Below are 67,045 nucleotides of genomic sequence, written 5' to 3' on the forward strand. Positions count from 1 at the left end.
CATAAAAAAGTACCATTAAGTTTTATTTAATGCCAATCAAATAACACCTAAGCATAAAAGCTTGGATATAACCAAGTCCACCCCTTATTTGTGTTACCATACTGTTGGGAATCCAATAAAGAAAAGTATTTCACACCAAAACATTTCTTTGCGTAATAAAGACGAATATCGTCGCCAGGTTTTCCATGGAATTACATTACTTATAACCCGACGTCTTGACAATTAATTAAGTCTCGGGATTAACGAACGCATGTCATAAATAATGATGAATCCAGGCATTCGTTAATATAAATGTAATGAAGCTGTTCCTCCAAGGGTTACTTAGCTCACTTCGGCCGGGGAAAAGCGAAGGTTTCGGAAGAAGAAAAATGCTGACAGTAAATATTTTGACTCCAAATGCGTTTCCCTGCCCGGGAAAGCAAACAAAATAAGACAAACAGACTCGCACTGGACTCCTTCATTGGATTCGAATCGAGTCGAGCAGAGTAGAGTTTCATCCCTCGAACGGTCCTAATGATACCACTTCGAATAACATCATGGCCAGATTAGGGGTTTCCGTTCCCAAAGCGAGTAGACAATGCTCGAAATTAAATGACAGCGAAAAGGTCATCCCATTCAATCGAATCTGGCCGGGCAGCTCGGCATTGGCATTGGTATTTATTTATTATGATAGTGCGAACGGAGCAACTGATGGCCAGGCTGATGGAGATGTGGCACTGAAGCGGGAAATGGGTTCAATACGATGCCAATCTTGGAGTCGGACAATATGCCAAAGTGATAAATGGCCCGGGCATTGTGTGGGTCCCCGTATCCAGTGTGCAAGGACACCACAGCACCAGGATCGTATAGTATCCTGCTGACTGCCTTCTGCCTTCTGCCCGGCCCATTGTCGCAGAGGATATTGTGGCGATTCGGACAGGAAAACCAGAATTTAGTGCTGGACCACAGTGCTGGCCGCCAATCAGGACAGGATGTGCTCCTTAGCCGGCCACGGGTGGTCCATCACGGCCAGTTCCTGCTCCCGGCGACAAATGACAAATGTATTTATTTTCCTCTCCTCGGGTTATAAGAACATTAATTAAAAACTCCATAGCTTGTTTGTCGCCCCGACTGCCTGAACACATTTCATTATGTTTGTTTTGGGCATTTATGAACTGGGGTTTATTTACTAAAACAAATGGCAGGCCACAGAATGGTCCGTGAAATTTTATTAGCCACTAATAAAGGACAGGACTTCGGTGGTCAAGATCAGGACCAACGCTATATAATCGTTATATAAAAAATTGAATGATTTCATTAAGACTGCAAATGTGCAAGTTTTGAATATAAAGGGAAAAAGCAATATTTTTAAATATTTCCATGGTAGTATTTGATATACAAAACATTAAAAAAGTTTTATTATACATATATTTAAATATTTTTTGTTTACCGTTATACTGTTATTATAATTAACAGAGGGTTTAAAAGGAATTTTAATATATGAAAAATAATGATGTTTGTGGAAACTATGGGGCTTATAAACTAAATTAATTGAAAACCCACGAAGCCATAGTATAGCTTAAGTTTTATTAAGTTTAAAATATCGAGTATTATTTGTGAATATTTAAATAATTTTTTCGATACAGTGTATTCTCATTTTAATTTGCAAAGAATTTAAAATTTTTAAAAACGTAATGTTTACGGTAAACAAAAAGGGTCTATATACCAAATCAAATGCAAACCCACATCATAGACCATGAAATTCAATTAGCCACTAATAAGGGTCTCCACATTAGTGGTCAAGCTGATGACCAACCATAAGAGCTGAATACATATTTCTCTACCACGCCTCACAAAATTTTAAAACGGGTAACGACTTTATTAACCCCCCATTAATGTCCATGAAAAGTGAAAGTTCGTAAGGTGATTGAAGGGCTCGGAAAAATATGGCCTAACCCTTTCCTGGGGGGTGGTTATTATTCAGACATATTAACATTGTACTTTTAAAATGTATTCGGCGCCTGTTGCCAGAGAATGGATGCTATAAATTTAGAACAGCCGGCGTCATTTTAAACGAATTTCAAAGTTTTATTGCACAAAACGCGACGAGTGCTTGTGACGTGGGTGGCCCATTTAACCCTTAAAATATATTTCTCTGACACATTATTAAAACATAAAGAGCGTCAATAATCATTACAGTTTTAAGCCATTTATTCCTGGGCCTCCAGTTGCGGGCCTTTTCGCTTGTCGACGTTGTTCGCTTGCTGTTTCAGTCGCCGTTTTCTGTTTTTGTCGACGACATTGTCGTGTTTGGATGTTTGGCTCTTTGAATGTTTGGGTGTTTGGATGTTTGGCTGTTTGGAGCGCTTTTGAGGGGCGTGTTCCGTAGATTTCCCTGACGCAAGCAGCGGATGGCGGTTGTCTGAACATTTTACACAATGTAGCAGATTGTTTCGCTTCGACATTTCCCCGAAAACGTGGCTACACCGATTTAAACAATCCTTTACACAGCTGCACAAGTGTATGCGTTTAATACAAATTACACTAAAAAAAAAAACAACAAGAATTAATAACTAAAAATCTTAGGAAAATGTTCTTAATATTAAAATAAGTTTTAAAATACATATCACTCAAAATAGATTTAATTTTGAACATGAACAATGTTCAATGTTCATTGAACATGCATTGAAACTAATTTTAGAATACAATTTTTTCAAAGTCTTACACTGTCCTCAAATTATTTTAATATTTCATAACGCCTAATATTTAAATTAATTATTAAAGTTTGAACATTATGTAAGTATGTAAATAAATTGAATTTCTTAAACTGCTTACAATTTTATTTTGTTAAAAAAATAAATTAAAGTTTTTAAGGCCTTTAAGGCATTGTCAAATTTCAAATATCACAGTGCACAATAAATGCACATGTACACAATTGTTTTAAAATAAGTTAAAATTATCTTTAAGATAATATCAAAATTAAAAAGAGGACCAGGAAATTGCCATTTTATTTTTGTTAAGTAATTTCACCCCCAAGAGCACTGATATTTTTTCTCCGTGTATGCGTATGTGTGTTGCCAGTTCGCTTTCAAATCATAGAACCTGAACAACTGTGGGGTTAAGAAGCTGCCGCCACCCAACCACTGTTTTGGTAATCAATGTAGAACAGTGTTAAAACTTTACAGCACGCCGGAGAAAGGGGAATAAAATTGATTGTGACAGCAGCACGTGCTACAAATGGGCCTGGCCCAGCATAATCAAAGTAATCATAAGTGCCTCGCACTTTCTCGAGAACTGAAAGGCCATACATACAATAATATAGTAAGGCGATGGGGTTGTGTGAACCCATTCACACAATGCGCATTATTGATCATCATCCCGTGTATAGCACTTTCGAATTCTGGCCATGTTCCACCGCGTTTACCGCACTTTAACACCTAACCTCATCACAAATTCAATTCTTGGGGCGTAATTCCTGCAGGAAGCAATAATATTACTGCTGTAAGACGTTCATATTTTATTCCACCTGATAGCATTATTATTCGCCCAAATTGAGGTATTCTGAAACAGTATAAAAAGTATAAATAATTTGAGAGGGGAGAGTCCGTGGCGCGTTTGCAAAAATGCTTGGGAAAAAAGTGTTCCGAGAAAATGTACCGGAATTCGGTGTAAAGCAGCAGAAACCAGCCAAATCCGCTGGTCAGCACTCTTGGAGCTTGGATTACTCCGATTTCGGCGACAGCGAACGGGACCGGGGCCAGACTGGAAACCAGAGACGTCCTAGCCCATCCAGGTGAGTGGTAAGCGGCCCAGGTGAGCGGTAAGGGGTGCGGTAAGGCGGTAAGCGACGACAACAGCGGTGTTGACATTACGCTATCAATTTGAGTGCTCAGCGAAAACGTTGCCGCATGTTTTTTTTTTTATTTTTTGAACAGCCGTGATTTGTGTTTCTTACGCCGGTCAAAGTTTTTTTTTGTTCATGCTGAGGTTGGTTTTTTAAACAATAGATATATTCTCGTGCTCATGTATTTGCTTTTTATTTATTTGGAAAAATATCCATGTTTACAATTTAACAGTATGTTATACTAGCAGAAAGAAATGTTTTATCATTTAGAAATAACCCTATGTAGAATTTAGCCATATACATTTTACAAAGAATAAACTCTACTTCGTAGTTTAACATAAACTAACACTAAACTCCAAATTATTTATATTTTTCCTTTGATGTTGCAAAAAATACAAAATAAAACCAGCGGATACTCTTAGAATTAAATAGAACCATTTTTCTTTATTAAGGAGACAAGCCAAGATTTTCAAGGCAAGATAAATACTTAATGGTCTGTATGTTTTCCCCAACAAGCATTAACAAGCCTTTCTGTCAGATGCTCATATTTATACCAATTCATTTAGAGGAACCCGTTTATAATTTAAAACAATGGAATTCATATACATTTGTACAAGTTGTACTTTGGTGGAAGACAATAAATATTCTCATACGTTCGACTTTGTATGTTTCTACTCGTGTTTTATTGTTCATATTTTGTGTTTTTTTGTTTGTTTGCTTGGTTTCTGTCCCGCCAGCGACATCGTTATTATGAGTACGAGGAGGCTTAAGAGGACCAGACCAGACCGGACCGAAAGTAACATAAATTAATAAATCTTAAGTGAATGGGAAGAACAGTATCGGGAAATGTGGAGCGCGGACCGTCAAAAATTACTCCCGGACAGGCAGTGATGGGCAATCGGTGGACGAAAGTCGGGATGTTTGCTCTTTGGACAGGCGGTCAGCAGGACAGCCGGACAGGACGCGGTAATCTAGTTCTTTGACAAGGGACATGGGCACAGGTCCAAACATCACAACCCGATCCGCAGACAGTCCCTGTCCCTATCTCTGGACCAAGGATTCCACGCTCGAAAGCGATCAATTAGTGCGCCTGACTTGACATCATTTCAAATGTAAAGCACGTACCGCCTGTGTGTTCCGACATCCCAACATCCCGACGTTCATATTTCTGGGACTCCTTCGTCGTCGGGGAATATGAATTCATCATAATTCGCAATCGTAAAAACAACTGGTTTTTCTGGCGATCAACATTTTTGGCCTTCATAAATATAAAGTCATCAAATATATGACAGTTTTATGTTCATTTCGATGCGGTAAATGTTTTGGCGACAAAAGACATGATTCTGAAATTATTAATGGTTATGCACTCGCTCAACTACCGATGGACCAAAACGGAACCCTCCGCTCCGCTCCGATTAACGAGATATTTATAAAGCCAAATAAACGATTGTGTGCCCATAATAATAATTAAAAAGCTTGAGTTTCAGGCAATTGTGACGGCAGTGTTGTGGTACTTTGGAGCTCTGGTACTCCCGCCCAGGAATGATGGGCGGATTGAGTTACAAAATATTTGATTATCTCTTTGTGGAAGCGTTTCGGGCTGCAATATAGTGCCGGGCTTGTTTAAACATTTTAATTATACGCCTAATTTATGTGGAATAAATTAGCGGTCTGCGGGCTCTCCTGTTCACAACTTCCAACTGTGCCTCGACTCGACACAGGTCTTTAACACAGGGACGCTCTGTTTTTACGGCCCAGTCATCGTCGTCTAATGGGCGCCCCTTGTGTTCCAGTGCGCTCAATAATTTTCCCCAATTCCAGCTGTCAGTCGAGGTGTCAAATCGCAGCTACTCATGCTGTGCGCTGCTCGCAGACTCGCTCGTCCCGCCCCTCGGGTAATTTAAATTAAGCATCTGACGCACACCTCTACGGATCCCCCGAACCCCGATTCCCGCGGATCCCTGAGATACCAGCGAGGCCCGAAGAGAAGCCCCCAGAAAACTGCGATCCGACAACGACAATGCGATGATATGGGTATGCATCCACTTAGCGAGGCCGTAGGATCTCTGATACTGATTAAGATCATCCACATCAACAGAACCATCGTGTTCATGTGGCGCGATCACGCTGACAACAGCTCAAATCCCCATGAGGAACTTGTAGCCGCATGTACCACTTATTTGAGCGTAAAACAATTTGCTATCCCAACTATCGCGTCCATGTGCCCGCGAGTGTTCCTCCGAACATGGCCTAATCAAACGTGCTGGCCACAAAAGGTGTCTTTCAATTTGGTTTAAGTATATGCGAGTCAGTCGTCGTTTGTAATTCAAAGTACAATAATAGCTAAGGGGATCGGAATTAACTTTAAAAGGTGTGTTAATACTATTGGTGGAAGCTTTTTACCGGAACCTCTTTATATTTATTGATAAATTAGAAAAACAATATTATTATATTTTGTTAACCAGGTTTTAGAAGAAGCTTTTGAGAATTTGTAAAATATTTTGAGGACAAAATGGAAAGATTAACATTATATTAACTAACTCTGTATGATTTTTAAATCCAAAAACAAAAAGTTTTTTAAATATAAATAAAACTTTTAAAAAAAGCTATGGATAAATATAGATACAACTTTTAAACAAAGGTACGGATAAATCTTCTAAGATATGGATTTGTTTATAAAACTTTTAGAAATTTTTATTTAGAAAAGCTGGCCCATAGAAAGCTGAATCCGAAGTGTGAAACTAACCAGAAAAAGGTGGGCTTCATAGGGTCACGATGGGCTGTCACCGCTTTGGATTCAAATTTAATTGGAATGAACCGATCTCGATGGTGGTGCTCGATAATTTACAACTTTTCAATTTGAACATTCGGCCGAGCATTATACACAACAATGATTGGTGGCCGCTTAATTTTTCGCATTGGCCGGAGGAGCAGCTCCAGGCAGTGGAGACAAGCTGACGCAATCACGACATGCAATAAGGAACATCCGAATTGTGGTATCTGCGACAGCGATCTCGGCTGCCATTGAAATGTGGCAGTCGTTGAATGAACCAGGACTCCTTGCTAGCACCACTGGCAGTTCGAGTTCGAGTACGAGCCCCAGTACCATCAGCACCACAATCGCAATCACCGTCCCGTCACATCCCGAGCCACCAGGCACTCCACCCACATGCGAGTAAACAAGAGCTCATGTTGTTCGGGCGATCAGGCGATCGACTCCTGGCCGCTCGCCTCCCCCCAAAATGGTCACTGAAACCCAGTTACACTTCTCCTGCGGAGGCGGTACTGTGGGAGCTGTTTGCCAAATTCCCAACAAAATGAGGAGCTGCAGAGAGAAAAATAATGCTACCAAAGATTAAAAAAAAAAAAATTTAATTTAGTTTGTAATAATATTTTTAGTTTTATTAATCACACAACAAAGGTAGCACACATTCAATCAGAAAAATAATTTTGAACCTTATAAGATACATATACGTATATATTTTTAAATACCTATTACAGGCTCTTTTCGTACACAGAAAATAAAACAAAATAATAAAATGTACACTAATTATTTTAATTTTTGTATAATGTAAAATTGGTAGTGAAAATTGTAAATATTTATTGGAAAAAATGTTATCAACGATATCTGAAAATTTTTGAAGAAATTTTACTTTTCATATGATTAGTTTTACTTTTTCTAGATGTAAATAACACTCCGAAAAAAACACCGTGCTAAAATCAAGTACAAACAGTCTTCATCTAAGAACAATTTCATGCTTAACATTTTAAGAACGGTCGTACTGGAAAGTTCTTAAATAGAGCACAATTAGGACTGAAATATCGATTAACTCTAAAAATGACCAATTGGTTATTTTGAATGTGCTCAGTATATAAGACGCCTTACATATTTTGTTCTCCAGATTTGGATTTTCCATGCTTGGCGAAGTTTTGGCACTAAAAATATTTAATTCAAGCACGAAATCTTTTTTTTCTGAGTGTACTCGCACTATTATAAAAAGTTCAGAGTATCAACTTCAATGATAGCAATTTTGGAAAAAAGATATTACACTGTTAAGGTTTTAAAAACTCTAAAAACTTTTATAAAAAATTCTTGATAATATTTTCGATAATAAAATAATAATTGTTATTATTTATTATATTATTCTTATACCAGTGTGCATTTCTTATTTTTTGGGTACACCCCTTACTCGAATGATTTTCCATTCCCCAATATTGCTGTATTTGTGGATATAGAACGCACTCTAGCTACAGATGTGCGAATGTATCTGAGGTAAATAAGAGCGGGCTTGCATATGTCAGGAAACGCTTTGATCTCTTAATTTTCTGCAAAAATACAGTTTAAATCAAAGGGAGGCCGCTGAAGTGTTGGGATACGGCCACGTGTCATAATATTTGTGACGGCATTAACGAAATAATTGTTGAAAGAGTGCAATATAATTACCATCCAGCGAAGGTGACATACTCGTTCCCCCCATGTAAAACAAATGGGATTTCCTGATAAAAACTACTTTGTAGTTATGCGCTTACGAGGAATAAATCATCTCACCACGGCAAGCTTATTGTTTTTCCGACCTAAAATTAGTTATTCGTACAGTTTGGCTGGCTAATTTATTTATCACTCTTTTTTCGGCACAGGAACAGGAACCGAAGTGCGGTCCAAAACATACACATCCACGTTTGATGGAGATGTTGGCAAATTTAATTTCGAAAAACAATGAACTGTCTTTGGTTGAGAGACCTGGACATGTTTTTGAGTCGCAGTTCCACATGGTTAAATACGGAAATGTGGGTTTTACTTCTTCGCGAAAGCTGCACATCACCTATCGACTGGAAAAAGCCCGAACAGCCGTCTGCTGCACTCTGTTTTAGTCCCATCATTGTTTTGGGCTCCAGTGTGATCTCTGTCTGCATAATAACATGTTATTATCATTTTATTTGTTTGCCAGCTCAGCTCTTTCTGGGATCAACCGAGAATCTCCAGAATAAATATCATGGTAGTACGCAGAGGTAAAAAGGCAATGTGCTAAATGCTTGAAACACATGTTCTTATGTTAAGTGTGTCTGCTAAGATTAGCATAATTGTGGATTTCGGTCGGGATTGGAAAATATCATGGTTTCAGGTGAGACCTACAAGACACCTATAATTTCATTCACAAGTTCTGCAAATAATATTTATAAAATGCAGTTTCTCGTTCGAAACATTATAATTAGTTTTAGGTACTATGATATTTCCTTGCTTTATTTAATAAATTCAGCATTCCTTACCCCGAAACATCGTAATTTCCTTGACCAGTGTAAGCTTAAACAATTTTAGACAAACAATGGAAAACACGCTTAAGCTGGCAAAGCATAAAGGCCGTGACTTTTCGAATGTCGACAGTTTCTCAATAAAACGTGGGTATATATGGTCTTCCTATTGGATCTGGGCTTTGAGAATACTGTAAACCGATTAGAGACGCAGGGTCCAAATGGAGACACTACCAATAACATTGGAATTTCCCTAAGCTGGCTGAGAATAAACAATTTGTTGGGAAGAAAGTTGTGTTTTGTGATGGAAATTATGCGCACCGCTCTACAATAATTAAATCATTCCGCCTCTAAAACTATAAGAAGATACACGATTGATTTAAGCTGACAACCGAAATCCGTTCCAATTTCCAATGACGATTGAGTCTTAACGGCGCTGACAATATGGATTTGATACTTTTGAGTAAGGCTTTTGTCCGGTGCCACAATGCAACAAAGAGCTGTACCCGTGAATTAATAATCTACTCCATAAAAACCGATGTCAGCTTAAAATTCGGGGACCGCCTTTGTGTGCTACTGGTTTTTTCCTATTCAATAGCCCAGATTACGCTACTCGAATTGAGTCGGATCTATAAAAACGGCCTTCACGGGAGCCAAAAGGCATTTCGACTGCAGGCCAAACATTCATATTTGTTTAACAACTAAATTAATATGTTTGAATGCTTTCGGAACAGGTCATTTGTTATGCGATTGAGTGTGGGGGTATGATCCAATATTCGAAGCATAAGACTTGGAAAAGTAAGAAACAGGGTTCTAACATTCGATTTGACAAGGTACTTACTTAGCTGACATATTTTCAAGAAGTAGTAAGAAGGGCACTATTTTAGTCCACCCAAAAGCTATAAAATGATGTTGCATAAAGTCAAAGTCATCTTAAACATACTTTATCCCTTACTGATATCGAAAGGATGCCACATCTCTTGTAGCTCCAATCTCTCTTACTTAACCACAGATGAGTCCCAGCAAATCGAGCTTCGATAGCCGATAATGGAAGGCCATAAATAACTTGTAGGGTTTATTAACCCCTGGCCCGCTCCAGTCACTCCAGTCCATATACCGCCTTTTGTTACCTCCATTCATAAGTTTTCTGCTCACTTTGCTCTTGTTCTGTTTATGTCGGCGAATGCGTTTCCGGTCAGCGACACAGGAAAACACGTTTATAGCAAAATATTGTTTTTGTCTTCGGCTTATCGTACACCATCGCAAGCCCTTAAATCACCACATGAGACTGTCTATGATTAACCAATGAAACAAGACTGTATTATGCATATGCGAAAGGAAATGAAACGAACCGTCGGTTCTCGTTTGTGTTCCAATTTATTAACACCTCTTTGTTCTTGTATTATATATTCTTCGATTAAATGTTATAGCTGTTGTTTGCACTTTTTCAATTATATATTTTTGTTGGGCTATCAGGTATTTTCTTTCACTTGTGGATTTTGTGGTGATTGGTTTGCAAGTACAAACCTCATCAAAAGTATTTTTTAGTTTAAACTTCAAATTTTTTGTTTAGCTTGGTTTATTTTCATTTCGGATTTATTTGAATTGAAAAAAGAAACCGAAAAGCACTGGTAAGCTGTCCCATTAAATTCAGTCTAGACGTCTTTATAAGAAAAGTAGGACTGTGATTTTTACGTTTAAAAAATCTGTAAGTTTTGCAAACATTGTATAACTACAAATATTTCATAGATATGATGTGATTTTTATTTACCACCTGTGATGATGACCCAATCAATTAGAAAGCCAGCTCCCGTTCAAATAATGAAAGGCAATTGTGTTTATTTATACCAATAATTGTGGCTTTTGTTTAATGTGTCTCATTATCGTTCTTTTATTATAAGTATATACAGTTTTACTAATTTACACTACGCTTAGGGCGCTACAATTACGCGAGCTTACATACTTACAACTTGTGCATAAAGTACAGCAATACATGGATCTCTAGTTTAGGAAATAATTACACGCGTAGAAAATTATGGTACATACGAAGTAAAATAAATTATATTTATAAACGACAGGAACAAATTGGTACCTTAAGACGAAAAAACAATAACAGCTAAATCAATGATTGCTCGTGTACATTTGGCTTGGGTTTGGGCTCGGTCGGTTGGGATGGGAGGGTTGGGGACTTCAGCAGACTTGGGTTGATATGTTTTGGGTCCTCCCACAGGGCCTTTCAAAGTTCCGCTGGCCTCGAACTCAAATCGGAGGGAAAGGAAAAACGATATAATGAAATCTACGGAGGTGATAGAAGTGGACCTAGCTGCCAGGAATTGTGCTTCTATAATTTAGTGGGTGTCTCGGATCTGCCGTCTCGGTTATATGTTAGTGGTCGGGTATGTATGTATTCATTGATGTCGCCCTGCTATATATCTTCCAATTTACATCCTATAAGCTCTGATTGCATAAGTTGTATGTAATTAAATTAACGTATCTTCAAATGGTTTTTGGATTATCTTCTCCACAAAATTGCACAACGTCTGGGGCAGCGGTTCGGTTTTTCATTACATTTTTTTTGTCGAATTTTATTGGTTTACTCATTTTTGGGGGCCCATGCCAAAGGAACCGCTGCATTTCAGCTGGTTTTTCCCTCTCATTTTGCTTGCTATTTGGTATAAGCGGCGTTAATCAAAATACCGAATAATCACATTGTAAATTATTGTCCGAAAGTGTAATTATACCTTTCAAGCCCGGGCCTCGAAGTCGAAATCGGATTTGGTATCTGCATCTGTATCTGTATCTGATTCGAAGCTGGAAGTGACTACGGCCGCAGGAGCGTGAGCTTCTGCTGCTCCCGGAAGGCGATCAGCGAGCGGAAGGCGGAAATGGGCGAGGCCACGGGGGCGGCCGGATCCGGAGAAGCCGCCGATGGATGTCATGGCTTTGCACTCAGCGAGGTCACATTCACGCCGGGCGATATCTTTCCGGAGTGCGAACTGGATGACGAGGCGGTGGAGTTGCTGGATATTGGTCCCATCATGTGCTGGGCCGCGGATTGGCCGCTGCTCGTGGGTATGTGGACCACATCGCAGCCCATCGAGGAGGACGAACTGGAGGCGGAGGGCGAGGCCACGGGCGGCGGCGCCACCTGCTGGGCTCCGCCGGAGCCACCCGAAGTGGTCAGGCTGAGCGGTGCAAAGTGGGGTCCATTGGCGGCTCCCGACACCGCCGCCTTCCACAGCAGCGGGTTCATGCCCAGAGGTCCGTTGTGGGCCGCCAGGCTGGCTCCAAAGCTGCGCTGATGCTCGAGGAACTCCTGCGTGGGAGCGCTCAGGTGCGCCGCAGCTGGTCCGTAGAATCCTCGGTACAAATCCGGGCGGACGTAGGGCGAGTAGTTGGGAATCCGGGCGGCCAGGGGCGATAGAATCTTCCCCGGCGAGGGCTGCTGACCTGGATGACCATAGAAGCCGGGATGCGCAGGCGGTAGCTCGGGCAGACTGTCCTTGGGCCCGGAGCTCGAGTCCTTGCTGTCCTTGGAGGCCATGTCGGCCAGGGACCAGATCCTCGGCTTCGCCGTGCCCCCCACCGCGGTCTGCAGCGAGTTCTGCTGCGCCTGCTGGTGCTGCTGCAGCAGCTGCTGCTGGTGGTGGTGGTAGGCGGCGATGTCCGGTGGCGATCCCGCCGGCGGCCGGAAGTGGTGGTGCAGGGCGGCGGGGTGGAAGAGGGGGTGGGCGCCCGGCGGCATGCTGCCGGGGCGGTCGTAGAGGTCCGGTGATCCATTGGGCGATCCAGGCCGCGACTCGGACCACTCGCTGTTGTTGCTCTCCCCGGGGCGGTCGGCCATCATGTCGGCCAAGCGGCCGGAACGGTCCTTGTCGTCCGTGGAGCCCACGCCGGAGTCCTTGGCGTCTGCAAGGGGAAGAGAGAAAGGGGGAACCATTAGAGGTAGCTCAAGATAATATTTTAAAGTTTATAGAAGGTTAAAATAAATAGAAAAAGATTTTAGTTGCCTACTAAAGGGCCTAATAGTGGTCTATTTTAAGATACCCTAATGTGTTTCAACAATACTACTAAACCTTTTCTTTTATGTTTTCATTCAATTACTATTAACTCAACTTTAACTTTATATAAAAATGTTAATTTTTAATATAAATGAGTGTTAAATGAGCAGAACTGTGGTAGAGCGTCGGCAGAGCGCATTCGTATCCCATGGGACTGTCTGAGCTGCTTCTGCTGGTGACCACTGTTTAAAATGCTTTCAATAGCACGGCTTTCATTTTTTTTAAGTATACCGTTTTGAAAACTAAATTCAAAGTTGGCAAAGGTCAACAACTTTTTCCAAGATGCTATGCAATATATTTTGATGACAAAGTTGAAAGTGTAATGGGTCTTTCGACCCCTGTGTTTTCAGAGCTATACCCTTAAGGAGCTTATAGAATGCTGTTCCTATCTTACCTAGCAGATCATTGTCCTCCGTGTTCTTATCGTCGTCATCGTCGATATTGGCATCGTCGTCGTCGACGCGATTCCTGGGCTCCCAGGTCATCTTGTTCTCCTTTTTCAGTCTTCTTCTCGCGTTGGCGAACCACGTGGACACCTGCGTCAGCGTCATCTTGGTGATAATGGCCAGCATTATTTTCTCGCCCTTGGTGGGGTAGGGGTTCTTCTTGTGCTCGTTCAGCCAGGCCTTCAGGGTGGAGGTGGTCTCGCGGGTGGCGTTCTTCCTCCTGGCCCCGTTCAGATCCATGCCGTAGCTGCAAGAAATCGAAAGAAAGAGCGAAATTAGACGGGGTTTCAAGTCTGGTGCGGACATCATTTGCGCGATAAGGGAACGGGAACCCAACGACCCAAGTCCAACCATTCCCCGAATTGCCAGCAGGTGATTAAGGCCCGAATGGAATGCAGACCCAGCTGTTGCCAGGTCGTTTGGAGTTCTTTAAATATGCGCCGGGCCGAACAATTGTTGCAATTTGTTAAACTGGCCAGGAACGGTGGGCGGGCGGCTTTGTTCTGCGTTAAATTTGTTCATCATAAACGCATTTGCATGGGCCCGAACATTTATGCCCGTGCAGTTTGCGGTCTGACACATTGCTCCCCATCCCACTGTGCCATCGGTGGTCGATGGTCGATGGTCGAATGTTGCCGCATGCCTCTCGGACGACAACTGTCCTTTATCGCTTTTTGTGGGCAGTTAACATGAACGTTTTTAGTATATTGGTATATATACATCGCGGAACAGAGTGTAAATACATATATGCCTCAATGCTTCACTACACTGGGGGATAAGGTGCCATCGTATTGATAATCCGAACTATCTTTAAAACAAATAAGGTTGCCTACAAAATGGAATTACTTTCCTGCATGTTTTTGTTCTATCCTTATAATTCTCAACTTTTTTTTTTGAAAATTTGGAGTGCAAGCTTTTAAGCTTGAAGACTGCTTATTTTATTAAAAAATTGGTTGTTAGATTCTGATAAACATAAAACATCCCTGATTTAAGAGTGTGTGGAGTGCAGTTTTTGTTCTAGGCTTATAATTCCCAACTTGTTTTTTAGAAAAAAGTGAAGAAGTGGTTATTCGGCTTGCAGAGTGATGTATATATTATTCGGATGTAAAATATTTCACTGGACAGTTTATGAAACCTAATAGGCCATTAGCTTACCGGACTTAAAAAATATTTGTAATATTTTTTTTTGCAGTGCGTGGAATGCAAAATACCGACGGGGGAGAGAAATACCCATCGCCATCGCATCGCATACATGTGTAGCTGTCTCATTTGTAGTTTTCAGACAGCTGCCCGATCCGATCCGATCCAAACAGAGAGAGAAGAGGATGACAACGATGTCAACTGGATGCTATATGGGAACGACTCTGCGTCCGCTGCATTAATTAATTTAAGTTTGAATGCAAAGTGTCGCCGAGTGCGAAACACCTGCGCAGACAGGCACTCTGCCTTTGATCACCTGACAGCTGAATACATTTTTTTAATTTTCCTATCAGCGCTGTAAATGATTGGTGACGACAACAACGCCCCCAACGCTCCGTAAGTTCGTAATGCTGCTGCGAGGCACAAAAACAACGAAATATTATAGGTGGGGCCGCGCGTATTCCTCCTGAATTTCGAATCGAATTCGCCAACTACCAGCACGTCACGGCGAAATAACTCAAAATTGATTTATGGCGAATATGTACGGGGTATAGTCGATAGACAACAACGCATCGATATCAACATCAACAGTAGCTGCATGAGTCAACTATCAAATTTTGTTATGAGTGTCAATTACAGGGGAAACAATGGGCCCAGCGTTGTACCTGTCCGATCGTGAGGTGACGTGACGGGATGTTGTCGATTGTTTAACCGGCAATTGTGTTTGGAAATTTATGTCACTTTGGTTTGGCCACTGCAGTGTGTTTGTGGTTTTTCTCCGATTTTGGAGGTGCGCTCCACTGCGATCGGCGGAAGCAGCCCGCCGACGTGCAAACGATCAATTACAAGCGAATAAATTGCCGGCTGGTAATGGAAATTCGAAATTCGAATGCCACTGGGCCTGCGTGCCAATATGCCAGACTTTTACTATTCGAACGCACTTTTCCGAGCCGGCATTTAAATGCACCTGCACGCACCTGCAGCACCTCAATCCCAATCCCAAGCCCAATCCCAATCCGAATCCCAATCCCGCTCACGTTCCGATCGACGCCTTTCAGCGGACCACCATCGGGGTTTATCGATTGGAAAAGGGAATGGGAATGGGAATGGGGGAAGTATCTGTCGTACTCGCACTTTCTGCCAAACTATGACTAATCCTCACCTGTTGAACGGATAACCGGCGAAGGCCGCGTCGTATGGGTGATACATCGAGGGATATGGCCAGGGCGATGCTCCGGCCACCAGGTTCTCCTTCAGATCGATGCCAGCCTGTAGGAAAAAAGAAACAGAGATAACCGATTAGTGGCTTTGTTATTTATAATTTCAGACTAATTTCTAGACGAATTTCTGATTTTAGCTTGAACCCGAGAGCAATGGGCCAGACCTTGAACCAAAATTATTAAGAATCATGTTTAACAAATCATTAAGACGTCTTTGAGTTTATTTTTGAGTCGATGGATGGCTTGTTATGTGTCTGTCTTATCAGAGAAAACAAGGCACAGTGGTTGGGTGTGTTGAGAAAAATGAAAGATAACAGGTTTTGTTATAATAATACATATGTATGCATTTGAAATACCTCAAATAGGAAAAAGGTACTTCATTTATTAGTAAATTTGATAGTAATATTTTAATAGAATAGATTTCTTTATAAGAACATCATTTTAGCCACACTGTGCCGCAGAATGAGGTGATAAGCCCGAAACAATCTGACCAGCATCAGGCGAGCATGTGGGCATGTCGTGACTCTGGCAGTGACTTTAGGAGCACTGCGTTTGGAGTTGTCAGCGATTGCCCCTTAATCGCGCCACTGCTACATGCACATTTCGCCATTAGACACTCGATTGGAATCACACAGGGGAACCAGAGAAAACATTTAGGAACACAGACTTTGGCACTGATAGGCGTGGGACAGGCGTGTAATATAGAGCGCTGATTAAGTAAAACACGACAATTATCTCTGCGCGTCTTGTCCCAACTCGCTGCGACATTCGCCAGCTGTTAAGGCGATAATGGTGGAGTGACAGAGGCAGCTGCTGGAGCACTAAAACGCTATACTATATACTGCATAGTACTCGAACTGAAAACGGACGCATATTCGTCAGTGGAGGCGATTCGGAAAGCCGCCGCCGCAGTTATGACAGGCATGTTGCAAATAGTCGCCAGCCGAAAACCAGCGGGGGTACGAAAACAAGATGCGAAATCAATGAGAACGAGCCCGATACGGATCTACATGGCACCGCAGGACGAGTGCAGGATGCTCGCATCGGATGCAGGTCCCAAAATCTATTGTCTCGGTGTCGCGACGAGCGTCTGCGCCAGATTGCTGCAAAGCGGAAATATTTTTATGTCGCCAACACGAAAATGTTGCTGTTGCTGTTGCAACATCGCTATCGCCGACCATCGACTGGTAGTGAGAGTAGGAGTAGGAGTCATTCCCGGGGTCCGGGTCTGGAGCTGGCCAAAAGGTTTCGGGACTGGTTGGTTGCTTGGCTGCCCAGCATGTGGTAAGTGCGAGTACAGCGGCGATAGACTGATAAACAGCAAAAGCAACAGCCACAGATCTCGAGGGCCAGGCCAACTGTAGGGCCAAGGCCCTTTGACAGGTCCGACACTCGGAAAAATAATAATACCCATCTCTCCAATATCAAGTAGTTACGTTTGAGTTACCCTTGGAAAACGTTTTAGAGATTAAGTTATTGCCTTATAACTCGCACTTGGGAAGCACATTATTTTTAATTGATTAAATAATACAGCAATTTGTCAGAAATAATTGTGTGATATAGCCCAGCTGATTCCGGTTATAAAAGTGATGGACTTTTGTAACTCCCATTTAAAGCTTACAAGCTAATCGATAGTAACACTGATCGTTACATTCCAGCCAGTGTCTACACTGCTTACGATATACGATGAATATCTTATAGAAATACTATTAATACAACTAACTCTTCTGGGGTGATGTAAAAACTAACTACTAACTTTTTATATTTGCCTTGTCGCTAAAGGTTATATTATTTTCTGAGTGCAGTCTTTCTTTCTCTGACTCCTTGCCAGTGCAGAAGTCAGTTAGCCAAACATGGACAGCGATTTCGGGACAGACTATATTAAATTACACGGGCTGCTCCTATTTCTCAATGGAAGCTCGATGCGAGACCGAGCCCGAAACCGGTTTACGTTTTACAACCTTTACAATAATCACGCCCGGCTATCACGGGAATTGTGGAGCCCCAAAAGTCGGGCCTGAGGATGGGATCCCCGTCCCTAATCCGAACCCGAATCCCAATCCGAATCTGTGTCGTGCGTGTTTGGCAGCGAGTGCGTGTAGGCCATGTCGATGCGGGCAAAGCGCATATAATAAATTGTTGCCGGTTGGCTACCAGCTAAAGTAAAGTATCTCCACGGAGCAACAGTAGCTACTTCCAAGCTAATGCAGCCCGAATCGGCTTGGTTTTCTGGTGGAAAACGCACCCGTGCCGGGATTTTTGCGCTGGCGGCGGTTAATATTAACAACATTCGACATGTTTGCGTCTGCGTTTATTATTACCAATACTGCGATGCAGCAGCAACAGTTGCAGCAGCAGCAGCAACATCTGCAGCAACAGCAGCAACATCCACAGCCACCGCACAGATGCAACTCGTTTTCGAGTTAAATATTGCATTACCACTGGCGACGACAACTGCAATTGTAAAAGCGCTCTGTAGCGCAGATCGCATATTGTCGATAGCTTGTTCTTCCGCAACAATGTTTATGCATTTGCAAAATGTTTGTAGTTTTGGCACTAGAGCTTGTTCCCTCGGTTTGTAAATTGTGTACTTGGGCATTAAATGCCCCACGGTGACCACCATCAAAGAGAGGGGATATATTTCGACCTTTGCCCATTGATTTCTTTAAATATCTCTGGCAAATAAAGGGGAGTTTTTTTTTGTATTTCTATAGAAGTGGTTAAGATGTTAGAAATGAATAATATTAATCAAATATATCTTTAATATATTTATACCTTAAAGAGAGGACTTCAAATAAGCTGGCTAGTAACAAATCGAAATCCGATATCCCACAAGAACCCATAATAACCTCTTACATTAGGCCTGTTAACATTTCCCATTAATCATCGCCGTAAAGGCAAAGCTAATATTTGGTTAGGAAACTGTAAGCAAAAGTCAGAATATGAGTGGAACAAGCTCGAGAAACTCTCCCCGCCCACTGGACATTACGAACATGAGTGACCACTGTTGGCCGCAAGACCTCAAGTGGTTGGATGTCTGATCCGCTGGATCTTAACAACCGGAGTGCGTCGTTTCACGCATCGGGAAGTGCGGTTTGCCGGCTCCCAGGTCCCTGGTCCCTGGTCTCAGGTCCCCGTGCCCCACTTCCTCCTCCTGTCTGCCAGCAAATTAAATAATTCAAATTAAAATGGGACTTTGTCTTCATTACCAAGGAAATTCTGCGACTGTGTTCCCTTCACGCCAAACGTCAATGGGCCAGGCCCGTTGGATTATATGGCTGGGATCCGTTTTGTGGAGCCGGGGGTCTTGAGGGGCCTCCGGCTCCTGTGGTCTGTCGCCCTGATGCGCCACGATTTGAGCGATGCGCGTAATGACGGGTCGAGTTAATTAATTGCTGCTTCGATTTAAAAATAAACGCACGTTTGCCCGCCGCTTTCCCGCCTGTACAGCGAAGAATGAATGGAATCGGAATTGGAATCGGATTCGTACTTTGAATGGGAGTCGGAATCGAAATTGAAATTGAAATTGACGACAGCGCGGAGTTTGAGTCGCGCCAAAGAATGCGTTCTGTGATAGGAGAGCTAATCTACACTGAAAGCAAGTGGTTCTTATTATATCTATAAGAAAGGGATATTTATTTTCGAGAAGAATGATCTTTAAAAAATTATACATTTTAAAGAGTTTAAGGTGGGATAAAATGAGCTTTTTTGTTTAAGAAAGAATGCATCCAATTTGAATTTTAATGATATATGGTTGTTATATTTTTGACATACGGAACTTAAGTTTCCAATCAAATTTTTCCTCTGTGCACCCTTGCTCTGTTCCCCTTTTACAACTGGAGCTCCCAACTCCCGATGACACTTTTTTTCACAACTCGCTTATAAAGTTGTACCACTGAGGTTGCTGTTGTTGGTGTTGATGTTGCTGTTGCCTTTGTTGCTGGTCGTGTTGCCTGTTTGTTTGTGCGTTGTTCGTATGCGTTGCCATGACTGCTAATTTGTTTGTTGTAGGCAGGGCGGCCATTCAGGCCGTCACACACACAGAGTACACACACAGCACCAACACCAAGGCGCCGAGCTTCCTTTTTCCTTTGCCACCCATATAAAAGTGCAAAATTTACTGTTAACGAACATTTTCAACTTTGCCAAAAAGCCAAACAACAACGGCAGCAACACAAAAACTTTCCACAACACTTACGGCAACAACAATGAGATTGGTGCGAGCAGTAAATGTATTTAGTACTTTGGCACACAACCTCCTAACTCAAGTCCCCATCCCCCAAAAAAGAACTCCCCACCACCCACTAGCCGTCACCTTGCCATTAGAAAAGCAACCCCCAAAACAACACGACAACACTTCGACATTTTCAAAAGTTGACAAATCAGTGCATGTAGCCAAGGTTCCAAGGAGCAGGATGTCCCAGGATCGGGAGATGGGAGCTCGAATTCGGGAGGCTGGCCGTAGTATCTCGGGGTTGTTTTCTCTATAATGCCAGAGTGTGATATCTGGAGTGGGTTCCGTTCGGTTCGCTTCAGTTCGGTGCCAGGCAAGAGGGGGTGGTGCGATTTGTAGTTGCTTTCTGCTACATTTCGTAGAACGCAGCAAACTTGCTGGGGGCAAAAGTTTTTGTAGCTCCCACAGGATATGAGCGTATACCGCACATTTGAGCCAGCCAGGCACAGGCAGCCCTTTGTTGGAGCGAAAACCCAGTGCGACTATGTTGTCGAGTGTGAAATTTCATGCTTGCATTGTTGTCGTTGATGATGTTGCGGCACTTAAACTGGGGAAAAGTCAATATACCATTTTGGCTACTTGCCCGGCGTCAAGTGTCTAAAAACACCCATCCGCCCTGTTTTCAGGAGGCCTGAGTGTTCGCATTCGGGTCGAAAAGGCTCCAGGCCCTCTGCGAAAATGCCCTGCGTGGGGAAAGTTTAAGTGTAGCTGGGGAGTCCACTCATTAGACTTTGAAAGTGACTGCACTTAAAATTTGCCAAAACGAAAATATGTGGTTTAGGCCCTAACATCCGTTTGTTTTTTTTTGGTGCACCTCAACATATGAGTGTGACTTCTAGATTATTATGTCCACTTTGAAATAAAATAAATAAGCATCCTTCAAATTACACAGTTTAGCTACATAAATCTCTTAAGATTTGAAATCACTTCTAAAGCTGTCTAAAAGTATGCAATAAAATATTTTAATCAAACAAATATGAATAATTTTAAATGTAAGGCCTTACTTTTACTTTTACATACTCAATATAATTGAACTGGAAGAGCAGCTGAAGCATTACCTTAAAGTCAAACACCCAATTGTCCCTATTAATTGCCAGTTTTCTCTCAACCAAAAATAATTTCCAAAAAATTCCAGCTATAGGAAACCAACAAAAGACCCATTTTAAATTAAGGCAGACATTCGGCAATTAACAAAATTAATTTCTCCGAGTGTCAGCGAGTGCAGGATGCAACATATGCGCCGGGGTCGAAGTCAATTTCGGACTTAAGGATAAACAGATAAACGGATGAACGGAGCGGAATGGAATGGGATGATCTAAGGGCGGACAGCCTGACAGGCTGTCACTTGCGTGTTGACAAATTTATTAATAAGGTACGAGGCGGCATCGGCCGTCGACGCCCCTAAAAACACTAGATGAAAAACCGAGACGGGGACCGGGAAACGGGAAAACGGAAAAGCGAAGGAGGGAAAACACCGGGCGCGGCCTGGGTTCAGCCTATTTGTTAGCGGGCGGCGCTCTTCAAATGTATCTTGCCATTCGAAATGACAGCGGTGCACCATTGCCATCTCATCCACCGGAGTTGTCGTCGTCATCCACCTTCAAACTCCAACCGGAGTCGGAGTTTTTGGGAGCGGGATATATATTCCCGCGCTGCGGCAAACTGACAGCCGCTTGACAGCTCGTGTCAAAGTAATGAATCCACCGCATTGAGCAGACACTTTTACAACTAGGCTGTATCTACATATCCGTATCTATACGGCGGAGAGAAATCGCTCCAGTTTAGCGCCGGCGGCTGAAGTGACTAATTACGACCCGGATGATTTATTTAGCAGATGCCACGACCCGACCTGTGCTGTCTTTAAACGCTGCCATCAATACGGCCGCGTAAATCCGCTGTGATCTCAAGTGCCCCGAACACACGACACTTCAATCACATCCTGCTAAATTGCTGTGTCAGCGGACGGATAAAAATATAATGCCCCGCTCTCGATTGCGATCGATCGCGATTACGGACTGATCGATGCTTTTCGCTGCGACTTTCATAATTTGTTTTGCGGACAATGGCTAAATTTATACAAAGTGCCAGCTACTGGCCGGCAGAGCAGACCGGTTCTCTAATTTTAACACATTATTCCCTCGAAGTAAACCAGTTCAAATGCAAATTTCGTTTTGAATTTTTTATCGAGCATGTGTTTGATTAGGCGAAACACCAATGGTGGACAGCGATTGCACTTAAATCACCTGACGGCGATAATATTTAATCCCACATTAGCGTTCACAGAGATCAGCAGAAAAGTATATTCGCTCCACCCGCGTTTAGTCACAGCAACTACTTATGCAGAGCCAGCTATTTCCCGATCCGTATGCCCATACAGTTTGCCACTTCATCTCCAGTAGTGGCATTCTAAATACTCAACGGGCCATTCATTAAACTCTCAGTTTCAATTTCACAGTCGTCAGCTCGTTTCGAGTTCTGCTTCTGTTTCTTTTTGCCCCGAGTGCCGTCAGCTTTTAGACTTTTTTCTTTTTGGCTTGTAAGCAAATAAATTTATGTGTTCACTTCTGAATGCGACATTTTATCGGATCATATTTAATGGGCGCTGTTAGGAGGCCTCGACAAAGGAGAGCCGAAAGCCCACCAATTCGGAGACAAATTTGAACACATCATTTGGAGTAGATACCTGAGTCGTTTTAAATGACATTTTAAATTTTAGACAAGAGAAGCTGTATAATATACATCCACTAATTTATAATATATATCAAACCTCTTTAAGTTAATTTTAAACTTATTCAAGACAAATTTACCACAATTCAACAAGTTTTGCACATTAATCAACTGCCTTTGCTGTAATTGTCTTGCCCCATTCAATTACATTCCTCTTAACAGTTTTGCAGACAATTAAAAATAAGATACACATTGAATTCCATCTCTCCCATTCCTCAAAACATTTTATGAGACAAGGAAACAAGGAACCGGGTCAATACATTGTGTCTAGTTCGATTGACTGGTAAATGCAGTTTCTCCGATTCCACCTAAATTTTCGACTGAATTGGAACACATGCTGGAGCCTAAACCCAAACCATAACCAAACCAAACCAATCCAAACCACTGGGTGTCCAGTCCTTGGGCTCCGCATGTGGTCCCGAGAACATTGTGTCCAAATAGAATTGTTGGCAAACAAAGGCAAATTACATGATGCTATTAGAAGCGAGGCGAACAAAGGGCCGACGGCGAAGCGCCGGACATGTGGTGACCAAGACGTGCCACAGTCCCCAGTCCATTGTCCATAAATTCGGACAGTGCAGCGGGATAGGGATCCCCGACTCAACTGCAGATCGAGTTAAGCCAGCCATATTTCGCAACTCCCGGCCAGGCGAGACCTGCACAATGAGGCTTGAAATATCACCGGGCGAACGAAAGGTCAGGCGTAGGCTTAGGCCCTAAGTACCGGGGACCCGGGGACCCGTGGCCCCCAGCCTGACAAATCGCTCTAAGCGAGGCTCTGCTGTAGGCCAGCACAAGTTCGGAAGCATAGACGGGGCTTTCGGTACTCGGTGTTCGGTACTCGGTTCACGATCAAATGACGACGCGACTTCAACGTCGATGGTGGTCTCCCGCTCCTCGAGTCGACAAATTCACAAATTTATTGCGCCATTGTTCGGGGTATATGACTTATGAACAGGCTTTATTGTGCACAGGGAACAATATTTTTAGAAGTTTAGAATAGTAGATATGATCACTAGAAATTAAATATATTTAAAAACACATATCAAAGTAATCTGAATTTAAATGAAATTTATAATTTAGGATAGCCTAAAAATAATAAAATCCTTCAAGCGGGGTTTTCTTTCCTTTAAAATACTATCAGATATACAAAAAAATAATTCGACTGTTTTTGATATGTCCTATTTCTAACTCAGAATATTGTAAAACCTTTATAACCATGAAAGTCAAAGTATATTTAACCAAGATTTTAATTTTGGCTTTCTGCTCTCGGTTTTGGCTCAGTGTAAGGCCCTCGTATATCCCCAATTCTTCAGATTTTTGTAGCCTGAGCTCACTTACCGGATTGGCGTAGAACGGCGGCTGGTCCGCCGCAATGCCGGAGAGGTAGGCGGACATGCCCTCCGGATAGACGCCAAGGGGCACTCCTCCGGCGGCGGCCAGGCGCTGGTAGTTGAGCATGTCGTACTGGCAGGAGCAGATCGTCTGGCCGCTGACCGGATCCGTGTAGATGGTGCGGCCGGTATCACAGCAGCGGCTGGGCGGGTTGCCCGCCCCGGGCGCCGGGGCTCCTCCGGGGGCGGAGGAGTGCGGTCCCGGGGGCGGACCGCCTACCAGCGAGAGGGCGGGCAGGCCGGCGGACGGGCCGCACGGCGAGGTGGAGCGGGCGCCCGGCGGCACCGTCGAGGTCACCATGCCACTGTGGCCTGGCCCGGAGATCCCGGGAGCGCTCAGCGGCTGGGCGGCGGGACAGGCGAGCGTGGGCAGCGTCGAGGGCGGACTCTGCGGAGCGTTGGTTGGAGGCGTGTTGGGCGACGAGGTGGCAAGGTGAGTTGAAACGGCATTCTGCAAGTGGAAGTGGATAAGGAAGTGGTTGGTTAATTTTCTAAAATAAAAGAGTATCCCTTAATTAAAAACTTATATTTGTATCACCTAATTTCCTGTCTTCCTTTCACTTTATTCCTATATTTTTGTTATTTTTTGTGGCTGGATGATGCTAGCCCTTGCAAATGGAAAAAGGTTTGCACGAAAAAGTGTGATCATTAGAAATTAAAGTGGTATTTTATGAAATCTTTTATACAAAATCTTTGATACATAAGATTTGCAATATATTTTGTAAATTCAAGCGAGATATGTTCGACTTTCTTTTTTTAAAATATGGTTAAAAGCTAAAATCTTTAGAAACAACTTTCTTAAAGATTTAAGATTTAACAAAATTATTTTGGTTTTAAAATCTTAAGAACCCACGCTTGTTAAATTGGTGTTTAAAAAAATTTTATAAATGTAGCTAAAGCTACTATATCATCATGTACTGGTTAAAGGAAAGATCCTAATTCTTTGTTTTGTTAAAATCGAATAATTAAAAGAACATAAATATTATTAGCCTAACCCAAAAGAAAAACAGAGAGCTATTCCCAAAACGAGACTAATTTACAGCGATGTTCTCCCAAAAAGTTTCCCTTCTCCGATATTTATTTCATAAATTTGATTATACGACTTTGGTCTCTTCCAATCCATTTCTCAAGTTTATGGCGGCCCATTAAAGCGCTGCTTCTTGCGATGGATAAAAAGCCCCATAGACGGCATGGGTCTACTGGGCCCTGCTACCAGCTGGCACTAAAACTTAATTAAAAACGTAGCCCCTTATCAGCGCGATAAGCGAGTCTCTCCAGTGGGTTGTGGGTTGCTGTCCACGGGCCCTTCAGATCCCCAGAACCAGAACCAGAACTCAGATCCCGAACCGCTGTCTTCTTCAGTCAATAAAACGAGACCCTGCCCCCAGCTCCGCTCTCCGGACCCAAAACACCAATACTCCAGGCCTCGAACCCCTTTCCCCTGGCCGATCTTCAAAGTGGGGCCGCCATTACCAACAAATCATGTTTTCGATTGACAACATTGATTTAAATTACACAGCCGATTGCTGCCAACGACGACAGCGGCAACGGCAACGGCAACAGCAACAACTGCAACGACAACCAGCAACATCGACAAGCAGCAACGGCAACGTCCTAAGAGCAATTTGATTGTAAGTTGTCCAATGACTGCCTGGATCGGGGCTCTATATAGTATGGCATGGGATGGTATGGTAAAGTATGTGAGTGTGTGCACATAAGCCTATCGCGCACTTTTGTCAACACTTTTAGTCAACTGCAACAGCAACAACAGTGGACAAGAGCAACGTACACATTCGCACATGCGACATGGGGGGACAAACAAGTTTCAGGTTTGTTTATCGCTGCCTCTTTGGTTAACTTCTCCACTTCTTGGGGCCGCTCTTCCCGTTTAACATTTTACAAATGATCCGAGGCGTAAGATACGATTTTTATCGCAGGCCGGCGGTCACAGAGCTGCATGTTGTATCGGTCGTGATTGATACCGCCGCAATGTGTTGCTGTTGGGACTCGGTGTTGCTGTTGCTGTTGCTGTTGCGTCTCGTGCTTTCATCAAGTGACAACTCAAGTGGCCCTATGCGATTAAAAATTAATTCCCGGTGTTTGCCGGACGGATGGATGGATCCACTATACGCAGCCTTATCAACTGGCTCTTTGAATCAGCCGCCGATGATTATCGACCATCTATCTGCAGGCTATGCGTCCGTGTATCTGGACTCCAAGGAAAGTTATTATATTTTCGGGTAGCCATTGCGGAGGGTATAGAATGACAGCCATTCATGTCACTGGGCATGTTTGCTTAAAGAGCATTTAATATTTTTGATATTCTGTTTCAGCCTTCGTGTTGCGCCACAAGTTGCTTCTTGCACTCGACGATCGAGTGTGTGTATATGCTCGAGTGTCGAGTGCAAGTGATTACATTTGGGCCCAGAGGCAATATTGGCTGGTCATATTTGCCAGCGGATCGGGTTACCGGGATTATTATGGCCAGGGAGGAGGAAATGTGGCCGAAATCCTATTGGGCCTGCGGCTGGGGAAGGAACGGTGGTGGTGACCTTGCCAGCTTGGTTAACAACCAAAGACACAGATAAAAGAGATTTTCCGAATTGGCAGACGGTTTTTCGTGTGTTCAGCTTATGTAGCACACTTGTGGTCCTGACATTTCCCCACGAATTTGGCAGAACATTCGATCCGAACATTTTGATCTGTTTTATTTTTAAATCCATGTCTTCCGTTTGCCAAATCAAAATGCTAAGGCATTCGAACCCCGAGAGTAATCCCACTGTTTGTGCACTAATACATGTGTTGCACGCGCTTACTTCTGATGATCTTTAGGCGCATTTCGCGACCAAGAAACGGGTTTGCCCGAGTGCAATCTAATTGCCACCACTCCAAATGCCAAGTGACAAGCTAAAACGGGCCATCTTACAAGTAATAATACTGAAAACAAATTGGAATACGCACCATTACTAAACAGATACCGGTTTCATTACTGTGCACTGTCATTTAATATTAATTTTTGCTTTTAACTAAAACTATAAAGCAAATCTTAAAGTTACGATGCACCGATGGAGTCGCGCACTAAACGGAGGTGTATAATCTGTGGGTATATGTATAATCCGATTGATCCGAACTAGTTTTTAGTGGTGATCCGTCCCGGGGGTTTATATTGTATAGTTTTTCGTATTGTTTCACTGATTTTTCACTTGCCGACGGCTAAGAGGAGCTGGCCAATGCCAATTCGGCCAACAGTTCGATTGCCAGGCGCTCGACTGGGCACTGGTAAATCCGGTAAATCCGACGGGGAGTTTGGCTGAGTTACGGGCCAGAATCAATGGGATCAAACGGAGGAGCAGCCGGAGGACGAGGATGCGAAAACGAGGGCGCCGCTGTATCTGAATCTCAATCCGACTCTGAACTCCGAGTTCCGAGTTCCGAATCCAGCTCGCAGATCGACGGCGAGCGGCGGGCAGAGAGCACTATTTTCACACTGGCACTGCCGACACGAACGATACGAACAATCTGCGTAACAGTCAAAAGTAGACTAACATGAGTTTCTTGAGCAACTACAAAGTGTACGACAAATGGGAATTACACGACAACCGACAATCGAAAAACAGCGCAGCAAGAGCAACAACAACAACGGGCCCGCGCACCACCACATAGCCCGCTCGCCTATCTGTGTGGGCTAGAGAGAGAGCGAGCGAGGGAGAGAGAGAGCCCAAACGGGTTTCTCCCCCTGTTTTCAGTTCGTTTTTCCCTTGGTATTGGTGCGAAGAGAGCTCTTTGCGCGAGTGTGCAGTATCTGTGTGTGCAGGCGGGCCAAGTGTGCGTGCCAAGAGTATCTGTGAGTGGGAAAAAAGTAGCAAACGAGGCGGCACGACGACAACACGAACGGCAACAACGGCAATAATGATTATCATTATAAGTGGGCTGGCGCTCTGGGGATAGGAATCGGATCGGTATGGCATAGTACAGCGTACAGCCCCCCTCCCCTGCCCCTGAGCCCCTCCGAGAGCGAGCGAGACAGAGCGAGACCGGTTGGTTAGCAGCAGTAGAGGGGGGGCAAAAAAGTATCTACCGCCTGTGTGACCATAAATAAAGTATCTACCAGCTGCGGCCGGCGAGAGCGGGACGGCTATAGCCGGCCACGAATCGCATCCAACGGCAGCGGCAGCAGCAATATCGCAAGTTGCTCGCGTTGGCTGTCGTGTTGCTCGCGTGCAAGCGAGGCAGCAACAGCAGCAGCGGCAGCAGCAGCAACACCGAGCGGCAGAACATGAAAAAATTAACTTAACAACTAGAAAAATGGCTGTTATTGCGTGTTGTTGTAAATGCCGATGTATGTATTTGTAGGCGATGTTGTTGCTGCTGTTGTTGCCGCTGCTGTTGCAACGCTGCTACTTGATGTTGTTGCTGCCGCTGCTGCTGTTGCTGCTGCTGTTGCTGCTGCCGCAGTTGCTGCTGCTGCTGCCGTGGGTGTTGCTACGTGTAGTTGTTGCCATAAACAACACAACAACACGAACGTCGCGACGTATGAAAGCAAAGTGTTTACGCTCGCTTCTCGCTTTTCGCCGCTGATGAAAAACGAAAAACGAAAAAAGTGGAAAGAAAAAAGAAAAGCCTGATGAACATGAACGAGAGACTCGTGAAGAGGTTGGGCCAACCCAGCGCGATGGGTAATGTTTTATCATCCGCCTCTGCCGCAGTCGCAGTTGACGTCCCCCCTTGGAGCCCCCCCTCTTGACCGCTTTGGCTCTTCGGCTGGATTGGTGGCATCTTTCGCGCTGCTCCAACAAAAACGACACCGCAGCTGCCGTCGCTGCTTTTGCCGCCTTTGCTGCCTTGGCTGCTACAACATACGCTCTTACATTTTATTATGTAGGTATTTGCTTTTTGTTTTGCCTCCTGCCGTGGCGTTTCTTTAACTTTTTCTAATTAATTGAAACGCCACTCGAGAGGAGTGACGGCAGCTGCTAGAGCGGGATGGCGTTTATGTGCTACATATGTATCTACTACCTACTGAGTACCGACTACTCGTACATTCGAAAGCTACTTTGTCGTCCCCGGCAATCGGTGGTTATAGCCACCCCCGCCCCTTTTCCGCCCACCTCAGCTCGGTGTCGCACACGCAGTAAACAAATTCTTACAACATTTAAATGAAGTCACCAGGAGCTTTATCCTTTTCCATTGGCCCGACATTAACGATTAGTTTTTCGATAGTCATTTATTAGGGGTTTCCTCGTCCACAGGGAGGACGGCTCGTAAGTTTTCATGAAAATTAATGGATCGACAGTGCCAAAATAAAAGTTTAACCAACCACCGTATTAAGGTCACTTACATGAGGTTAAGATGTTTTACTTGAAGAGGAAATGTGAATTTTATCTCGAGTGACTTTAATACTTCCACAGAAAAGAATATTCATTTCTAAATTTTTGATATTTTACAAAAAATGTTGATTATGAATTTCTAAAACAAATTTTGAATTATATTCTAAAAATATCTAGTTAAATTTTAAATGGTTCCATGATTAAAATCGTATAATAGTGTCGGATCTTTAGAAACAACATTTTGAACAAAAGGAATAACTTGTAAAACTTTACAAAATGAGTTAACTTTTTTAAATTAAAAATTTGAATAAGAGTTATAAATTATTTAGGTTGAAAGGATCATATAACATTTCAAAAACTTTTTTAAAAACCTAAAAATTTAATCTTCTTTTCTTATATCACCTATTACAAATTTTATTTTTAAAATGTCCTTACAACTTATATATTGGTGAGACTTAAGAATTTTGGAACTTTTAAATTAAAATAAAACACGTAAATCAAATGCTCTTGGTAAATACTTGTTAAGAAAAAGAAAATGGTGTTTCCTGGTTAACCCACTTAAGTGACTTTTACGATCCGTATCTGTATCTGCCATCAGTATCTTCTTTTTAATTCAGAGCGACATTAATTGGCTCGCGAGCAACAAATTCAGATCACGTTAACCCATTGGCGCGCCTACAAAATTGCCGTCGCCTTCTGTGCAGAAACACAGCGGCAACAAGAGGAACACGGCAGCAACAACTGCAACAACACTGGCAACCGCAGCAGCAACTTCTCCCATGGGCGGGGAAAATGGTGGAAAAGGGGGTGCCGCAAAAAAATAAGTAAGAGGAGACAGGGGGGGGGGGGGTTGGCCAGCTAGCAGCAGCAACCTTTTTCGAGGCGGGCTTACTGGCGCTAAGAGAGCCGAGAAAGAGTGAGACAGATTGCAGGGGAAAAGTTGCCCCAAATGGCCGCAAGCAAAAGCGGGAGGGCAAGATGATGCCAAAGCCAACTCCCCGAAACTCCCTGAAACCCCCCGAAACCCCCCCCCGCCCCACTCAACCCTCCACAGTCGTTAGTCGCAGTCGATCCAAATCCAGAAACAACGCCAGTCTTTGTTTAACGATTTTTATATTTCGAACACGAGATATATTTGTATCCTTTGTACTTCGCTTGTTGCCACAGAGTACGAGTATCTGTGTGTCGCTCATGTAGTGGTTGTATCTGTAGTCGTACGGCTTGTATTGATGGCTTCGCCTCGCTTCGTTGGGCTTCGTATCTTGGGGATACGTAGCCAAGCCCCCACCCCGCAGTGTATCTCTTCTTGTTTGCAGATAGCTCGTCGAGAGCTGAGGAGCTGCAGACCCGACCAGGCCAATGATGATTGTGAGTCGAGAGCGCCAAGCCAGGCACACCATTTTCCGTATCTATGTATCTTTGTATCTGCAAGCGCGTGTTGCGGTGCGGAGTGCGTACGCGAGTACGCGTCTACAAACGTCGACATGAATTTTAATCTAATAGATACAAATGAAAAGGTGTTTGTGTGCTCCGCTCCGGTGTAATCGCTTTGACTCGCCGGGCTTTTGGGGCGTATAGTTGCGGTCGGCCGGGTCGGATCGGATCGGGCCTTCCCAAGGAGCGGTGTAGTTGGAGTATTGATTCGTTTCCAGCCCTCGATGGGGATTTTATTGCCTCAACATCCCCCCTTTCCCGGAGGACTTATCTCGGGAGTTCCCTTGAGCCTGCGGTTATGCCTGTGCTGTGCGACGGCTCGATTTCGCCTCTTTATACAATGTTTTTGATTGATTTTCTTCGAGGGGTTTATTGAAGAGCAGTGAAAACTTGTAATAAGTACCGAAATCGAGGATTCTTATTGAAAGAAAGTAGTGATGGTGAGGGCCGGGGAACTCCAGACACTTGTTATGGAAATTAATGGCAAACGAAGGAACTTTGATTTACTTTAATAGAATAGGATAGAATATTTAACAAAAGTATGGTTGAAGTATTTAAAGTTAAAAGATTGTGATAGTATTTCTTCTTAGAATGTCAATAAAAATAGTTTAAGGCTTTTAAATGTAAGTTTGGTTACACAAAAAAGTTTTCAACTAATTCTATTTACAACTATACTTAGTTTCGATATTATTTAAGGATAAGGCAAGAAAAATGTGAACTTATTAATTTAAGATCAAGGTGTTATTATTTTCAGCTCGATCACAGTATCAATAAGACAGGGCTACCGTTTTTTTTTATAAATAAGTTTTTTCATAAATAAAATCATTTAGTAACTGTTGGTGTATTTTAAATTCAATCTTAGCTAACAGAAGTTGTATTTGAGTTTCTCAATCTATTCTTAATATATTAATAAAACTATAATATTTTTTAAATGTAAGCCTTAAGTAAAGAGGTTAATCTCGAGTTCAACATCAACTTTAATATTTATTTATTTATTGTTCAGTATAACCGAAAGTTGAAAACTGAAGGTACAGTGGGAACAGCCATCAACTGTTAATTAAAAAAATTTAAGCAAAATAGAGTTTAAAATTGTAAATATTATTACGTTTTGACAATAAGAAACATGCCATTGAGAGATATTATTAATCTTGAGCAGTAAGATTATATTTTCATCCTGGGGGAGGAGCAACTGGAAGCGCCTGCCGTCTTGGCGATTACACGGCTGCAATCCGAGATGTTGCAAGTGGCAAGTGGGCCAAGACGCAGCCAACCAGCTAACCGACCAACCAGCCATTAATGAACGACCGGCCCGAGTGGAAGACAAAAGCGCTACAAAGGAGTGCTCTTCTCTATCTGGGCATCCGAATCGGTGGGACTGGAGCTGGAAGACTAAAGAATGAAGACTGGCGAAGGGGCAGGGGGCTCAGCCACGAGTGCCTGTGTATCTGTGGAGAGGGAGGTGTATATCTGCAGTCGTACCTGTATGCACCCCGGGGCAGGGTTTAATGCTCGGAGTGTAGCAGGCAAACCAGATAGATACTGATGCTCTCTATACGGCATACGGCATACGGCATACAGCATACAGCCATCATCGACATGCGATGAACACGGAACAAGTTGTACACAGATAATCATAAATAAACGAGGCACCAGCGACGAAAAAGTCCGAAAGGTACGAGAACCGAAGACACGACAGAGAGAGGACGAGCTACAATCGCTGGGAGCAGATACTTCGGGGGGTGGTGGTCCTACGATTTTTTCCAGCTTCTTTGTTTTTCCTCTTTTTTTGTCCCCCAGGAGCAGAGCGAGCGAGCACGAGCGCCGGAGCTAGCGCCAGTTCGGGGTTCGATTGGCACATCCACAGATACATCCTACGAGGCCACGGCTACAGCCACAGCCACATCCCTGCTGGCAATCGTAGAAACACAGGCCAGGCAGCCAGATAAAAAGATACTTTTGCACGGCGACACTCGCCTTTGCGCTTGGCCAGAACGAGAAGGACTATTGCCACTTGGGAATTCTGCTCGTTGAAATCAATTTCGCCAACCTAATTAGAAAGAGCGCTCATCAAAAATAATAAGGGTTAAGCTTAGTGGAATGACCAATTAGATCAAACTTTTAGATTTTTTCGGGGGCCGCAAAACGTAATTAAATTTAAAAGGGCACCACAAAAAACAAGAAACTTTTCTCCCAGCCCTAAAACCCATTTTCTTTGCTTTTGTTTTGTTATTTTTGGCTGGGCTGTGGTTGGATGTACACGTAATAAATTTAATCATAAACCGAAATAAGCGCGTTTAACCACGCTATCTTTTTATTCGTTCATGGGCGCGTGCAGGTCCCGAAAAAGTTCAGGGGGGCGGGGGAGATTTTGGGAGAAAGTGGTTCGGGGGGTGGGTTAGACCCATGGATACACAGAAATATCTATATCCCAGAGGGGCTGGGCGAGAAAGAGAAAGAGACCGAGGACCGAACAAAATGTAACTGATGTTTCTGTGTTTTTTCGGCCGTCTGTTGCCACCTCCCGGAAAATGGCCAACACCCCTCTCGCTCCCTCTCGGCCAGATTTCAATGTTGCTACTTCATTTTTATCGCGTTAAGAGAATATTGGACATGTGTGCTGGCCCCCGGCCACCGGCCCCCTCTATACCCCCCGAACCCCACCGCTTTTGGCCATAAAACATTCTACATAGATTGTTACCTTTGGCAACTTTTCCTCCTGGCGGTTTTATCGTTTTTTGTTAGGCTTAAGTGTTTATCTTGGCTCTTTTCATTCGACTTTTTCGCTCGTATCTAACAGTTGTTCGTGTTGTTGCACTCGCTTCAACATGCACAGGGCGTGGCTTACGGTCAGCGAAAATGGAATGGAATGGCATGGTATACCATGGAGAACGGAAAAAAGGAAAATAAAGCCGCTCCTAGGGGAAGCAGACGGCTATATACTCGCTCAAGGGGGTTGCACACGTACCGCTGCTTTTTCAGCTTTTTCCGCTTCCCTTCCGCCATGCAGGAGCCGCAGGACCTCCGAGGAGATGCGAGAGGGATGGCGGCAATCCGAGGGATGCGACTGGGATCTCGAGGGGATGCGGCGAGTCGTGAGGACTCCGCTGCATTGTCATCGCATGCCGTGCAGTTGTCGGCTCCTCAACCACTCGGACATTACGCAACACGGAAAATTGGTAGCACGTCTAGGTAGTACTTTGTACCATCAAAACTTGTTGTTATCATCGATTTTATTCCGCAGCCCAGAACTAGTGGCAGCTATTTTCTCTTGCCTCAGCATTAAATCAAGGTACAAGTAAACAAGTTTGCCCAGCTTATTTATTTTTGTTTGACCTCAAGTTTTCTGATCCCAGGATTTTTGCTACACAATCTATTTACTAATTTATTTATTAAGTTGTCCTCAGAGGGTTTTAATAGTTTACAATGATTCAGTAGGGGGTTTCTGTGTTTTATCCACTGTTAAGCAAATTCGTTTTATTTTACCAATCCTTTAAAAAAAACAACAATCAAGTGACTAATGGGTATTTCTTAAAGAAATGGTATCACTTTTTCTTATACTTCTCTCATAATTTTTATCTCAAGACTGTTGCTCCGAAATGTTATGGTTGAAATAATTTTATAGAAGTATTTCCTTTTAATACAAAAATATTGTGTTGGGCTTTAATTCTTAAAGCTGTTACTTAGAGTAAATTTAAAGTCTTACAACGTCAGAAATACTAGCTTTTCATTGGTTTTACCACTTTAAATCAATATTAATCAGCATCCTTTTTAATAAGTTACATACTAAACTACTTTCAAACTATTAAATTATCTCCAGTCTTATCTCAACCGATCCATTTGATCGCTCCCAGATATGCTGCACATTACTCCAATTCCTTATCATTTGGATACTTCAATTAACCGACGCAACAATTGCGCCAGATTGTCAATATCGTCTTTCATAAACCAATAAAAATGAATAGCCTAATGGGATCTGTCAAAGTTCCGCACTCGCCGGGCGATAAAGTGGAAGATTTACTTTTTAATAGACTGCCGGAGAGCTGGAGCTCTTTGCAACGCCAATTGACAGCGGCAAAGATTTTAATTTCACATGTTGACTGCGGACTTTGTTTATTTTATGAACTTTATTAACGCTCTCGCACGTTAACGGCTTCACGCCGACCGGGGAGTTTCGCGCCCAAGGAGTACGGGGTGCCCAGAACCCAGAACCCAGTACGCAGCACCCAGTACCGGGTCTAATATTAATAACAAGCTTGAACCTAATTCCTTATGATAAATGATATAAGTCAACAACCCTCGACTGGCTCGCGATGCTCCCCCATTTTCGCTTCTGTTACCACAATCGCAGTCGTTTTCCCGCTTCTGCGGACCGGCGGAGGAGGATAAATCCAGGCGGCTGGGGGAAAACCAGGAGGAACTCGGGCAGACAAGGAGAATTTCATTTACACGCGGCGGGATAATGTTCTGATGATGGCATGTTTTTTTGCATACAAAGTATGCAAACGCAAAGAAGCGGAAAATATTTATGAAATTGCCGCAGAACTGGCAAGCGAATGTCGTAAAAAGTTGGAAAATTAGATTTTTTCTGTGTTATACACAGGCCGAGGGCTTTCCACCCCCGAAAGTGGGCAGATAACAATGCCCCAGGATGGGGATTCTGGGCGAGGGGACCGAGAGATATTTATACTACGTTAAATATTTGCCAACACTCAACTGAAGCATAACAACTCAACTTGAGCCGAGGATTCGCAGTTGCTGACTGCTGAGTGGACGTTCTGGAGTTTATTATTGGGTGGTCCTGGAACCCAGCGTTGCTTAATGCCCAAGTTTTAAAGCCCATTTCACTTAACACTTCTCGTACACGATGACTTCTGCCGATTTGGCTACGGGTTAGGTGGGGCCCAAATCTTGAGAGCATTCTCTAGCCAGGTGTTTGGGCCTATCTGCAATGCAAAATAATGTGGGATATTATTATCGCTCACATCACAATCGCCAACGGAACCCCCAAACGCTGCGTTTCATAATCGGATTAACTGCGGTGGGTAGCGGCATACAATATTCCCTGAATTTATGTAGACCCATAAATCGTGGCTGGCTTTTTGATTGGTCTCTGCGCAAAATGGAAATACCATAGAAGGAAAGCTCTAGCGAGCCCGTCTAATGTGTGTTTCATACGGAAAAGTAATTTACAATGTCGAACTCTTCGATGCACAATGGACTTTCTACTTCTCGAGTATAGTTTATTTCGGGATTGGTTGAGTGAGTTGTGTGTCGGCAAAGACGAGGGTTATTTTCAGATAGCTTAATAATTATATAGGTACCCATTTAATAAAGATTAATACGCTAAAAGTGTTGTCAAGGAACAATAATACTAATTTTGATAGGAAAATCCATTAAAAGAAACCTTTAAAAACATTATAGAACTCTTAATATTGTATAGGCTTTCAAATTTCTATCTTTTTAATATTTATTTTTAGAACTAGAACTATAAGTAAGACTTTCTAATAATAGCTTTAATCTAAATGAATCTATATATCCTTGTAGATATAGTAACTTTAGTATCATAGTGGTATTTGCTAACATAGACAGCAAAATGAAATGAGAGAAGGTTACTCAAATGTTTGATTTGTTTAGTAACGCAGAAATCACATTATTGGTAAATGTTGTGTTAGGAAAGTGGAAGAGTTCGGTTCCAATTGAGTACACACCGTTCTCCAAACATAAAAGGTCAACCTGACAAACTCCCGTGTTTAATGAAGTTTTAATGAAACCGAGATCTGATTGGTGAAGCGAAGGCTTTGCCTTGGGTAAGTACCCATTCTCATGAGGCGTTACTTTTGTTTGGCCTGGCAAACAAACTTTTATCACCTCGGCTATTTGCCTTCACTTATCGCGCTACAGCTATACTATATGTGCCGTGTGTTGCCGCAGAGTACACACTGTACTTTGGATGTCGTGTTAATGTGCGTAAGTGTGAATCGCCGCATTGGTGGGTTGGGTCTGGGCATGGGTTTGGTAAATATTCGTGTGTTTAAACCGGCGCCTCGGCGACAATGGCATCTGCCGATTGTCTCGCCTTCAAGTGCGCAAAGCCCTTCGAAGACCCCAGAGAGCCAGACCGAAAACCATCCCATGGAGCAGCCCCTGTATCAGATGCTCATGTCGGGAGATCCCAAACCACACCATACGATACCACACTCACATTCGGCCTCGCACTTAGCTATTTAACGTGTTTTCATAATTGATTGCTAAACTGTTTTGTTTAGACCTTTGCATATATTTTTATGCAAATAATTACGGGCGAGCTCATAATGGGTTGCTGTGGCCTTTGGTTCTGTATTTCTGCGCTTCAGCTCCATTCCATTCCGGTGGTGGTTGCTCTGTTTTTGGTTTTCGGCATTCGGGATTCGGTATTCTGTATTCGGGACTGGGACCTGGATGCATGCTCGCTTTGTTTGCGAACATTTGGTTTTGTCATTAAAATATTTTTGGTTTTGTTCAGATTTCGCCGCAGTCCTTATCACAATGTACTGTGCCCTCTCTTTGGTTCCTTTTAGCCATGCGAGCACATATTTTATTTTATTTTATTTTCCTTGGCCTTTTTCTGTCAGCCAACTTTTTGGCGCTTTCTATTTTAATTTCAGGCAGCAGCGCCGAGTTTAATTATGCTGCGGCCAGAGTATTTTTGTCTCGTCTCACTTTTTGTTTAATGATTAACAATAACGCAGTCTTTCAGAGACAACCAGCCTGTCAGGATCCGCAGGATGCGGTACATCTGCATGTGTGCATATTTATATTAAAAAAGTTTCTAACAATGAGCTATTATCCATGCTTATTACATATTATGCTGCGACTGCTGCTGCTCCAAGAAAATAATTTTCAATTGGTCGAAAGGGAGAGGAAGTGGGCAGGAAGAGATTCTCCTGGCGGGCAATATTGTTTACTTGAATTAAGTTAACTGCTCGAAGGATGTGGAAATTATATAAATTAGCTGGTTTAAAGGTTTTTCCTTGACTGCATAAACAAACAGTTTTTTTAAAACGTCAGGTGCTGAAATGGCAAACAAAGTCCCGCGGACAAGTGAAAAGGCCGAGGTGCATTATGTTTTCCAGCCGAACAAGTCTCCCGAAAGGAAATCCGCTTACAATAATTAAAAAGTTGCAAATTTAAGTATTAACTCGGCGAATGCGCAAATATGGGAAACGTAAGCGGATTTCGCATTAACTGCAGACAATCGGCAGAACAAACTGTCCGGCGGTGTGGTCCATCACCTAGGACTCACATCCTCATCCTCATTTCGACCCGGCAGATGGAAATTAGAATGGGCCTGGCTGGAAAAGAGACATCACTAGCAACATTGCAATTATTAAACGGATGAAAACAAACAATGTCGGACAAAGGGGAAGTGACGGTGACAGGCGACGGCAAATAATGGACGACTGAACGGGCACACAAAGGGCGGGGATTTGGCGGAAAAATGGGAAAAACTCGGATATTGTCCGGGTCCGGGCCGAGGTGAAAACCCATGAAATGAGCAAAAATTTTAATCTTCTGCGATCGCTGTGAACAACGTGGGCTGACACTTTGACTGTCCCCGATAATCACGGCATTAGGGAATTATTCCGAGCTGCAGGTTTTTAATCAATCTCCATAATCCAGCTGGGAAAATTGTGGGGTACTTATTTTAATAAATTTATATGTTTCTTTTGTTAATTTTTATATGTACCTAAAGCCTCATATATACTTTGCGGGCTACAAAAACATCACACCTATTTAAAGGATAAGCCCGAAACTATACATATTTTAAAGCCTCGAACGTTAAGATATTTAAAATTGTTTCACCATTTTTTTTATTATTTCCAAAAAATAATGATAGAGTTAATCATTTCTAACCGGACACGTGAAACGTATTCAGTTTTTCTATATGGTCTCAAAAGTATATCTTATTTGTGTCACAATATTACACCAATTAAAAAGTACTACAGTAAAAAATGTGACTGACTCAACGATAAAGCTATGCTTTTATAACTTTGAATATAAATACATTCTTTATTTACTTTTACGTTTCATTAAAATGTATTTGCCTTCTGGTATCGGGTTTATTTCCGCCCCAGTGCCTGTGCCCCCTTTTTTACAGACCTCCTCAATCGTGTAGACGTCGCAAAAAGGACAATCTCACAGCTCTTTATCCTTCCTGTCGTCTGCGCCGGCAACATGTGTCTCTGCTATAGTTGAATTATGCCCCTAATAGGATTAAAGTATTTGGCAGTTGTTTTGACCTTTTTATCGCCGGCTGCCGATACAGGAATTCCGCACAACTCACGATTTGCCTTTTGTCCCTCCGCTCGCCTCTGTGCATTTCCTTGATTTTTTCGGTGGATTCACCTCCCAGCATCCTTGTGCCTCCTTTAATCTAATTAGTGCGGAAAAATTGAGCAGCACTGTTAACTAACGTCGACAATGAGAACGCCTGTCCTGCGGCAGTTGACGTCGTCGTTGACGTGACGAAGCCAATCGCATTTCCAAATCCGGAACGCATTACGGAGTGAAAATCGGAGCAAACAGCAATGAGTGCTGCAGATTCTGAATGGGTTCTATTCAGCTAGCCTCGTGCAACTGCCACAGGATGTACAGGATATTCGGATTCTCGGTGATGTTCGCTTTCATCCCGCATCGACAGAAGCCCAGGGCGAGTTTATTGGATAGAACACTATTGGGTTTATTAACGATTATGAGAGGAAAAGTGATAAAGAAATGGGTTAAAATCGAATACAACTTATATAACTTTTGATGAATTCTAATACTTTAATGAGTCTTGTGATGATCTCTTAAATGTGATGTAATTAAAACCTAAATTGAAAAAAAATTCAAAAATCGATATGTTTCTTAGGGGCTTACCCTGTCATGGTATGGTTAGAAAGGTAATTACTTCCCAGATAAAAAGATTATTTGTTTAAGTTAATTTGTTTTTATTATTGTAATACCATAGGCAAGGGTTCCTGTACTTTTATAATATATTTCACTAATTCATTCAAAGTATTCAAAAAAAAACGACATTGGGATCCTTTTTAAAAAATGGTGACAACTCTACTGCCTTATTGAAACAGATTTCAGTTACACAGTATTCTACTTAGGACAAGTCGGGTTATAGATGGGAACTCGTGAACTGTATACTGTACTCCCTATATACACATCCAGATCTCGGTAATGACAACGAATATTTTGTAAGTACATAAATTGAGTTACATACAAATTGGCTTGGGCGGAACAACCCCCACCGAAGCCACCACCCCACGCCGTATCTTCCCACCCCGGTGGCGGTTTCAAATTCAAAAGTATTCCCGCTCTATAAAGTCCCGCTCCCCGCGGCGCGACCATAATGATCGAAGGGGTGGGGTGTATTTAGGGTACGGCATAATAATACTACGGAGGGTAGGCAGACCCGAATTTGTTGTGAATGTTGCTGCAAATACTCGTATCTGCTGGTAAAGCGCAACGACAATTTGAGGATTCCGGTGGAATAATGGCCGACCATTATGCCCGACGCCGATCCCCCGATCCCTCGTTCCGCTCGCCTTATTTACCCTGACATTCATTTATTGCAATATTACGTATTCGGATTAAACATGCCAAGGACCTATGTAGTTATAATTTGATTTCGGGGTTTCGCTAGCAAAGTTGAAACATCTGGCAACTCTGTACTAAGTTATACTATTAATAAACTAATGCAGTCACTTTTTAGTAACTGGGTTCCGTTTTAGGCAAGTTAGAACGGAAACATTGCTCTAACGTTAGAGTTCTCCAAAATTGTAATGCGAACCCTAAAGATAAAACTCATAGAAAACTTATTCTCTTTTAAAAATTTATTTTGGGCAAGACAATGCTAATATTACAAAATATTTTGGAATTGATTAAAATTAAGCTCGACAAAAATATAAACTTCTAAAATTTGGTTACAAAATGAAAAGGAATACTTCTACTTTTATGTGTATTTATTGTTCTAGTTCCGATAGATAATCAAATTAAAATTTGGGTACATTGGTTCCTAAGTCCAATGCAAACATTTTACTTTAACTATTATAAATACACAATGAAAAATAAAATCAGAACTAACGTTAGTAACTAGTGTAATACCGTTGTGAGCTTTAAAAAAAAGATAAAAAAAACATCGTTATATATATAAAAGATAACTTTATAACTGTCTAAATATACATATATTGATACAATTAATAAGATAAATAGCCTCTTACATAACCCCGATTCAAATGGCAGACATTTCCCATTTAGTCTACTCCCCTCTTAAATTTCACATAATTTTGTGATTTTCAATTAGCAGTAAGAGCGGATTACCCGATATATAAGGTCGGGCCAGAGATCCCGACTCTACTCCAGTCTGAGACAGAGACTGAGACCGGGTCTGCCACAGTTTCAGAAGCCGGCGCAGGTGCTGTTAATTTTCCGCGCTGCACTCCGGAGTCCGGAGGACAGTTGGCATGTCTTTTGTGGGGCTGACGCAGAACACGAGTTCAACTCACCCGCAGTTCAGAACAAGTTGCGTGTCGTAAATTTGCGTTTGCATTTGGGTTTGCATCGGAGGCACTCCACTCCACTTCATGCCTCTGCGATCCTGAAAGGCGAACTCCTTGGGTCTACTTGGTAGCCACTATTGAACAGGTGCGAAGCATATTTCCCGTCGACAGCTTCGACGATGCCTCATGTTGCAGCCCCAACTTGCACCCCAGCCCCAGACCAAAATTCGAACTCCAGGCGAATGTTGTGTTCTCGCTGCTGAAACAAAAGCAATTATTTTGTTTGATTTATTTCATCATTGCGTGTTCCGAGAGCTCCCTGTTTCGGCTCAGTGTGGGTGTGCGTGAATGGGAATGTGAATTCAGGTAGGAGTCGACTCGAAATGTAATTGCAACTTAGGCCTTTCCTTTGGCCCCTGCGATGCGAGATAAGTGCGACCTAGACACTCAAATTATAGCTCGGTGTCTTCAGTCTCGCCATTTCTTGGCAATCGCTTTGACATAAACGGGTTCTCACCCGAAATAATTCATTTTACTGCGAGTCCCTCGCAATTGTTAGTACAGTGAAGGAAAAGTATCGGGAATAAGTACCCAAATACTTTGGAAAAGTGCTGGAGAAATAGAGTGGATAGGATAATTAAGTTAAAAAAGTTGATTATATACATGGAACTACCTAAGGAATATTAAGAACCAAACTTATTCGAACTTACTTCTTACTGACGATTTTTTTAAACGCCTGTTTTGATCTTTTTTAAAAATCAACAAAACTATTTCAAAATACCAAGCTTATCCAGAATATATAATAATTCCATTTTTGACAATGCTAATAATGACGAGATCTAAATTGATGATCCTAAAAAGCTTTTTTCAATTTTGCAAGCTTTCAGTGTTTTTAATATTTAGGCTAAGTTGATTAGTACAAAAACATTATTATAACGATAGGATATTACTGTCAACAGTTCCAAAAAAAATATCAGATAACTTCGAAAGCATTGCGGAATATTTCGCCAAAATGTTGTCCGTTTTTTTATCCCACTTTTCTCAGTGCATGTCTATGGGGGTCGACTGGGGAAATGTAACGCGGTTATCCGTTCCATTTATACCAACCGAACTTTGTTATTACAATGAAAAAACCAGGCAGGTACATAAATTGCCGATGTTATCGGCTGACAATTGGGGCGGTTGGGTCTTTTCCGTATCTGACGCAAGTGCAAATGTACATATGCGTTACCTATGTCAGTACGTGACTGATTCGAATCCGAATCGGAATCCGAATCCTTAATGCGCTACGAGTGCTTTTGCGGGCCAACAAGGTTATGGTGGCCATATTCAAATATTCAAATGCCTAACAGCAGACTCCCATATCTGACTGGTGTTGCGTAAATTTATTAGTATTTCTGCTTATGTTTGTTTTTGGGGAATCGACTGCGATTACGATTATTTGCTGACCGCGTTGCGGCGGTAATTGTGTATTCATTATCGCTCCTGATAATGACACGCGCTGCTATCTCTGCTCTCATTGCCATACATTAAAATTATAGATTACTTTCACAGATGCAAGCAAAAAGCGAGCTGATAGTAAATTGAATAGAGCCATTTTCGCTGGAAAAGTAGACTTGATTGCCCGTTCAATTAGTGGATGTTGTTTATTTGTACAACTTTTAGAAATAAAAAATAACTCAGTCACATTAGGAAATTGATAAAATAGCTATACTAGTCCCCAAATTAATGTAAAAAGGTGTTGCTGAAATGGTTTAATCATAACATTTTTATGATACAAATTTATATTCTCTTTTGAAAACGACTCCTGTTTCTTCACATTCACGACTTTCTGATGGCATTCTGAAAACGCATAATGCTACTGTGGAAACACCTGTCCCTGACTAATAAAGTGGGAAAGGATTAAGAATTTAACTCCCTAACACAGACATATAGAATTCCTGTCTGAGGGCCCATCTTGGATTTCAGGGCCCCCTCCCCAGCCGGCGAGCTGGGGAAATTATGAGGCGCGGCGGGTGGTTTATCTGTATCGGAAAGATACCCAAAGGGCGTCAATAGCTCCGCGGCAGACAAACAGCCAGACTTTCAGACACCCAGAACCAGACGGCCACCGCCGCAGCTCTTAAATGGCTTCCAAATTAATTATTTACGCATTTGAATTGAGGCATTCAGTTAAGAACTGATTTCGAAATGGCTGGCGCGAGCAGCGGGTTGCCGCGTGCCGAATTACGATCCGGGACCAAGTTTTCAGCCGCCCCGGGTGCCCAGCCTTAATTTACCAATCAAAAACTCGTAATTAACCTAATAAGCCGGGGCGAGAGCGGCGCGCTAAGTCGCGTGCCCCGCGATCCGGGAATGTTTTTTCTCTCCTTTTCCAGGGCCCGAGAAGTAGCCCTCGTTGCTCGATAAGAGGCTCGTCATATTTGGATTTACTGACGCAACTCGCTTCGGAACAAATTATGGCGTTTACTGCTCCCGACTAAATTGAAAACGCAGCCATAAACGCATGCGGGCAGTGCAAACATGGAGGTGGAGCCTGTACTTTTTGTTAACTACCCACACTCGGAGGAAAGTCTTAGATCTTCTCTCATCTGGTTACCCTTAGGTATTATAATGGGTTATATAGAGGAAAATAAACGAGTTTTAGTGCTTTATTTAAAAAAAAGATTGTACAATTTTTTGGGTGAGTCTTTAATAGATAACTTCTGTCAGTATCCTTATTTACTGACAAGCATAAAATGATTTTTCTGAGTGTTTTTATACCTTGACCATTTTTTGGAAGCAAAGGTATATTCATAAATTCTGTATTATTATTAAATTTTAATATTTTATTTGAAAAAGCAAGTACATTTTCGTCGATTGCATACATCTAATTTATTTTTTTAGATTGCGAACAGTTTTTTAAAAATCGATTTCGTTTTTGTCGAGTGCATACAGCTGGTCTATGTATCTGTCGAGCGTAAAATTAGCACATACGGTTATATAACCATATATGAACATTCAGACACTTTTGGGCTTGCTAAGTGATGGTTACGCGCCGGCCCGAGTTGCTTCCGGTTGCCTTTCGATGCCTCCGCTCGGCTGTACCTATTTAAAAGCCTGTTTACATTGGCATTTTCGTGCCTACTACGTCAATAAATTTAAGCGCTAGGCACAAACACAGATTTTTCACACAATAACCACTGTGGCAACCACTAAATCCCTGGCAAAACAGTCGTTTAACAAACATCGCATTAGCAGGATGGGCTAACCCAAAGCCGCTCTGTGCAAATATTTATTTAGGACTCGTTGCGGTTTTGCGCATGCGCAGCGAGCAGAAAATGACCCGAGGTCGTGTGCGTTCCCGGGGTTAATGGTTAATGGAATGCAAGGACCAAATGCGGTAGTCGTCAGGTTGAACAGATGTCTGACCGCAGGAGGACAGGCCATTGCGCATGCGGCATTACCGGAGTTGACCGCAGATATCCAATAACCTAACATGTTAAGTAATCTTAAAGGATAATAAATACAGGCTGAAGATCCATTCAAGATGGTAACTCCATAAATAAACAATTACGGTTACTTCTGAAATGGGGAATTTACATGTACTGGAAGATTATTGGCTTAAATAAAATATTCCAATGTATAAAATATTGTTATCTAAGCTGTTTTCAATATATTCATATTAACTAAAAAAAACAACGGAATTAAACATTATAAAATTAAAAAAATAATAATATATGTTTTGTAAATATATATTTATATACTAGGGTGGTCAAAAGTATTTTCTCAAAACAAAAGTTAAATATACTCATCATTTGAACTTACTTCTTGTTAACTTTGGCATCAATGGAAAGGTAATTTAAATGCCGTTTGAATGATACAATACATTTCTTAACCCATTCAGTACTTATTGAAAAGGACGAATTTGTGTGAAAATGTCCTTTTTGAACTTTTTTCCTCGACTTGAAAACTTAAATTTTTTGATGCAAAAAGTTTCTTCAAACAAAAATAATAGTAACTGCAAAAAGAATTTTTCAAAAATCATTTTGCTTATATTTTTTATGATTTTTTGAAGGTGACAATGTCGGAACAAATTTGTATGAAAAAGAGAAAAATATGACTCAAATGCATGTTTTTAAGCATTTTCAAAAAATCATAAAAAATATAAGCAAAATGATTTTTGAAAAATTCTTTTTGCAGTTACTATTATTTTTGTTTAAAGAAACTTTTTGCATCAAAAAATTTAAGTTTTCAAGTCGAGGAAAAAAGTTCAAAAAGGACATTTTCACACAAATTCGTCCTTTTCAATAAGTACTGAATGGGCTAAGAAATGTATTGTATCATTCAAACGGCATTTAAATTACCTTTCCATTGATGCCAAAGTTAACAAGAAGTAAGTTCAAATGATGAGTATATTTAACTTTTGTTTTGAGAAAATACTTTTGACCACCCCTGTATATATTTCATATGAACTGCGATTTTCTTAGAAAATGCAAAACTGCAGACACATTAATGCATAGCTTACTTTCGCATTTGACTTATTTATATCCGTATGTCATTCCTCGATTATTTGGAAATCATTTCGAATATATTAGAGCCGTGCCATAACAGATCAAGCCAATACGTTCAGCATTAAGAGCAGTAAAAATATATATGGCCCTAGGAAGACAATAAAATAATAATTCGGAGACCGGAAAAGTCCGTGACATCATAAATTATCGATAATCACACTTTGTTTTGACAGGATGACGACTGTCGGAACTGAGCCGCATTGTTGTCCTTGCCGTATTGACACACAGATACAGACGCACACAGGGAACTTCAAAAATAAATAACTGCACAACAAGGACTAACAGGGAGGTAGAGTCGTCTATTCAACTCTCATTGTCAACAGCCATGATGCGGCACCGCTTCCGAGCCCAAAACCAAAACCCAATACCCAGTATCCAACCCCATCCCCGAGCCCACTCCCAGAATTCTGGTCCTGCCAGGAGAGCTCGGTAAATAAGGACAAATAAATGGCAGGATGCGAGTGATACGGCATCCAGCACTGCATTTCCTCCTGCGATGTGCGATGTGCGATGGCTATTGCATATGTTTCGACCACCGGGCCCGATGCATTTTCCATTTCCCACTTCCCAGTTTCCCCATGCCACACGCATTAGCAGTGACAGCGAATTTCCATCGCTCCTAAGCTATATACGATGGCTCGTACATACGAGTATGTGTCCATTACTTCTTAAAGCCTTCTGGCCGGGTCGATATTGCATGCTATAGAGTCGGTCTATATATCCTGGTTACTCCAATAGGTTTTCAAAGTTACATCTAAGTATGAAATATTTGCAAGAAGATTGCTAATATTTAAAAAAAAGGTGATATAGCATTTTATGAAGAGATGTATTTAACTGGGAGAGGGGCTTAAGAACTGTCAGAGAAAGTTAACATGAACTTAAATTGTTTGGAAGGACAAATTCTATTTCCCTAAGTGATGCTAAGTTTACGAACGAAAAGGTAGGCTAACCTTATGTTTTTGCTTAGGAGTTTTCAGTCAGCTAAACTCAAGAGATATATTGAAGCAGTCTAACTGAAATTTAACTTATCGACAAGTGTTAACATGAGATTGAGAAATCGGTCTTAGGTAGAGTTATTTATATAATATTGTAAAAATAAATTAGAAACTGCATATTTATTCACTGAGAATACATATTATATTAAGTAAGCAAGTTTATTAAACACACACTTTCACACTTTCGAGTAGATATTTTATTCGGTCTTAAATTTGTCACCGCCCAACAAAGCCCAGCTAAATACTGCTTGTTATAAGCAAATTATGCATATTCGTTTGGAATGGAATCTTGTAAGGGCCAAGTGCTGCCACAAAGCCCACGTCTGGCCCCAAGCACAAATTTGAATAGCTATCAGCGAAAGATAAAGGGGGCAGTTACCAGCCATTAGACACACCACTAAATAAGCGAACATGCACACGTTTGCGCTCCGCATCGAATCTACATTATTAATAATAATGATAAAAGGCGAATAAAAACGTATATGGCGAGCCATTTGTTTCTGTTTCGGCCTTTCGCCGACCAATCGAGCAATCGGCAATCGACCCAGCAGCAACATTTAACATTTCAGCGACAACTTGGGCTATGAATTTGGGGACCGACACACAATCCGATACCGAAATGACAACGAAACACAGATACAACAATGCCAAATACAACAATCACGGGAGAGCAGCAACAAAAAGCTTTTTAGTCAGCGATAACACTTGTGTATGTTTGTATTGTACACGTATTATTAAATGTCATGTTTTGTTAACGGCCGAAACCGAAACAGAAACAGAAACTGAAGCCGTTCCCAAAATTGTCAGCATCAACCTACACAAACGCTGTGGCAACAAAAGGCAACGACAACGACAACAACGCGAACGACAACGACAACGAATGTTGTTCATATCAGTGTTATAGCCTGGGGTCTCGCTTTTGGGGCCCACTGTGTTAACGTATTTTATAGCGATCTGAAAAGGGGACAAAATAAATAGGCGTAAATTAAGCATTTCGGCTGCCACTGGTTTTTGGGAATAACATGTGTATATTATTCATAACCGAACAAATTTAAATGGGTCGGCGTTGGCCAAAAATGCAAATGATTGGAGAGTGTTTCGGCCGTCAGATATTTGGATTATAATTGCTTTGCATGGAGCTCCCTGGGGCCTCTGGGCCACGAACAAAACACCTTAAGTGGGGTGAAGTTGTAATTGAACTACTGGAAACGGCTCCTAACTTTCCAAAGAAAACATCGTTAGAGATATACGTATATACGTACCTTAAATCTCGAAAGCAGCTCCAGTTCATCTGTTCGGATGAATGACAATGACTGAACTGGGGCGCTGAAAGTGACTTGCCATTAAACATGGAACTCTTGCAACGTCAGTTCTCATAATTGTGTTGAGAGTCAGACGTTGTTGTCGACTCTTAATGTTGTTTTCTTTGCATGCTGATTAGTTGGGCTCGGGGAATGCCCTGCTCCCTATCCGATCCCTCCTCCAAGAGCCCCGATGCCAGAATGAATATCGTTATGGCCGCAGATATGAGACCATCTCCTCCTCCCCGGCAAAACTCATATCAGCTCACAAGGCAGCGAGTGTTTTGATTAATGATGATACATGAAATTAATTTCAATTCCTACTCAGCGCGATTGTTTGCGTTTGAAATGAAAGCCTTTTCACACCGCCGCAGCCCCTCGCATGTTCGGTTTCCAATTCTTATTCAAAAACTGTACGAGTACTACTCTTTTTGTTAATACCTCTTTTCACTGCACCTTGGCATCGGCATCGCAATCGAATCGAACCGATTCCGATACCGACTCAGATTCAGATTCAGATTCTTTTACGGAATCGAAGAAGTCGTGTCTGGTGTCATTAGCGCTGCATCATCCTCCTGCCAAGCACTTAAAGCTGTTGAATAAATCTCGTCAGAATGGCTTTGTTGTGCTTACATTAGCCTCCGTAATGAGCTGATTTGGATTCGAGAATTCTACTTTGCACTCCGTACAGGCCTATGGATCGAAAAGCCGCAGTCATCAATATTGTTCTACAATGTACACCGGAGATGGCACTCTTCAGATGACTCTTTTATCCATTCATGTTGGTTTTCGACTGAGTCAGCGATCAAGGTTATTACAGACATTCCATCCTGCCCATCATAAGATCATTAAAGAATGTATAAACAAGATGGACATTTGCATGTGCTCTTGAGTTATATTTTGAAAATAAAACGATATACACCGAATACCTATTAAACCATTTGCACATCCTGCATGTGATTGAGTTGTTATCTCGAAATAAAGTATGTCCAATAAATACTAACCACTTTAATCATTAAATTATCCTCAAAATACATTTTTCTTGACTTCTTCCATAGGTCAATATTACTCTTTTCACCTATTATAAATTTAATTAGATTTAAAAACCCTATAAAATTAGATTTCAAATCAAATTAGTTTTGGATAAGACGGAGTACTAAAAGATTTAGGTGGGAAAGACGATATCCTAGCCTTTATCTGCAATATCATTTTGTTAGCAAATGATCAAAGGTTTGGGGAGCCCGCCGCCATTACCTAAACGGTAAAATATGCAAAATAATGGGCAAAGTTCTTATGAATCCCCCAATAAACTGCAGCCACATTACCAGGTGCATTAAACTACGACAAGCCTCCGAGGAACCGAATCTCCCGTTTTCCACACAAACAGGACCGTCGCATTCCACTAATGAGAGACCCAAGTCCGGACTTAACGACACACGCATGGGTGTACGATTGGGTAGATGTCGGGGTATTAACATACGCATGTCCGTGAGTATATAACACAAATTTAAAATGTTAACGTTTCTACAAGCTAACATTGAAAATCGTTTAGCGGCAATTACCATCAAATGTCCGCGGCTCTTTGAAGTGCACCGATGTTTGGACGCCAGTAATCCCAACTCGGCCTAAACATTTCAGGCATTCCTTTTGCCAGTGCCGCGGATCAGCGGTTGTGGCTGCAACTGCAACTGCAACTCAGCTGCAGTTCAGTATCAAGAGTGCATGCACGGAGGAAAATTACTAGACCATTTAAATCAGTGAAAAAAGGTAATGATTTATTTAGTTCTTCCTTTCCTGCAAATTTTGGAAGAATGTTAGTCAAAAAGATTTATTGAACAAGGCTTTCTTATCATATCATCGCGGTACTGGAGCAAAAGGAGTCTCAAGGGTACACTGAAAGTAAATAATTTTAAATTTTGCAGTGTGGCTATGATTTTACGCTAAATTACATCTGTTAAAACCATATAAAATCATATCATTTGTTGACAATAATATAGACTTTGTAGAGGTCCCTTTTGATTATTGTTAACTATATTGTATTGCTCTGGGCCGTAGGTTATAAACTAAATTTTTGAAAATGTAAAAAAAGTCTTTATAAAGATAAAATATTATGTTTTTATTTTAAATGATCCTAAGCAGTAGATTATAAAATACATTTTTAACAATTTAAAAAAGTCTTTTTCAATTGTATGGTTATTCAAAAAACCCCTATCCTATAACAAAATTATGTTTTTTTTATAAAACATACTCAACAAGATCCTTAGAAAAATATTTTCGACTCTCGACATTATTTCTCGCCGTGTGAACTCATGAACTTGTGCCTGCGCCATGCACGACCACAGTGAGCCATGTACAGTGAACACGCGCACGCGCACTAAACAAACCGGCGGCGTCTGATTCTCCCTCTCTGTTCCTCCGCGCAGCTGTCTCCCTCCCTCCTGCAGGCTGGCTAAATCCGAGGCATTAGCCGGGAAAACACGCCATGAGGCCATGCAAATCGCCTGGCAATGCAAATATATACTCGGCGAATGGGCAAACAGGCCGGATGATAAATGCAGCCGAGCGCTGGGAGAGGACGGAAAACAGCGCTGACGGTTGTTGTTTGGACACTTGTCATTCAACGACTCGGAACCGATCCGGAGATCTGAGGATCCAGAGATCTGAGGCTGAAGCGCTGCATAGCTGGGGATCTCGAGTGCTGGCATGGCAGCCATCGATTTCTATTTGCCATCGGCAGATGGCGATCCAGCAGCCATGATCGCGGGATGCATTTGTTTGCCGAAACGCATCCGCAAAGCCAGCAATCCGTTAAATGTGCGCAAACAGCAGTGTCGAATGTCATAATGGAGCCGATCCGCGGACAGGCCGTCAAAGCCTATCCAAATATTTGGAGTTGTTTCTCACACGATTTCCCTAATCGCACATCGGGCATCTGCGGCATCAACTTCAACTTCAACGCAGGCCCCTAGTTGCACTCCAAATGCGCTTAGACTGTGTTGTCAAAACAATCACAAACGCCGTCGCTGGCCAATCAATCGACTTTTTACCCACTGGCGGCAATGGGCAAGATGTGAGCCTTTGGCTGACACTAAAGCGGTGCGGAGAACCCGGCCTTCGAAGGTGCTCAGTAGGAAGGACAAAGTCCGCCCGCAGCTCCAGTGCTTCGAGGAGAATTAGGATGGACCTTGACTTTAATGCTCATATATTAAGTACATTTACTAGACTTTATATGGCACTTATTAGGATAATTTGAATAGGATTGTATCTTTTTTATATTACATTTTTTCAAATCGAATATAAGACTATGGAAACTGAGAATATTTAATTATGTAATCAAAGTAATATAAGTAATATTTTTAGGCTCAAAGTAAAAGTTGCATAAATTATTAATAATAAATTATAATTTAAAGTTTATTCATTTTTTAAACTCCTTAATATATGCACTTAGTGTGCTAACTAAAATCTTTAAACAAAGCTTTTAGCTGTCCAAACTTTGTGCATTCAAGCAAGCGATATAATGGCCACACTGCGTATGAGTAATAATTTTTAAACACTTTTAGCCTCTATAAAACAATTTCTTTTCAAACTGTTTTTTTTTGTTGGATAACAATAGGTAGAAAATGTATTGGTAGGTATAGGAATTCAAGAGTTCGATAATATGAGGTATGAAGTTCAGGAAGTACTAACTTAATTATAATAAAATTTGTTAGAGTAACCTTAGGTATTATAGTAATTATTCCACATAAATTGTTGTATATAAATTGTAATCAATCATCGGTATAGAATTGTTACCTTTGCATATTTACATGCCTCGCGGTCCACCTCATTGTGAATAATGAATCGCATTCAGCACTGCGGATTAACGCACAGCCGCTCTTTTTTGCGTGCAGTGGTGGCGACACCGGCATATAGCTATCGGGCGATCGGACAAATCGAACCATCGCACAGGTGACGACAAGGCCCATTGGCAGGCAGCGCATGTCGCCGCAATTAAAAAACGCCTTCTTTGGCCAGGCATATCTGCTGGATTTGGCTCTCAGTTTGGCATGTAGGCGCAGGTGCGGCATATGTATGCAGACTACATACTGCCAGTACCCATGGCAATCGGACCCATGACGCACGACGTCGGGCCCTCGTCAATATATGCCCACATATCCATTCTGGGCGGAAGAGGGGTGGCCGTGAGTAAGCACGCACAATAGCCATGCAAATTCCGCGGTCCGACTACAAGCAAATTAACGGCCGAACAAAGCCCGGCCAAAGATCAATCGGGGAATCGCTGGCGACACACATATCGACGGGGAAATGAAAGCTACCGGGTAGAACCCATCGATAATCGGAGAGCATTTGTTGATAGACTAGAATTCATTACTCCCAGTATGATCATTTCATTGATAAAATGCTTTTACATACAAGCCTTTAATTATAAATTAAAGCAGCGGTTAGCAGCTTTCCATTAAGCGAGTCTGCTCGGTCTCTGCCGCCACACAAACAGTGTGCAATGGCACACACATCGATAGGCTGCCCTGTGGAAATTACTCACACAGGTAATAGAAAATATATCATTGAGTTTCGACCGCTGAATTTAAGATATCTCCTTATGTAAGGATGAGGAAAATATTTAAATTTGTTAGAAAAACACATTCATTATTATAATAAAGATATTACAACTTTTTTATTACAATACAAGATACAACGATTATCTGTAGAGTCTCCAGTAACACCGAAGTATTAAAACTACCCACCTCCAACGCGAATAACTCGGCGCCTAGGCCTATAAGGCAGGTCTGGCTAAAAATAAGGAGAATTATGAAACACTTTTATGTGGCCATTAGGAACGCATAAGTGCTGTCTTTCCGTAAAAAAGTAAAAATTATGTACACACCATTATCGCCTGATGGTTGCCATGCAGAGCATTTCCTCTTTAAAGCAGCAGCTTTGCTCCGTTTTGTATGACTTTGTTCCGAGAAAAGTCGTAAAATTACTGCGTAACAACTGCAACAAGGTGTTATGAAGGTGCAACCGAGGGCCCGTTGGAGGTGCTTCCCTGGATGTGGATGTGGGATGTGGATGCCACCGGCTGGTAACATTGTTTGGGCTAATAGAAGTAAAATTGTTAATTGCCAAACGGTTGACTTGGGTTTGCCGGTTGATTTATACAGGCCAGTGGCCGGGCCAAACGTGAATAATTACCAGTGAGTGGATGCTCCAAATGCCGTGGGAACGCACTGGAAATGCATGGAGGAAAAGCCCCAGGAATGCAGTTCGACACCTCAAGCGAGAACTACTTTAATGCCGCTGCAGTTGCGCGCAGTTTGTGCCACATGTCACATGTGCATTCTGCATCGGCAGCCGTCGAGGGGCGAATTAATTTCTAATTCGCATGCAGCCCGGCGCTGGATTTGGCCCACGGTGGCACTACAAGCGATTTGAGCAGTTACCTACACATGTTTTTCCTCCAAATCCGAGCTGTCGGCCTGTCGGCACGTATAACACCTCCGTCCGGGGCCTCTGCGCATGGGCAGTCGATCGGGCGCGGCATTAGTGCGGAAATAATGTTCCCAGTTAAAATCGCAGTAAGGAGGGGGATCGCCCACACTCCACGATCTGCACTTTTCCCTAATTGATCCTGGTAGTAATCCCTGACACTAAAAAGTCGCTTTATCCATTTATTGGATGGGTAATAAAAAAAATGCAGGCAGTACTTAAAAAAATATATTTATTTTTATTTTAAAGGAGTTATGCCTAATAAACAAGTTAAGGTACTTTAAAACAGAATTTCTATTTGCAAAAAATTATGAATCCATTTTAGAAGTATTTACGATTTTTGATGGCTTACTATTAATTCAATTAATCAATAAGTCATGATTTAAGTCTAGGGATAAGGAATATATAGCTAATAAAATCGTATGTTATAGTTACTAATTATCAAATACAATGTATTTTAAAAATAATTGTCTAAGATCCTTTAATAAAAGCAAAACATAAATTTCTATGTTTTTAAGAAATCCCTTCCAAAGTTCCCTTAAGCACGAATTCAAAAGAGACCATAAAATATTCAAATTAAATAAGGAACTCAAAGTTCATCTTGTTTCATTCATATTTCATATCTTCAGTGCTACCTTTATGTTATCTTTTCAGCGCAGCTCCCACTGAGAAAGGCAGTTAATTAGGCAGCTGAAGAACAAGTGTTTAGAGCATGTTTTTGTACGAATGCTCGAACAGGCAGCTGAAATGGTAAAATATGCACTGCGAGAATGCTTAATGCATAGGTGCAGCCGCGCAGACGTGTCTGCAGATCGCTGGATGCACTGCGTCTTTGGGCCCGGCTCGAATTGCTCACGCAAAACGCTGATAATGAGCTGGCAATTATCACTTTAGCTGCGACTCGAACACGGCGAAAGCACAGTTATCACTCCAGAGCGGATTCACACGGAATTATGTGATACACGAATGGCGAGAAATGCATAAAACACTATATGCACTATTAGTAACGGTAGACTTCCAGCCAGGCCATGGAACACTCGTTTCGTGCCGGCAATCTGAAGACGAAGACCCACTTGCCTCGACTCACGGATCATGGATCACGGATCTCGGATAGTGGATGGTGGATGGTGGATGGTGAGGAGTGGATACTACAGACTCAGGTCCGGAGAACCCAATCTCTCCACAAGACTCGCGTGCACTGGCGCTAAATTGAGCGGAGATGGAATCAGTGACATCGCCTCCAACAGTGTCGTCTCCCAGCGGAACAGACCCAGTCGGGCCATCCTAAAAAGAGAAATCTAGTTATAAGCAGGGTCTTTAATACACTTCCAGCTCTAAATTTCAGAAACTGACTTCGGGATCAAGAATAAGTTAAGAAAAGATATAAGATAAAGATGTTTTAAAAAACTTTTCCTGCCATATCATACACTTCCAAATGTCTTCTTGTATAAGCTCTAGATTTCAGGAACTTGCTTTTGTAATCAAAAATAACTTTGGAAAAGGTAAAGGGTAAAGATATTTTAAATAACTTATTCTTTCATATACCACCCATTTATGTTTTACAAATTAACTTGCAAGATTATAGATATAGGGTTTTAAAATATAATAAATGTTTTGTTATGATTAACAGAGTTGTTCCTTAGGATTATTTATTTGATTTTTTAAAAAAGCATGTAAAGACATAATAAAAAATAAATAATATAAATGGTTTATATAGCTACATAGCTATATAAGAAAACTTTTAATGCTTAAAATGGGATTCTAAAATCAAAGCACTTTACAAAAGAAATATCAATAAAAGAGTACTTAAGTACGATATTTCATACGAATTCTTTAATCCAAAGACCTTAGAAGAAGTATAAGCTATAGGAAAATGTTCATACCCCATAGCATAGTGCATTATTGGTCGACGTTTAATAACATGCTTCCATAAACAAACTTGTTTATTGCCGGCCCCAAAGATGCGGAGAAGGGCTGTGCTGGCATCTCCCACTGTGAGTGCGACTGCAAATGTGACTGCGAGTGTGAGTGCTTGGCTCTGCATTAATTTCTGCAGCATTTGCAAAAGTCAATAACACTGCCGCCCACAAAAAACCAAAAAAATCAAAAAATAAGCAGAAGCGAGTACCCCGCGGGGCTGCAAGGGCAAAGGGGCGGGCGGAAATGGCCAGGGGGTCGGTCAGGGGCGGAGGTGGGAGGAAGTTAGTGGCGAGTGCCAGTGAAATTAATAATAATAAGTGCTGAAACAAAACAAAATGTAAACAATTAAAATGGGCTCGGGCTTGGCGAAGCGGCGCGCCGTTGCCAATTTGCAATTCCAAGCACCGCAGAGCCATCGGTTCAGAGGCGTAGCCGGAGTTGCAGCTGTTCCGGGGGGCGGGGATCGCCCCGCTTCCGCCGAGCCCCCCCCCTCCGCCACTTACGTGTGACATTGAGGCGCGAATCGGCGAGCGGCGACGCCAACTGTTGGGAGCTTGTTTGTAAAACAAGCGAAAGGTCACAAACTATTTATGTAGAGTGGCGACCTCTGGCGCTCAGTTTGCGCAGTTTGGCTCCACGCAGTTCCGTTTCCCCCACCAACACACACGCACATGCACAGGAAGAAAATGCAGTGCTTACAATGGGGATGATGGCTTTGTGAAGTTGCTTGGAACTTGAAATTAGCAAAGTTTATTTTAAAATTAGAGAATATTGTTAACTTAAAAATTTAATTACATAATATTCTTTTGATTTTATAGTTTCTAAATTAAACATTTTTTTAATATTTATTATTAAAAATCAATGGGTCTGTGTTATTAAGAAACAAATTTTTATTACTTTCTTTAAGAAATTAAAAAAATATAAATTAAAAAATTGAATTCAATATTAAGCATTTGTTAATACACATAAACCATTTAGATAAAGCAATTTTAAGAAACGTTAATTTATAGGCAGCAGGTATATTAAATTACAAATCGGTTTAAAATTTTTTCAATAATTAGAAATAGATTATTTTTGCGGAGAAACTTAAAATCTTTTCTTATTAATGTGCTTAAAATTATCTATTTTTTAAAAAACACCTTTATAAGAAAGATTTTTTAAAAAGGATAAAATATGTACGTGATCTTTTAGTCTGATAATCCAAAAAGTTTAAGGAACGGAAATAGATAGCGATTTAAGGACTATCATACTTCAAAGTCATACACAATAAGTACCTTAATATTTTATTTCTTTATGTACAGTTAAGATATATAGTTTTCATCAAAAACAGTTTTCTTCATTTTTTTATTTTTCTCAATGTGTTACAAGTAGCAAACACAAAAGCTTAAGTACAAGATACTTGAGGAATAACGAAAATATTTTCTTTTTGCTGTGTAAAGCTACACACGTAATTATGGTGATAAAGATACAGATACGGAGCGTATTTTCGAGTAAGTGTTTTAATTGCAGTAGCGCAAATAGCACAAAGGCAATTAATTAATTGCGCCCACCCACCGCCCATCGGCCCCGCCCACATCACACACACACACAAGTCAGAGAGATGTCTATGTGGGCTAGTTGCATGAGTGAGTGTTGGTATGCGTACGTACATAGTACATGTGTTCCTGGAATGTTGACATGTGTTCCCATAGATGTATGTACAAGCACGCCCGCACATACTCACAGAACACTGAACACAGAACACTGAACACCGAACACCGAACAGTGAACAACGAACACTACGACATTTACCCGCTGCCATGGACAGTTGCAGTTGTCATGTTCATGAATTGCCAATGGGGAGCAAAACTATGCAAAATACAGAACACACAGATACACCCTAGCCACCCCCGCCCCCCTCACTCATACCCATACCCATGCCCATCCGGCGCCCATTTAAATACCCAACTAAGAATATTAATGCGACCAGCGATCGGCGCTTCAACACTCTGCGTTACTTAATCAAATCAAATCCGCATTTGCATACGGGCGTACACATGCCACAGACACGGATAACGTAACTAAATACACGGGCATTGTGCAACAACGTCCATATTTTCGTTTTCCATTTTCAATTTGTTTGCCATTTGAATTTACACACCCATTTGCACATCTGCATGTAATGGACGGACTCGAAAACATTCCGAATGTAATTATTTTTTAAGTAAATGCGCAGACCTTAATCAGCTAGAAATGGGAAACGAATTCAAGGGGCTTAAATAGTTTCCCAAGTTCGATTAACGAAATAACCCTGAATATAAAAACGGAAAAATAGTGTTTGTTTAAAAATATACAAATTTTGAAAACATAGTTCATAGTTGAAAATAGATGTATTATAAGTATTACGAAAATAACCCAAGTACTTTAATGAAAAAACACTATATAACAGGCCTTAAGATCTATTGATTTACTTAGAGGTTCCTCCTTAAATTTAAAAACAAATTCCAGACCTCTCAGGCATGTTTCTTGCCTTAAGAATATCAATAAAAATACCCAAGGCTTCTCAGGAATTATTCAGAGAATTTGAGTCACCCAGACAATTATTTCGACATATTTCTAAGAGATATCAAAACAAAGACCACCTGTACGAAGTCAAGTTTTTGTTGGCACCCTTTTTCCTCCTTTTCTCTCACAGGTATGCAGATACACACATTGTTCATTAGTGCTAAGCCATCTTGTATACAAAGATCCCAGAAAATGGGGATCTCGTTGGCGGAAAGGAAAAAACAAGTCCAGGCTGCCTTTCGCTCGATCTGAATGCGTAACTCTCGCAGTGCGATATCAATCTCTCATCAGACAAATTCCTAAGCTGCTTGAACAGCATTTAACAATCTTTTGATCATTTATCTATAATTCTCCCCGGTCGACCTCACCGGCCGAAGAAGCGGATGATTCCGGAGACCATCTCGTCAGACATTGTGTCGTCGGATCGGGCGAAGGGATTGGATTCCCGACATACATAGATGGGCATCCGATAAGTGCGTTTGGGGCTACCGACGCTGCCTAATTTGTTTTCAAAGAAACGCCGCGACAAGCCCTATTTTGGAAATGCCATCGGATGGACTCTATCAACCGGTCGTCATGGGCAGTAGTTTGATTAATACCACAGGTCTACGACCTCTTAAGGCGGTGGATATGATGGAAATAAAGCTTACGGTTGATCTCTATGGGTAATACCATTAACTTTCATAAAATAATTTACGACTTAACACTTAGTTTAGAGCTATAGAACCCAGATTCAATTAGATCTTTAAAATATATAATACATCTTATATTATCTCTATCAAACTTTTACTACATGTATAAGGAAGAAACTATTTTATTAATTTTTCAATTTTCAGGATAATCATCACCTTATCAAGCCAGTGGGATCCCCCACGACTTCCGTCCGACTTTCACTTAAGAAATTCTAGATGAGGATACGCACTTTCGGAAGTGTGCGCTGCTGATGTCGGCGATGATATGCCCTGTCATCTGCGGCTCATTATGCGTATCTGCCAGATCCTTCCTGTTTATTAATATCAACCATGCTCCTTGGGCACATTAAGCGGTTCCCTCCCCCACTCCTACGCCCATTATCGACGCCTCCAATCTAAGTGAAAAGCAAAATTGAAAAAATTACTCATTTCCACTTCCAAGGAAACGATCGACAAGCCGCTGGACAACCCATGGAACGCCTATCTGCTGCGTATCTCAGGCACATTAATAAATTTTAGTTTGCTCACCTCGGAGTGTGTTCGTTAGCTAAGCTACCGGGCATTTGCCGTTGGCCAGGGCTCCTTCGCTTCTTTTTTATAATCGTGCATATAAACATTTCTTTCCAGCCCGGCACTTTTTCAATTTGTGGACGGGACCACCCGATTCGATGGCAAACGGCAGTTCGCGCGCTCATTTGACTGCTATTCGCGGCTGAAATTCTTCAAAAACAATAAAATAAAATTAAGCAAAACGGCATTTTAATAATGCTGCCACTGCCTTTCTTTCCCTTTTCCCTTCGAATACTTCAGGTGTTGGTGTTCGTAATGGCCCATAATGGATCTTCCTAACAATTCGATGATTTATGTTGTGCACATAGCGGTTGCTGTTTTCGTTTTGCTTCTTTATAGTAGTTTTATGATGTTAATAGCGTTTTTGTCTGTGTCTTTATCGCCGAAACCCACACTCTGTTTCCTCAAACGCTAGTTAGTGTTGCTGGCAACGACGACGATGACGTGACGAGCTCTGAGGTCTGGGGTCTTGGGTCTTGGGTCTGGGGTCTCTGGACTGGGGTCTGGAGTGGGTTCAAGTCCCCGATCTTCGAACATCAGGCCGCCGCGCATGGGCTGTGCCGTTCCCTTAACCTTTGTGCGCTGAAATTTGGGTTAGAGTTTGTTTTGTCATAATAAGCCACTAAAACGAGCATATAAAAAGTAATTTTCCGCACCTGTCCGCCAAGGTGGGCAGCTCCGGTAGCAGCGGTACTTCAAGGGCTCGTCCCGCCGCATGATTTACGATCTTTGCCTTTAGATCTAATCGGCCGACAATGGTGCCATTCAATGGCAATTGGCTTAATTGAATATATAGTTTTTAAATTATTAGATGTCGCACAAATAAATAAGCGGAAAATGTGATTGTTTGAAATAAGGTAATAAAGCTGTCATCATAAAGTATGATTTTCGAGTGCTATTAATTTAACACCTTGCCTTGTTACGATACTTTATCGCTTCATTATTTATTTTAAACTAAACCCCTTGTATTGTGGATTATAATGACTCAGGGTAACCATCAGTAGCTGATATTAAAAGATCTTTAACTTACACATATTTGGATATAGATAGTTTCCCTCGGGTCTTGACATCACGATTTCCCTCACATTGATGGAAAACTAAGTAGCGTAATTTGGCTTACCAATTTCCTGTCATATTTATGATAATTCAAAATTTATTACTGGAGAAAAGACTTACTCATTGCAAGTCCAAGTATGGAAAATGTTTTTCCCGCCAGGTGTGACGGCTTTTATCATAGCGACAGAGCCCATTAGGGCCCAGTTCGATTCGGTTGAAGCTCTTGTTTGGTAACGAAAAATGTTTGCCTTGCTTTCGGGGCTGGGAATGGGGGTTTTTTTGGGTCTGGGAATGGGGTTGGGGATGGGATTTTGGTGGGGCCGAAAGGAAAACCGACGACTAGCCAAAGACGACGCGCTGCGCATATGAAGCGGAACATTCAAATATGATATTCCATCGATAGATCGGGCGATCCGCATCGCGTCTGATTTTGGTTGTCGTCGCACGCAGTTAACAATCGCATTACAAACAGCAAATGTGTCAGAAATATTGTCGTGAGTCTTTCTCATTTGTTTCTGGTACAATGCTCGTAATTTGGGACTTAAAGAGCTTTCAATGTGTCGTTTCGACGTGCGCTGATGGAATTTTAAATTAATTATTTCTTTGACCCCACACACACGCCGTTCGTGCCGTCGAGTATCTGGGTATCTAAGTATCCGAGTATCTGAGGGGCCGACCGAATCGATACTTGGTAACCTGGGAATGGCTGCGTTACTGACATAATATTATTTTAATGTTCCAATGGCTCGTTGTTCGACTTGGATTCCATTCGACTCAAATGGTCGATCGGCCGGATGACCGCTCTGTGCCACTTTCTGTCGACTCACGAAGACATGAGCATATTTTGTTTGTAATTTATTAGACAAAGCCGTAGCTTTGCCTACCAAATTAATATCGAACTGTGCAGTTACCCGGGGCCCCAGCTCCAAAAGCCCCCGGCCAAAACACTCGAACGAACACATACCGTGGGCAAGCTTAATTCGTAAGAAACAATTTGCATATATATGTCTTGTCGTCCAACAATGGATTGGCAAGGTGTGAATTAATTTGCTCTGCACGCCAGAAGTCAGCCGCTGAGCAGGAGAGCCACACACAAGGGACGGATTCCATCCTTCCGTCCGGTTTGGTCCCTGACTTTGAACTGGGTTTGGGGATTCGGGGTTAGGGGTTCGGGGCTTGGGGTTCTGGGCCATGGGCTCTGGGACACTGGGACCTCGTTTCTGCGAAAAGCCCGCATTTGGCATCCCTTTTACCACTCTGGCCGACTTATCAATGACAAATCTCCAAAATCGTTTACTCTGCCTTTGCCTGTCAATTTGGCTGGCTGACACTTCCCCGGCCTTAACACTAGAGCGTCTTCGCCTTCGATCTGCAGTTCCCGGTTTCCAGTTCACAGTTCCCCGTTCCCAGTTCTCAGTTCCCAGTTGGCGGTGTTAACAACCAGACAGGTTTTGTGTACCGCCGCCACAAATACCGCACTTTTTGTGTGATTTCTTGTCTCGACTCCTTATTTTCCCGGTGGGATTTGGGGGCTTCATGAATGAAAGGCAAAGCCCTGGACTCCTGAGCCCCGAAATCGTCAGCGGACAGGCGGAAGTTGCCGAGCGTCTTAGCCTCGATTGAGACAATAATCAAACACTCGGCAGTTCCCCTGGTGAAAGTGATGGGTGTTCTGGTGATGAGTGGTGGAGAGTGTCCGTTCTGGACCTCACACAGCCATTAGGTCGCAAATCGCCTCCATTTATTGAGCGGACTTTCGTTGATTGAAGGGGCTTGAATGCCTCAGAATTCTAGACCTCAGGGAGATGACTCTTGCCCTGCCTTTGCACTGGGAAAGAAATATACATGTTATTCTATAAATGGAGCTGTGGTATCAGCACTAACCACACAATGAACCAAAAAATCAGAGGATAACATGATGATGGAAGTATTCTTTAAACTCATACATGTTGAACACATCTCTTGAATTTTATTTCTAATTTTTGTATTATCATTAAATAAATTATTACATTTTAGCATGAACAAAACAAACTAATATATTGCCATTAAACATATCTATACCTGCTCGCTAAAAAACAAATGATCTAAAACACTTACCTAAACAATGACTTAAAATTTACCAATATAATAGTTATATGGTCCCAACCCACCGAATCGTCAATTTTACCAACAAAATAGTTACTCTCCCATCAACAAAATACACACAACTTACCATTTTACAGAAGTTTTAGTATTAAATAGTAACCAAAGCAACAATAAAAAACATTTTACTATTTATAATAGTTGTTAACCTTTTCTGCAGTTGCGTAACTATTCGTATTGGTAAATTTTACCAATTAAATTATTTTGTGTGTACTTACATATTTTCTACAAATTTACTTAAGGTTATTTATTGCCTTGTCCCGTTTGTACTAAATCTTAACACATTTTAAAGAAAAAATTTATGCATCATAGCTGTCCCAAAACTGTAGGATGTTTTGTTTTAAAGCTATTTTTGATTTTAATTAATTTTTTTTTTGGTTGAATATTTTTTGAGTGATACTTTTTCTAAGGTTGCCCCTATTTCTCTCTCTGTTTGACCGCAGAGATGAACCATGAATTTGTCGCCTGCACGCCGCGTTTATTGCGGCCCCTCGGTGCCGATGGTGATTAGATCTACGAGCTCCATTGAGCAAAAGCCGGACCAAAAGCTAAGGCTGCAGCTGGAACTGGAGGAGCTGGAGGGTAGGAAAGTAAGGCCAAAAGCTGTGGCCAAAGCCGGGGCAGCAGGATAAATATCGGCGGGCGCGTTGTCAGCTCGGCCCGTCGTCCCAATCGAGACACATTTATTTAAGCCTCACGTTGCTCGCGTTGCAAACGGTGATTGCCGCTGCTGCTCTTGCTGCTTAAATATTTCGCCACAGACGACAAAGCCAAGTTAAAAGCCAGGGCAGGGGCAAAAAATACGAAACAAAAAAATAAAACAGCGACACAGACACGCTGACAATCGAAATTCGAAATTCTGAATGAAGGCGCAAAGTAAAACAATATCTGATTTGAAGCATCCGGTCGCGATTGTCATTGCCACCTATGCCATGCCACCGACTTGGCGACACGCGTGGTGGTTGGGGTTCGGATTCGGGTTCAGGATGGGGATTTGGGATGGGGTTTGGGGCTGGGGGAGGTGTTTCGGTGGGCACACAGACACAAGGTGGCTCAGACAGAGTCCCTGCCCCAAACTCACTTCCTGCGGCCGACTGTCCGTCCTTCGGTCCAACCATTCTGGCCATTCTGGCCATTCAGTTGCCATCCTTTGGCTCTTGGCTGCTGTGCTCTTGCTGTTGCTCTGCTGTCGCCATTGTCACTGCTGTTGTTGATGGTGATGCTCTGCCGCAGTTACCTCTGCCCATTTGCAGATACACATAGTATGGCCAGGACCAGGCCCAGATACAGATACGATACCCAACAGAACGGGGCGAGAGTGTGAGATCAATCGTATTTGATTGCAGAATGCGCGGTAGGTAAGCGTTAACGACGTTTTTGAAGTCTCGCTGCTCTGCTCTTTGGTTTGCCCGTTGTTTTTCGAACGTTTCGATTCCATGCGATTCGATTTTTGTTTGGTCTTGTTTTGTTTTTGCGGCAGCAAGGAGTAGCGACAAAAAATTGCGACACGTTATTTCAATTTAAAATGTTTATAATTCAGTGTGTTCTGTTTTTTTGCTACCTCCTCGCATTCACGAGTGCTGGCGAGCTGTCGCCACTTTTGTCATGCTCGACGGGAAACAAAAGCGCTGGGAAACCGAAAGGCGAATGAATCCAATCCAATCCAATCCACTCGAATCGACTCCAATCCAGCCCAGTTCAATCCCATCCAGATTCGGCTGCAGAGCCCGGCACAATGCCATGCCATTAGCGTATTGTATTTAAAGTTTGCACACCGACGAGGAAGAGATGCAACCTCAACCCGAGCAGTAACCCCAGAGCTCCAGAGCTCCAGAACTCAGAACTTCCCTTCCCATCCGATGGCTACATTGTTAGCGTTTGCTTATTAAGTGTACGGATGCAGGCCTTTATATAGATTACCACATCATTTTGTTCCTGCGGCGTCTTGCACTCGCTGTGGAGATGGTGATGCAGATGGTGGTGGAGATGTAGATGGGGGCCAGAGCCACAGTCAGATCCAGAGATCCGGGGGCAGACGTGCTAATATCCAATAAATGCAAATTAAATGCACTCACGGCGCCTCCGCCTGCGGCACTCCACATACATCAGGATGTCTTCACGGTTTTATCACTTTATAGTTGGCAGTCAACAAAAGGTTCTCGGCTCCCCGGCAACATTGTTTTCCTGGGTGGCCATCCCCCACACGCAGAAAAAAATGTTTGTCTTAAGTTTGGTGCACTGAAAAAAATAGTTGAGCCTAAACTACATATAACTACTGAATAAAATGTTACGACATATGGAACAGCAATAAAATATGGTCTAAAAATGGGTACTTTTTCAAAATATATATTTTTATAGGTTTTACTTTTTTAGGCCTGTTTTTATCTAACAGTTTTTTTTCTTAATTTGGTTATAAAAACATTAACAAAAGTGAAATTATAAAATGAAAATATTTTTTAAAAGCGTAACTTAAGCTTCTTTGATGTGTTTCCATTTTACTAAAGTAAAGAAAACCTTTTAAATATTCATATATCTTTTAAATATCCATGCATCTTTGAGTTTGAGCACAAGTTTTTAAACAAGAATAGCATTAACGGTGTAAAGAATAATAATTTTGTTTTTATAGGTAATATTGTTTTTACTATTAATATATAAAATACATTGTTTAAGATACAAAGTGACAGCTTTTTGTTGCCGTGCCTGGACCCACACACACACAGTCCACTGTCCGGAGCCTGGTCCATTAAACGGCAAATACATTTATGACCGTAATTACACCATAAAATTCAAATTATATCAACAGACCAAAAACCGCACATTGTGTCCAGGCCGTGACTCAATCCTGGGGTAGCAGTAGAGCAGCCTTGGGGCCTCATTCGGGCTCTTGGCCTTGCGGTTCGCCGGAGACATGGAGTTGGACATGACACTGGCCATAAACAGCCAGCCAGCTGTGTGTGCTGACGGCTGGGAGCTTTGAGCCAAGGCCTATTTAGCACAGGCATCGGCATCTATGTTCTGGCCACTCTTACTCACTTGTTTTTACTTTACCAACTTGTAGGACAATGGTCGGAGGCTTTGTCGGCACACCCACTCCTGCCACGCCCCTGCCCCTGCCACGCCCCCGGAGAAAGTCGTCGTTGACTTGGCCTGACTTCACTTGGCCCGGCCGGATTATCCAGCAATGCTAAAAACTTTTTAGAAGTCATTAAAACCTTGTAGTGGTAAAATTAATTACTTGTAGTTGCAAACAATGTAGCCACGCCGCAAGCAACATTTCCATTCCATTCCGCCGTCTTCTTCTTCAGCTCAGTTTGGGGCCCCTTCCTTATACATACCCTATATTATACAGTTTGTGCTTGGCTCTGCCGCTGAAAAAACAGGGTCCGAGTCGCCAGACGCCCAACATTCCCGGGCAGACTAAATGCATGATGGTGAAAACATATTCACTTTGAAATTTATTAACTTTGCGTGTTTTGTTGAATTAAGAATCCGAACGTAAAAGTTTCGAAAATGTTAGCTAAAAGCCGTAGTGAGTAGTAGACCCACTCAAGCCTCATGCATATTTATGTCGCATTTCCACCGCCCGGCCGCGAAGGCCGAAGGCACACTTTCATTGAGTGATGATCGCCGAATTACGACCGAACAAGTGCTAAATCCATGCCCAAACAAGGAAGCAATGTGGGATATCAAATTGTCGGTTTTATTTAATTGGGTTTGTTATTAGCTCTTTATTAGCTTGTTTTGGGTTGTTTTATATAAATTATTTCGACATTATATGATCGGGAAACAAAAAGTCAGCAAAATGCAATGCAACTCTTCCACCTTAAGCCAATGCATGATGAATTTTCTGCGTGTCTAACAGAGCAAATCATTAATATTTGAACGAATTCATCAAATCATTTTCAAAAACTAAAAATATTTTATTTATTTGCTCAATTAATTCCAGGTCCGACAAGTTTGGTATCTATTAATCATCATATATCATCATAATCATATGGATGTCAGTTATTTCTTAGTGATATATAATTATAACATTTACAAGACATTTAAACAAATCTATGTTAATGCTTTTTAAATGTTGCTGTAAATTCTGCATAGGTTCCGTATTATTTTGTGCCTTAGGGAGTGTGTAGGATTAAAATGCATAGAGTTCTTTATTGTCTTAATGTGGTTTTTGCAGTTTGCTCCAGAGAGGAACAA

The 67,045-nt window shown here is 42.0% G+C and overlaps 1 protein-coding gene across 2 annotated transcripts; it reads right to left on the reverse strand.

Annotated features, from left to right (window-relative positions):
* Positions 1–10,910: 10,910 nt before the first annotated feature.
* On the reverse strand, positions 10,911–27,617 carry LOC119554279 (homeobox protein caupolican). 2 transcript variants are annotated; one of them, XM_037865132.1, is made up of 5 exons: positions 27,257–27,617; positions 24,243–24,746; positions 15,883–15,989; positions 13,529–13,827; positions 10,911–12,982 (listed from the first exon to the last, which is right to left on the reverse strand). In XM_037865132.1, the coding sequence occupies exons 1-5, from the start codon at positions 27,296–27,298 to the stop codon at positions 12,009–12,011; spliced, it is 1,926 nt and encodes a 641-aa protein (XP_037721060.1). In that variant the 5' UTR covers positions 27,299–27,617; the 3' UTR covers positions 10,911–12,008. The 2 variants fall into 2 exon arrangements, with proteins under 2 accessions (XP_037721060.1, XP_037721061.1); XM_037865133.1 differs by lacking the exons at positions 24,243–24,746; positions 27,257–27,617 and adding an exon at positions 17,388–17,532.
* Between the last annotated feature and the right edge of the window lie 39,428 nt (positions 27,618–67,045).

Source organism: Drosophila subpulchrella, chromosome 3L (assembly GCF_014743375.2).
Source record: "Drosophila subpulchrella strain 33 F10 #4 breed RU33 chromosome 3L, RU_Dsub_v1.1 Primary Assembly, whole genome shotgun sequence".
NCBI classification, from domain to species: domain Eukaryota; kingdom Metazoa; phylum Arthropoda; class Insecta; order Diptera; family Drosophilidae; genus Drosophila; species Drosophila subpulchrella.

Coding starts and splice junctions, on each gene's coding strand:
- LOC119554279 (XM_037865132.1), bottom strand. CDS start 27,298: ATGACAGTGCACAGTAATGAAACCGGTATCTGTTTAGTAATG. Junction 24,747..27,256: donor CCGGTATCTGTTTAGTAATG/GTGCGTATTCCA, acceptor TTCCACTTGCAG/AATGCCGTTTCAACTCACCT. Junction 12,983..13,528: donor GGAGGACAATGATCTGCTAG/GTAAGATAGGAA, acceptor TTCCCCTTGCAG/ACGCCAAGGACTCCGGCGTG.